Genomic DNA, 70,443 nt, shown 5'->3' with positions numbered 1-70,443 from the left:
GTTTGCCCCAGAGTGTGGGTTGGCACACAGCCCCCTCCCCATCCCCTTTAAAGGTCTTATTACATTTTTTGGAAATGGAAGTCTGGAAATTATGCTTCCTGACACTTACGAACAGGGTTCCAGGATGCGTTTACCAAATGTGAGACACTCAGGTGAAGCTAGAGGGTGGAAAGAAGGTAAAAAATCATCCTTTTCTCCCTTTGACTGTGACATTTATGACAGCAGGATGCTCAAGGCTCTTGCAGTAATTTGAGCAAAGAATTTGTGCAAATTCTGCCCAGTCATCATTATGGGATACCAAATAGGCAGCAATGGCTTTGAGACCTGGCAGCAGCTACGAGGCAGGGAGGTCTCCTCCTCAGGGACTGCACCTGCACAGCCAAGCACAGGGCCTGGCTTTCCCCATTTCTAGGGAACATCAGTATGGTGCACTGAGTTATCACCCCAATCCTTAACCCCCCCATAGCTGTATCCATTGCTATGGTGCTTTGCAGTTCCTCTCACAAAAAGTGTAGTTTACCTCCCTGCCCCTTGATTTTGAACTTGGCCACATGACTTACTTCAGCCAATGGGATATTAGGTGACACAACACAAGCAGAGGGTAGAAATGTGTTTGCCCTTCTTCTGCCTTCCCCATGAGAAGAGCTTTCCCTGGGTCCTTCAGCTGGAGCTCAGAATGAACAAACATGGAGCAGGCCTGGATGAGGACCCAAGCCTGGCCAGACCCACAGCTTGAAAGTGAGTTGCCTAACCTAGATCAGCCCACACTCAGCTGACCCATAGATGTGTGAGAAATAAATGCTCATTTTAGTATAACACCGAGATGTTGAGATTGTTTGTTATGCACCATTATTCCAAAAATAGCCAACTGATACAAGCAACTTTTCTCCTTTTAGCTTCATCAGCCTCCCAAGAAGGCTGTGTAACTTGTGTCATCAAATTCCCTGTATAAAATCACTCTTTGCTAAGAATTCTTTTTCTGGGAGAAGAATTCTTAGAAAATAATTATTTTTCTGCTTGAGTCAGAGTTATGTTCATTGCTGAGAACAACTAGAAAACCTGAACCAAATACAGAAAACTTCTTTGCTGAAGAGCTGCCAAGTTGACAAGCATTTGGTGGACCACGGTCTCAGAAGGAGGAAAACACAAGGAGATGAGATGACGTTCTGTGAACCACTTTTCCCTTCAGGAAACTGGCTGATTCTAGTTAAGAGGCTGAGCATTTGGACAGAGGGCCATGGTTAAGAGGCAGAAAAGGCAGCACTCTGCAGCTGGAGAGACAAGACACTGGAGATTGGGGTTGCCAAGGCAGCTGGGGCTGGAGGGGCCAAGATGTCAGATAAAAGGGAGACACAGAAAAGAAATTCTAGGGAATTCCATGGCGGTCCAGTGGTTAGGACTTGGCACTTTCACTGCGGTGGCCCAGGTTCATTCCCCATTCTGGGAACTAAGATCCTGGAAGGGATGCTGCGTGGCCAAAAAAAAAAAAAAAAGAAAGAAAAGAAAAAGAAGTTCTGAAATGTGAATAACATTTTAAAGCCATTGAAAGAAAAGGAAATGTCAACCTAGCATTCTATATTCACAAAAGTTTCTGGTGGATTTCTTAGGATTTTCTATGTACAAAACCATGTCATCTGCAAATAAATATAGTTTTACTTCTTCCTTCATGATCTGGATGCCTTTTATTTCCTTTTCTTGTCCAGTTACCCAGCCACTGCAATTTGGCAAGAGATAAAGAAGGCATAAAGATTGGAAAGGAAGAAGTAAAACTACCATTCACAGAGGCCATGACTATATACAAAGAAAGTACAAAGAATCTACAGACGAACTATTACAAGTGACTTGAGCAAGGCCACTCGCTAGGTACAAAGTCAACATACAAAAATCAATAGAATCTCTCTATGTTGGAAACAAACAAACATAAAACACCTAAGACTAAATCCAAGAAAAGAGGTGCAAAAACACGTTCCTGAAAACCATGAAACATGTTTAAGGAAACTTGCAAAAGACTTAAAGAAATAGAGGGATACACCATGTTAATGGGTTGAAGATTCAACATTGTAAAGATACCAAATGGCCACCAAACTGATCTATATACTCCGTGAAGAATCCAGCCAAATTCTAGCACTTTTTTGGTGTGGAAATTGAGAAGCTGGTTCTAAATGTTTTATGGAAATGCCAAGGGCTTCATTCTGCTGGGGTCACCTTGTGGACAGTATCGAGATAGCCCGGGCTGGCTGTCGTCTCTGGTCTACGGGAGGCACTTGTGTATTTTTTACCCTGACTGCATCTGTAGACGGGGGCCAGTCCAGTATATCACCCCCACCTCCCCATCAGAGCAGAGAGTCTGCCTGTCTCTTGCCATTGAGATTTTTCAACCGTGAGTAGGCCATACCCGTCCATGCTGTCCTGCAAAGGGAAAACTTACCAACTTTTCCAAGTGGCCCTGGAAAGGTCACTGACAGCCATGAACCTCCCCTTGAAATGTGGAGGTGGTTGGCACCTGTGGTTTCATGACCCCAGGTGAAAGGGGAACAGTTCCATTTTAGTAGCTGGCTATACACACAGAGAATACACAAACAGAGAATGCCTATTATGTGTGTGCTACAGCACTATTAGAAATTCCTGGAGCGTGGACTACATTAAAAATGTACCCGTGAAATAAGTGAGGAAAAGCAAACACAAGGTATTCTGTGCGTATGGACCACCACCAGCAAAGCTTATATTTGTGCATTGGCAGACAATGGAGGTGAAGTCAAAGAGGCACAAACCGACGTCAACATTCACTACTTGCTTTTGCAGAAGTTGCTTCACTGCCTAAGAAAAGAGAAGATTCTGTTTTAAATGTTGTTCGAATTACACAGTAACGAGGCTTGAATCTGCAAGTTTAGTAGCATTTGGGTGAAAATACAAACTGTCTGATAAGTAACAGTGACAAGCACAAGGGCTGCCGGTGACCTTGAGTACATCTTCACGGGAAGTTGAGGGAACTTCCATCTTAATGAAGTTTACACCGACACCTACCATAACACAATAATCATAGTGGAATTGCTAGGCTTACGGGAAAAGCTTTCAGCCCTGTGGGCTATGCTTTGGCCACATGCTTTCACCATTTCATGCCCAAAGTGAGAGCCCCAGGAGCGGACGCCCAGAACCCGTCCACCACTTGGTACCTGGGTGGGCTGCTTTCTCCTGCAGGTGTGAAGCGAGTGAGTCGCGAGCGCCAGGAGCCTTTTCTCCCAAGCCGTGCTGCCCAGGCATCCTGGGGACTGTTCCGCACCTACATGCTGATCCAGTTTCTCAGATTGTGCTATTTATTGTGGACCAACCGAAATAAACGCTTTGGGCAGTTCATTTTCTCCACCAGGCAGAAGGCAGAGAAACCACAGAGGAAAAAAGTGGAGGCTGAGCATCAACACATCATCAGTTTTCCAAGTTTCCCTGGCACTCCATGCAACGTGCACAGCTATGCTTTCGCTCTAGAGAGTATTTCTTCCCCATGCCTGAGATTCCGGTCCAGTTAGAGACTGGGATGACCAGGAGCCAGGATTCCAAGCCCAGGCAGCCCCACGGGTAAAGAAGGATGGAATGAGTCGGGAGGGCCTCTCGTGCTGGTGAGATGTAACCCAGGGGCCGCAACACTGTCCTGGCAGGGGCTCTCTTGTCGTCTCTTCTCTCCTGCACAACGGCACTCGTGATCCCCCGGCTCAGGCTGGTCCTGCAGCCCAGTGAGAATGCTGGATGCGGCGTCCAGGCCTGTGGCTGTCAGGCCTGGCTGTGGGGAGATAGGGCTCCTGGAGCAGACCCGAGGTCCCTGCCGGGGTCAGGGCTCAGTGGTGCAGCAGAGCGCGTGCCAGCGCCTCACCAGCTCCTTGGGTTTGCTAAGCATCTCGTTCCAGTGCTCCAGCTCTTTGCCTCGGGCGTACATGTAGGGGCCCACCACCACCCGGCCCAACTCGCGGCTCCCTGCGGGGGGGGCGGGGCGGGAGAACACTGTCATTCTCTGGAGCCCAGAAGCCACATGACCTCATCCATCCCCAGTGCCTTCCCTCTCTCTCTCTCACTCCTCCCCTCGAAGGAAGTAGCCAGCCCCCTCCCTCTTTAACAGCCTTCAAAGAGGTCTTGACTTTGATCTGGAGTGGCAGCTGGCAGGGGAAGGGAGCCCAGGTGGAGAGCCTGCCTTTCCGTCGGGGCACCCACTCTGCCCCCACCCTCCCGGTGGGCCATCAAACCTGCCTCGCATCAAAGAGCCGAGGGAGGAAGGGGCCCCTCCAGAAGGAAGCCCTCTTCCATCAGCCTGCTTGTATATTCAGGGGGAGTATCCAACAATGATTTTCACCCACCAACTACCACAGTGGAGAAGGGGCTTGAGCTCTGGCCCATGAGACCAGCTGGCCCGACAGCTCTGCCTCAGTGACAGTGGACACTGGGGCGGGAGGCAGTATGGGAGAGCAGCCTGGGATAACTCCACCCTCTCATCCACACTGAACCTGACCCAGGACCCTCAAGACTTGTACAGAAGGCGTGAGGCAACGCAAGGGCACGTAAAGAGCCACGGCACCAGGTCGTTGGGCTGGTGGCACGTAGCTGTGCCGTCTCCAAACTCTCTGGTGATCTGCTCCAGGAGGCGGTAGCAGAGGCCTTCCTTTAACCTCTTTCTAGGGTGCCATGGACAATCAAACCCGAGTAAAGCTGGGTGTGAATCCCAGCTCCCTCACTAGCAAGCTCCGCGTTCTTGGGCAATCATCTCAGTCTCTCTGAGCGCTAGTTTCCGTAGGCGGAGAACAGAAACCATGCAGCTCCCTCCAAAGGGTCCGCGCTTCCTGCATGCACAGCATTGCCCCCACGGCCTGAGGTTAAGGGGGCAGCCTTACTGTCCCCTTCGGCCCTCTGCAGCACTGCCAGGCTGAGGCTCGCCGTGTCCAGCTCGGCAGGGTCGGCCTTGAAGCTGAAGGTCTCGCTGTACACAGGGTTGGCGGAGCCCAGCACAGCCGAAGTCTTCTTGCACTTGACAAACTTGTTGTGGTTCATCAGAGACACCTTGACAAGCACACCTGGGGGGCAGTGCAGACCGCGGGCTAGGAGGGGCGAGCAGGGGCCCAGTCTCCAGCCTGTGGGAGGTCCGGCTGGGAGGGCACATGCCCCGCCTGGGCGCCAGGACCCCATTACTCACAGCTGCTGCAGCCAAAGGGCGTTACGAGAGGAAGCGGGGTTGATTACGGGGTTGATTAGTGTACTGCCTGCAGCCGAGGAAACGCTCGGCTCCCTTCCTCTTCTCTCCTCTCTGTCTCCGGAACGCACCCACGGCCGGGCTGGGCTTTGTTCCTGGAACCTAGCACCACACTCCCATCCCTCCCCACAGGGGGCAGGTCCTGCCTGCCGGGTGCTCAGGCCTCCTGGGGCCCCTAAACACCTTCTCCTTCAGAGGCCAAGTTTTTTTGGGGGGAGGCTTAGATGGGTTTTGGATCCGCAGTGGAGGGTTGAATGCCAGCTTGCTTACAGAGAGCCAGAGGCAGAGACGCATGGGGGCAGACACTGTGGCTGGGGGGGTTCACAGTGGGGCGGGACATGCGGGGTGAGCCCGAGCAGGGCTCCTGTACCCCCAGCTCCCAGGCTCCAGTTGAGTGACCAGCTCTGCACGCAGGGGTGCCCCCGCCACCCCCAGCTCCCGGGGCAGGGGGGCTCAGGGCCTCTTCCTGGAGGAACTGGAACCTTCGCAGAAGGGCAGGGGCGGAGTCAGGCAGCGCAGGCAAGGAGCCAAGACACCGCTTTGCGAAAAGGGAGGGGCAAACTTGGTCTCAGGTGTCTTAGGGGTCTTGATGGAGGCCAAGGAGACGCACGCAGCCCTGGGATTCACATAAGGAAGCAGCTTCTCACGCCACAGCCGCGCAGAGCGGGAGGGCGTGGCTCGGGAGGCAGTGATGCTCCCAGCAGCACATGCGAGCAGAAGCTGGACGGCGGGGGAGAGGGTCCTAAGCTCACGGGGTGGGCCCTGCCCCAGGGCGAAGGCTTACTGACAAAGCTCGCGTCATCCTGGAGGAGTCGGAGGCCCTTGGCTCGCAGCACGATCACCGTGAGGCGGTTCAGGCAGTCGTTGTAGCTGAGACAGAACTGGAGGTCGCCAAACTTGGAGGGAGGCTGGAGAGGCCGAGAGGAAAGCACCCCTGTCACCCTGGTAGGTACTGGAGGCCCCCATGCCCTCCTCCTTCCTCCCAGCAGGCAGGCCCTGGGTACTCCGTGACATAGCCACACTCCCTCCTGGAGCCCACCCACCATTTTACAGATGGGGAGTTGAAGGGGCACGCTGAAGATCACACAGTAGTAAGGACCAGAGCTAAGGATTCAAACCCGGGTCTGGGGTATTCCAAGGCCTATTCTGAGCCACCCGGACCCTCACTGGGGGTTGGGGGAAGGGTAGGTAGTTTCCTTGGCTGGTCCGTTTGGGGTGTCATCTTTCACAGTTGTCTGATCTGGATGGGAATCCAAACGTGGATTTTTCAGGATGCTCCAGGTAATCTGACCTCCAGGGCAGAAGAGGCTCAGGCACCCCTCCCTGCCCAGGCTCCACACACCCTCCTTGTCCCACGCAGCTCCGGCCCGGGCCCACCATGCTGAGTCACGCTTGTAGGGGTGGTGGGCAGTATGCTGAGGGCTGACACTGGCCAGCAGGTGCTGGGCCACACCTGCTGGCTGTCCACGGTAGTCTGACACATGGTGGCATATGTCTGGTGACCCTGACCTTTACCTCCAGGCTCTCAGCCTCCAGGTCTCTCCAGATGACGCGCCGACAGTCGCCCGCCAGGGTCTCCGTCCTCAGGGGGAACAGCACCTGGCCCAGGAGCTGGTGCTTCCTCTGCCTGTCCTCGTGGTACACCGTGAACCTCAGCACCCTCTGGGTGACACTCTTGCTGGGCACCTGAGGGAGATGAGGGCCCAGCTGGGCTCAGGTGTGGAGTCAGGGGATGGGATGGCGTGGTATGTTCTGGATACAGGATCCTTCCATGAGGGGTGTCTCAACCAGGGACCTGTGCACCCCAAACCCAGGCATCCTCGGGGGACCCTTTGCTGCCGTTGGGCCAGTATCCCGGGGAGGTGGCAGGGTGTGCTCCAAGGACCAGCAGCACACACCACCCCCTGGACCTCAGAAGTGCAGGACCTTAGGCTCCACCCAGACCCATGAAGCAGAATCTACATGTAACAGGGCATTCAATGATTTGCCTACACATAACCGTGTAAGAGGCTCCCGCACTGGAGCCCAGGGAACCCGCCTGTCTCTGCTACCTGAGTTGGGCACCTGAACAGCCCTCTCCCTGAGACTCAGTCTCCTCACCTGTAAAACGGGATCATGTTTCTTACTCTCTGGGTTATAAAACCACGAATGGCAGATGGTTAATTAATAGTGATTTTCTTCTCTTTTCTTCTTCTCCTTCCCCTTCCCCCGTAAAGCACAGAGAGGCCAGGAGCAAGTCGGTGCAGGGACAGGGCAGGGAAGTGATGGGTGTAACTACGCAAGCATGACGTGCGGCTGATCCAAGCCTCCCCACCTTGGATCTGGATGTCCTAAGAGGAGCAGGTTCACCTGTGAATTCTCACAGCCTTGGCACCAGCAGGACAGCCAGGGGCTGGGCCGCGTGCCACCCCTCTTCTCAGTGCTCAGCCCCAGAAGAAGGCAGGAGTCACACTCTTCCCAGATGCAGACTGACCTCTCTGTACCTTGCCGACCAGCCTGCTGCCCTGCTCTTAAAAATGTTTGTCCAGGGCCTCCCTGCAGCTCTTGAGTGCTGGCTTCCCGTAAGGCCCCAGTTACCTGCTGAGGCTCCCAGGCCGCCGTGAGCTTGGCTCGGTGCCCCGGCAGCCTCAGCACCTCCAGACCCTGAGCGCATCCGCCCACCATGCTGCCAAGGCGCCACCTGTCGCAAGATGGCTCTCAGGTCCTGCTCTGGCTTCTGACGGGATGGGTGAGTTCCTGCCCCCACCCCAAGGGGCCTGGGGGGTCTCCCCCTCCGCCTTCCGTGGATAACCTTGCCAGAGAGCTCCTCGTGTTCCAGGGCTTTGGGTGCCTCCTTGAGCTCCATGAGCCAGGGCCTGGCATTCAGTGGGTGTTCCAAGAATATGTTTCTGTTTCTCACCTCCAGGCAACCTGGACAGGAGGAGCCTAGCCCTCTGCCCCCTCATCCCTCAAGTCTCTCATCTTCCCCCACCATGCAAGGGTGAGGGCTCTTGTACACCCTGACCTGGCAGGAGGGGTAGAGCAGAGCCTGTGGCACAGGGGTCCTGGGGGCTGCAGAGCCGTGGTTAGCACAGAAGGCTGGGGCTCTCCTGCGCAATGTCTGTCCTTCCCAGGCGGGAGAGGGCCCCAGACCCTGCCCGCTCCGGAGGCCATACCTGAAAGATGAAGTGCTCGTCGAACTGTGGGCTGGTTGTTCCGCGTTTGGTCTTGGACTGGAGGAAGCGCCGCTCATCTGGTAGCAGGTGGAGCTTCACCAGGGGGCTACAGGGCTCTGAGGGGGCTTGCAGCCGCTGTGCCTTGATCAGGCCCACCAGCAGTCGCTCGGCCCGCTGCTGGTATTCCACAGAGAACCACAGCCGGCCCAGGCAGCCCTCAGGGAAGTGGGTCTCACTTTTGTCCTCCGGAATCTTGTAGAGCTCTGGATTGATGGTCCCCACCACGCATGCGTCTCCTACAACACAGGGGCTGGGAGGACTGGCAGGCCAGGGGAAGGCGGGGGCATGGGGGACAGCAAGCTCTGGGCTCCACTGCCACACCTCTCCTGGCCCAGCCCTTCCTGGCTGAGCTTTGACCAGGCGGTTCACTGGCCTCTCCTGACCACATTCGCCCCGCTCTCTTCTCCAGACTGAACACAGCCCCTCTCTCTAGTGCAGCTCCCCCAAGAGGCCTTCTCAGCACTAAGGCATTCTACATCCAGGCCTGCTCCTCCCTGGGGCTCCTAGCGGAGGCCACAGTATTCATTCAACCCCTGCTCCCGTGACTCACCCCCACCCCCAGAGGTCAGGGCCTGCAGGGCGGGGCGCAGTTCCCAGCATCTGGCCTGGCCCCTTTCCATGGTGTCCAGAGGGTGTCTCAGTAATATAGTGTTGTCCTGTTCTTCCTCTTTAAATTAGAAGGGCCCAGCTGATTACTGGGTGGTTCCGGGGAGGCCTTCAGAGCACAGAGGCAGCAGAGAGCTGTGCGCCCAGCTTCCACCATGCCGCCTTCTGCATTGGCCAACCCATCATCCGGAAGCAGGACACAGCACAGGTTCTGCACCCAGGAACACCAGGGTTCCAATTCCAGATCTGTTGCTTACTGCCTCTGTGACCTTGGGCAAAGCACTGTTAACCTCCGGAGCCTCAGTTTTTTAATGTGTAAATTGGGGTGATAATCCCTCCCCCAGCCCCAGAGTTATGGTCTAACTCCAAAATGGCACATGAAACCACATCTGGCCCAGGCTGGGGTGCGGCAGGCATTTGGTAAACCCAAGCACCTGGAAAGAGTGGTCACTGGGCAACTCTGGCATCCCCAGGGCCATCCAGGCTCTTTTCTGGAGCCAGGCCCATGAAACCAGATGGGTCCGCCCTGGCCTGAGCAGACCATGACCCCTGGGCAGGCCCTGGTGGGCACACTCACCAAGATTGCTGCGGGTGGCATGAGGCAGGAGCTCCGGGGCTGGGCAGGGGTCCTGTGGGGCCTGGGCCCACTCTCTGCTGCTCAGGGGCACCCAGTCTTGGCTTTGGAGGGAAGGGGGCACCACGAATGGTACACCTGGTGGCCTGTCCAGAGGCACGGAGATGACATGTAGGTGGCTAGTGAACAGTGTGGCCTCAGAGCGCTCAGCCCAGAGGGGTTGAGTGCCAGGCACTGGAGGAGAAAAAGCCAGCAGGAGCCAGGAGGAGGCAAGAGCACCATTTTCTGGGCCCACACCAGGGCGCGCGCGCGCACACACACACACACACACACACACACACACACACACACACAGCCAGAGGCAACACCTCTGTCTGCCCACAGCAGTGCTGACTTGGAGAAGGAGCACAGCTTCTGGAGTAGGTCTGCCTGGGTTTGAATGCCTCTTCTGCCACTTCCTAGTTGTGCTATCTGGACCCATTACTTACGTCCACTTAGCCTCACTTTCCTTAGCTGGAAAACGGGCTTCATAACACCTGCCTCACAGCTGTGGTGAGAACTGTGGGGTTTCTTTGTGATAGCTCCCAGCCTGCTGACAGCACAGAGGAGGCCCTCCATAAACAGACCTTTCCTTCCCCATGCCGCTCCAGGGGAAACGCCACAGGGAGGGCCCGAAGCAAGAGCAGGAGCTCCCTTGGCCCCAAGGCCCCAGTCCTGCCTCACCTGCTCGCCTGGGTCCTGGCATCCGGTGGGCAGAGCTTGTGTCCCTGTGTGCTGGAGGCAGCCGTGGTCCCTGACAGCTCCTCATAGGCGAATGTGGCGCAAAGCCTCTTCCAGAGACACCGGCTCACCACCATCAACAGCAGCAGTAGCAGCAGTCCCCCAAGGATGCCCGCAATCACCAGGGCCACCTGCTCTGGGGGCAGACACCACCGGGATGTGATGCCTGGGGAGAGCCACTCCCCTTCACACCACTGGCAGGCTGGGGACAGAATTTGAGCAGCAAGGCCACCCCCCTGGGTTGGACCCCAGGGATAACACAGAAGCAGGTTTAATGTATCTGCTGGGGAGGGGTGTTGCTGGCTGGGCTCTGCTGGGTCTCAAGGAGAAACCATTTCCCTTATGGTCCTAGTGCACTGGGCAGAGCTTTCTAGTTTCCCTTGGAAAGCAGCTGGCCTGGGACTTGGGATTCTGGGTGAAATGAACCATTTCCTTGTGCTCCTGCGTAGAAATTAACCCTTCTCTTATGAGAACCGCCATCTTCCCTGGACTCCTGTTCAGGCTTGAGGGTGAGCTGGGCACCCTGCACTTAAGGAAAGCAGGGGAAGGGATGACGGCCTGGGGGGCACTCAGAGCCCTACCCTTTGGGTCCTGGAACCTGCTGAGAGGCTGGACTGTAGCTTGAATTCTGTAACTTTCTCTAAAAACCGCTCCCTCCACCGAGCCCTCTCTCACAGCAAGCCCACTTAGCGGAGTCGGTGGGAGGCGGTGGAGGGGATGTGGATGAAGATGGCAGCAGCGAGCGTGAGAAACCGAAACACAGGCGCTCTGCTACCGGCACCGGCACCCCACACTTGCCCGGACCTGGGAGGCTTCAGTCTGAGCCGGCTGAGAGAGCTCGGACCCTCGATCCTGCGCTAAGCAAGGAAGGTCCCTCTTTCGGGTCACGTGCGGGCGCGGGGCTTCCCAGGCTCTGGGGTCAGGACCCGGTTGGGTGGTGAGAAGGAAAGACACCCACACCTCCTGACCCGCAGCTAGCTGCGAGGAGCGGGCCTTACGCTCCATCCCCGCACCCCGCTAGGAGCGGGAGGCAAGGCAGGGCTGCGCCCCAGCAGAGGCCCGCGGGGTGAGGGAAAGTGCTGCAACAGGTGGCTGAGGGGCCGGGGCGCGGAGCGCGGCGCCGGGGTAGCGGGTGAGGAGGCGAGGGCACTTACCCTCCATGGGGCTGCTCTGGCCGGCCGTTGGGGCGCGGGCCCGGGGCTCGGTCGCCCCTCCCGCCGCCGCCGCCGCCGCTGCAGCCGGGCGGATTTTTAAAGCGCCGAGCGGGGCCGTCGGACGGACGAGGGGGACAGTACCTCGTTGCGCTCCGGTCAGCAAAGAACGGCGGGGGCAGGGACCCAGCTCCCGGAGGCCGCGGCTCCGCCCCTGCCCGGCCATGGTCGTGGCCCTGGAAGGGCGCGGAGCCGACCATGCGCTCCCGGAACCGAAGGGCTCCGCGCGGGGCGGGGCGCCCGGGGGGTCCCCGCGGCTGAGGCGCGAGGGCCAGGTTTCTCGGGCGCAGAGCTAAAGCCTGCTCCGCCCGCGTCTGGTAGACGGCTCCGCACCTGGCTCTTCACCCCTGACGGCCTTGGCACGCGCTGTGCCCGTCTAGGAATGCGCCTCCACCTTCCGCAGATCCTCTGCAGACTGAGGCCCAGCTCCGACCCCTGCTCCCAGGAGCTTTCGCGGATTTCAGGGCCGAGTCTCCGCGCCCTGTCCGGCCCCGGCGCTGCGGTCTGACCGCGGGGGTTTACAGGTTTACAGGTTTGCCGGCTCAGTAGACACAGACAGCAATGAGGCGTTGGAGAGCGCATATTCCGCAGCTCAGTTGGTTTAATAATAGTACTCCCTCTAGGGTTAACGTATCTAATGTATTCAGATAGGTGACTGGCTCAAGGCTGGGGGAGCGCGGCGCGTGCCAGCCTCTATTGTGATTATCTGACGGAGGGCGGTTTCGCCTAGGCCTCGTCCCTACTCTGCACCCACAGTAACCTTTGTTTGTTTGTTTTCTGGCCCAGCCGTGAGGCTTTCGGGATCTTAGTTCCGCGACCAGGGATCCAACACATGTCACCTGCAGTGGAAGCGAGGAGTCCTAACCACCCACTGTCACTATTTCTATAGTGATTACTGTCAGACTGCAGGGGCTACGCCAATGGAGGCTGGTGAACGCAACCTTGACGGAGAGGCTGGAGTAAAGGCCCTCCTGGTCCGCAGCCTGCTCTCAGCCAGCGTGCAACCCCGTAGAGGATGAGCACTCTCCCAGGGCCCCGCACGGCGTCCCTGCGGAGAGCTCTTGTGGGAGCGTCTTAGACTTCGAAGCATCTGTAAGTGGGGAAGGAAAGGAAGATATTTGTGGGCGGAGGGAGGGTCGGTCTTGTTGTTTCACGGTCTTGAACGTTGTGTCCAAAGACAGAGCCTGAGCCTGAGCCTGGACCTTGCTCCCAAGTGACACCTGTGCCTATCAAGGGAAGGAGGAGGCAGGGTAGACAAGGTGAAGAGCCCGCCAGTCTGTCAGTGTGCCTTAGGCCCCGCCCTGCCTGAGCCCTAAATGACCTGAGGTGGGATGGGTGGTGAACAGGGATCCCACTCCCTTCAGGGGAAGGAGTTTGTCTGGGAGCTTTTGGTCGCTAGAGTGCAGAGGAAGTGTGGTCAGTCTTTTTCAGGATCTAGATGGGCGTGGGGTGGTGAGAAGATGGGGGACCTCTCATTCCACTCCACCCCCTCACCCTGCTAGGTAGAGGCAGGGCATTTCCCCCACTGCCCTTTCCCCTCCCTCCGCGACCAGTCTTATTGGCTGGAGTGTCTGGAAGACCTGAGGCCCTGACCTCTGCTTTCACCAGGCTGGAGATGGGGGCGGTGTCTCAGGAAATGGGGCTTTAGTGGCCCCAGACCTCCCCGTCTTTCCCCTCAGGTCTGAACTGGATGTCTGTGTTAGTTTCCTGTTGCTGCTGTAACAAATAACCACAAATTTAGTGGTTAAAAAACACAAATATGGGTTTCCCTGGTGGCGCAGTGGTTGGGAGTCCGCCTGCCGATGCAGGGGACACGGGTTCGAGCCCCGGTCCGGGAAGATCCCACATGCCGCGGAGCAGCTGGGCCCGTGAGCCATGGCCGCTGAGCCTGCGCGTCCGGAGCCTGTGCTCCGCAACGGGAGAGGCCACAACAGTGAGAGGCCCGCGTACCGCAAAAAAAAAAAAAAAAGAAAAACACAAATATATTACCTTACAGTTCTGGAGGGCAGAAGACTAAAATGGGCCTGCAGGGCTGCTTCCCTTCTGGGGAAAATCCATTTCCTGACCTTTCCCAGCTTCTAGAAGCTGCCTTCATCTTCAAAGCCAGCAGCAGCACTTTCTCATCTCTCTGACTTCCTGTCATCTACATATCTACTTTTTCTGCCTTTCTTTCTTTTTTTCTTAAATTTTATTGGAGTATAGTTGATTTACAATGTTGTGTTAGTTTCAGGTGTACAACAAAGTGATTCAGTTACACATATACATATTTTAATTCTTTTTCAGATTCTTTTCCCATATTGGTTATTACAGAATATTAAGTAGAGTTCACTGTGCCATAGAGTAGGTCCTTGTTGGTTATCTATGTTATATATAATAGTGTGTGTATTTTAATCCCAAGCTCCTAAGTCATCCCTCCCACCCACATTTGCCCTTTGTTAACCATAAGTTTGTTTTCAAAATCTGTGAGTCTGTTTCTATTTTGTAAATAAGTTTATTTATATCATTTAAAAAAATTAGATTCCACATATGAGTGATATCATATTTGTCTTTCTCTGCCTGACTTACTTAGTATGATAATCTCTAGGTCTATCCATGTTGCTGCAAATGGCATTATTTCATTCTTTTTTATGGCTGAGTAGTATTCCATGGTATATACGTAGCACATCTTCTTTATCCATTCATCTGTCAATGGACATTTAGGTTGCTTCCATGTCTTGGCCATTGTAAATAGTGCTGCAATGAACATGGGGGTGCATGTATCTTTTTGAATTATGGTTTTCTCAGGGTATATGCCCAGGAGTGGGATTGCTGGTTCATATGGTAGTTCTATTTTTAGTTTTTTAAGGAACCTCCATACTGTTCTCCATAGTAGCTGTACCAATTTACATTCCCAAAAACAGTGTAAGAGGGTTCCCTTTTCTCCACACTCTCTCCAGCATTTATTGTTTGTAAACTTTTTGATGATGGCCATTCTGACTGGTGTAAGGTGGGTACCTCATAGTTTTGATTTGCATTTCTCTAATAATTAGTGATGTTGAGCATTTTTTCATGTGCTTTTTGGCCATCTGTATGTCTTCTTTGGAGAAATGTCTATTTAGATCTTCTGCTCAATTTTTTGTTTTTTTGTTTTGTTTTGTTTTTTGCAGTACGTGGGCCTCTCACTGTTGTGGCCTCTCCCGTTGCGGAGCACACGCTCCGGACGCACAGGCTCAGCGGCCATGGCTCACGGGCCCAGCCGCTCCGCGCATGTGGGATCTTCCCAGACCAGGGCACGAACCCGTGTCCCCTGCATCGGCAGGCGGACTCTCAACCACTGCGCCGCCAGGGAAGCCCTCTGCTCAATTTTTGATTGGGTTGTTTATTTTTTTGACATAGAGGTGCATGAGCTGTTTGTATATTTTGGAGATTAAACCCTCGTCGGTTAGTTTGTTTGCAAATATTTTCTCCCGTTCTGTGGGTTGTCTTTTTGTTTTGTTTATGGTTTCCTTTGCTGTGCAAAAGCTTTTGAGTTTAATTAGGTCCCATTTGTTTATTTTTGTTTTTATTTTCATTACTCTAGGAGGTGGATCGCAAAGATATTGCTGCAATTAATGTCAAAGGGTGTTCTGCCTGTGTTTTCCTCTAAGAGTTTTATAGTGTCCAGCCTTACATTTAAGTCCTTGATCCATTCTGAGTTTATTTTTGTGTGTGGTGTTAGAGAATGTTCTAATTTCATTCTTTTACATGTACCCGTCCAGTTTTCCCAGCATCACTTATTGAAGAGGCTGTCTTTTCTCCATTGTATATTCTTGCCTCCTTTGTCACAGATTAATTGACCAAAGGTGCTGTCTCCCTCTTTCTTTTTTTTTTTTGGCCTCACTGCATGGCTTGCAGGATCTTAGTTTCCCGACCAGGGATCGAACCTGCACCCCCTGCAGTGGAAGCGTGGAGTCTTAACCGCTGGACCACCAGGGAAGTCCCCTTCTTTCTTATAAGAACCTTTGTGATTACATGGGGCCCACCCAGATAATCCAGGATAATCTCTCCATCTCAAGGTCCTTTTTTTTTTTTTAAATTGGGAAATAGTTGTTTTACAATGTTGTTTTAGTTTCTACTGTACAGCAAAGTGGAGTTCCCTGTGCTATACAGCAGGTTCTCATTAGTTATCTATTTTATACATATTAGCGTATATATGTCAATCCCATCCCCCTTTTCCCCCCTTGGTGTCCATACATTTGTTCTCTACGTCTGTGTCTCTATTTTTGCCTTGCAAACAGGTTCATCTGTACCATTTTTCTAGATTCCACGTATATACGTTAATATACGATATTTGTTTTTCTCTTTCTGACTTACTTCACTCTGTATGACAGTCTCTAGGTCCATCCATGTCTCTACAAATGACCCACTTTCGTTCCTTTTTATGGCTGAGTAATATTCCATTGTATATATGTACCACATCTTCTTTATCCATTCGTCTGTTAATGGGCATTTAGGTTGCTTTCAGGACCTGGCTATTGTAAATAGTGCTGCAGTGAACGTTGGGGTGCATGTGTCTTTTTGAATCATGGTTTTCTCTGGGTATATGCCCAGTAGTGGGATTGCTGGGTCATATGGTAATTAATTACCATATGGTTTTAAATTAATTAATTTATTTTTGGTTGCATTGGGTCATCATTGCTGCGTGTGGGCTTTCTTTAGTGGCGAGCGGGGGCTACTCTTCATTGCAGTGCGCAGGCTTCTCATTGTGGTGGCTTTTCTTGTTGTGGAGCGTGGTCTCTAGGTGTGCGGGCTTCAGTAGTTGTGATTCTCGGGCTCTAGAGTGCAGGTTCAGTAGTTGTGACACAAGGGCTTAGTTGCTGCGCAGCATGTGGGATTTTTCCGGACCAGGGCTTGAACCCATGTCGCCTGCATTGGCAGGTGGATTCTTAACCACTGCGCCACCAGGGAAGCCCCCATCATTGTAGTTTTGATTTGCATTTCTCTAATAATTAGTGATGTTGCATCTCAAGATGCTTAACTTAATCATATTTACAAAGTCCCTTTTGCCTTACAAAGTAACCTGTTCCCAGGTTCCAGGAACTAGGGAGTGGACATCTTTGGAACTTTTGTTGTGCTGAGCACAGTGTCTGGGCAGCCCTCTGGGAGAGATGCTTTATATTCTCCTTCCTCCTGCTGCCCGAAGCTCTCAGCTTGCTCCTAAGCTGGGACCAGGCAGCTAGCAAGGCCCATGTGCCCCCAGATGGCAATCCTCCAGCCGCCATGACCCCTCATTACCACAGCATACCCCTCCCCCCTTGACTCGCGACTGTCCTGTCTGCCTGACCACTCCTCCCTGATGGGCATGGCACACATTCATACCCAGCCACTTCCACAGTTGGGCCTGAGCTGCCCTGGGGCCCTTCTGGGTGTGGGGTGGGGAAGTGGGTACTCCTGGAAAAGGCAATGCCTGTGGCCAGTCAGGAAGTGCCAGGCCCAGAGCTGCCCATCCTCCCCCAGCCCTGTGCTGTGCCTTCCCAGGGCGCCATCTTCCTCCCTGGCCTCCTTCCCTCACCACTCATAACCAAGCAGTCACCAAGTCCTGCCTCTTCCTCCTCCATCCATCTCCATCACCATCAAGAACTTGGCCCAGGTCTCCGTCATGCCTCCCCTCATCAACTTTCTCTCTGTAGTTTAGATTCGATCCTATACCCCTGCCCCAGCTTATTTCTTCCAGGCTCCTCTCCCCATTCTCACCCACCGGGACACCCCATATCCCCCCGTCCCTCTGCAATGCTCAGGGCCCAGACTGGTGGAACTACTTCTGGCAGTTCTGCCAATGCACCAGGGGCCTTTTCATTATGCTGCCCTCTCCCTGCCTGAGATAGCCAGGGGCCCCCTCTCCTTCTTCACTGCTCATCCTTCAGGATGAGACTCTAGTATCTCCTCCTCCTCCAGGAAGCCCTTCATCACCCTTTCCTTGTCCTCACTGTACCTGCAGCTACCATGTTGCTTTATAGGAGTCTGTGTCTGTGACTGATACCCCAGCTCACTCTCCCTGGCAGACCAGAACCTCCGTGAAGGCAGAGGGCCATGTCTTATTTATCTCAGCGTTCCCAATATCTACCTCCCGGCCAAGGCTGTGCTGAATGGTGGATGAAGAGCTTGTGCCCTCAGGCTGAGCTGCTTCCTGGCTTCTGCCACCATTGTCCATGGCTCACACATCTTGGGCTCACCCTTCGGGGTCTGATAGGAGCTCCTTGACCTAGCCCTGGACACCAGCTGCTGGGGCTTACACTTACTTTGCCAGCTCTGTCTGCAAGCCCCTTACATGTCCAGCCAGCCCACTGAGTTCTGAGTCTTTCTTCTTCCACTAGAAAATGAGAGCAGATGGCAGGAGGGAAATCCACCTTCCTTGTTGCTCCTTATGTTCTGGTTATCATGATGCAGGCTTTTTTTTTATTTAACATTTATTTATTTAGGCTGCTCCAGGTCTTAGGTTGCGGCATGTGGGATCTTTATTGTGGCATGTGGGATCTTTACTTGCGGCATGTGTACTTCTTAGTTGTGACATGCATGCGGGATCTAGTTCCCTGGCCAGGGATCGAACCCAGGCCCCCTGCATTGGGAGTGCAGAGCCTTACCCACTGGACCACCAGGGAAGTCCCATGATGCAGGCTTGATGTACATGATCCCACTGAGACCTGCCTTGTGTCAGCCTGTCCAGCAGGGACCACCTTTTCAGACGAGGAAACCAAATCAAAGAGGTTGCATGGCCCACCCAGTAAGTGGTGGAGCTGGACCTGACACCTGGCCCTCCTCATTCCTTCCTCCCCACTGACCCGCTGAAGGGCCCATGCAAGGCCCCTGGACACCATTTCCTGTGGAGATGACCATGAACAAGGCCAACAGCCACAGGCACTGTGGTCAGTCTCCCTCTGTCTACTGTCCCGTGGAGGCTCTGAGACCAGGCTGGCCTGGAGCCAACTCTGCAGAAAAGAATGGGCTCTGAGTCTGCCTGCAGCCCCGGCCCTGCTTCCTGTTTTCAGATCTTGCTCCTTACTGGGCCCCTGGGAGCTGGGAAATCTGGAAACAGCAGCAGGCAATGTTTCTGTTTTCCGTGGCCAAAAGGAAGTCATATTTCCACTGGAAAAAGCATTTCCAAGGAGGGTTGCAGGAAGTCCAAGTGTTTAAAAGCCTGCAAATGTCTGCAGGTGATTAATAATTCAGTGCAATGGATGATTCACGCAAAAGGCCACTTTCAATTAACCTTAAGAATCAGCCTTGTCTAAAGTGTCATCCATCATCACTTAGGAACAGAGAGGCCAGAGCAGGATAAAGGACACGCTGAGAAACGTGTGGAAGACTGTGTTTCTGACATTTATGTCAACTCCAGCCCAGTCACCCCAGGTCCCTCTTTGTGAGATGGAGAAGGGTTTCCCCCACCAGCATCATCGCTTTTCTCTGGTTTTGTTAGGGTGGCCTCAGCCACCCTAATAAATTTCCCATAACCTGAATTTCCCATAACCCCTTCTGCTGAGGAGCTTGGAGGGAGCATCTGTCCTTGTCAGGTCAGAAGTCCCCTCCTTCTCTCCTACTCCACCACGCTGGCTTCAAATGTGTGCCATCCTATGGACGACCACCCAGGGTCCCAGGGTGCAGCCCAGGGCCCACGGCTCACTCCTGCCTCCCAGGGATGTTCTCTGTCCCCCTGCCCAGTTCTCCCTGCTTCCTGTTCCCTGCTTGGCAGCCTTTTTCCTCTCCTGGCAACGGCGTCCTGCCTCTTCTTTCTCAGGAACGACTCTCTCCTCTCCTTGTCCACGTAGTAGCTGATAGAAGCCGATCTCTTCCCTTTCCCCCCTGCTTCTTTTCTGGAGCTTTGCACATGACCCAGACCACAGCGATAGGTTCAGGGTGGGGTCATGACCTAATCAGAATCAATCCTGGAATTTTTGTGGGATCACTCCCTTTATTGGTGGGAGTTGTTGAGCTGCAGGAGCTGAGTCTGGGGATGTTGGGAGCGCCCGTGTGGAGGAGTGTGTGTGAGACAAGAGCTCAGAGCAGCGTGGGAGGCCTGAGGAAGCTGTCTTGCTCTTGGTCCTGCTGTGCCGGCAGCCATTTATCCCGGGTGGTGCAATAAATTACCTTTTTTTTTTTTTCTTAAGCCAGTATGAGTTGATTTCTGATATTTGCAACTAAGACTCTTAATTAATTGTTAGCCAAGGCAGGAAGTGAATGGGAGGTGGGGACAGCAAGCTCTGTGAGGCTCTTATTCCCATTTTACTCAGGTGGAAAGTGAGGGACACTGAGGAGATGAGGCTAGGGAGTGGCTGGCCAGGTTTGATTAGCTGTTCTAGCTCCGGGTTCCTTGACCACCAAGGCTGCCCCTCAGAGCAGAAATCAGGGATCAATGCAAGGCTTGCCCTTTCTGAATTGTCACCTCTGACCAGGCAGCTGTCCCAAGGATTGTTGGCCACTCGAGTGTAGGGTCTTATCGACCAGGGCCATTTGTGACAAACAACAGTTAATTTACTACTTAGCCTTCAACACCCACCCCAACCCTTCCTCCAGCTTCTCCGATGCTCACAGTGGAACCCAGATTTTGTTAGGGGCAGCAGTGTGCTTGGCCCCCAGGGATGCATCTGGAGGGTCTGAGCCATTCCTGACACCCACATCTCCCTTTGCTACATTCTGACTTGGCCAGCCCTCTTTGCAGCTAGGGGTGGCCATAGGATTGTGTTTTAGCCAGTGAGATCCATGAAGACATCTTCCAGGGGGCTGCTGGGAAAAATTTTTTTTCTTTTGATATTTCAAGTTGTTAAATTGACATTTTGGCTGAGATACTAAGAAGTTAGCAATCGAACTCCAAAGAGTGGGGGTAGACTATGATGTCGATTTTCAAAGGCGGCTGAGAACCAGCTAGATGACTGGCCCATAGTGGGAAAGAAAAGGCTGGGAGAGTGGAGGACAGAGAGGACTTGGGAGATGCCTTTGGGGAAGGCTGGGCTGTGACGTGGGACCCTCGGCAAGCGGGGCAGGGGGGAAGCTACACCCTCCCCTCCAGCCCAGGGAGCTTCGGCTCCAACAGGGCCACTCTGAGAGCTTGCTTTGGGAGGAAATGAACTGGTGGTTGGTGCGCACAGGCAATTGTGGCTTCTGGCTTGAGATGGTGGAGAGAGAGCCAGAGGCCCGAGCAATCTGCTGCTGTGTTGGGAAGTAGCTGCCCTCCCTCTAATGAGGGTCAAAGAGCTGTGGATCTCGGGGACTAGATGTGCCACTTGTGGTGGGAATGTGGGTCTGAGTGACAGGGAATTACCACTGGGGCTCCTGGGGCTTGTCAGGATGCGGGCTGTGTGCATAATTCCCATGATCGGGTGTGGGCCACATGAACGGAAGAGCTGGGGTGATGGGGCTGCAGCAGAAGGAAGTAGGAGGGAAACTTTCTAGCGGCTGAGAAGTGAGCAAGTGGCTTCTGATTCATTTGTTGGGGGCTTCCCTGGTGGTGCAGTCATTGAGAGTCCGCCTGCCGATGCAGGGGACACGGGTTCGTGCCCCGGTCTGGGAAGATCCCACATGCCGCAGAGTGGCTGGGCCCATGAGCCATGGCCACTGACCCTGTGCGTCCGGAGCCTGTGCTCCGCAACGGGAGAGGCCACAACAGTGAGAGGCCCGTGTACCGCAAAAAAAAAAAAAAAAGAAAAGAAAGGACGTTCCCTACCTCTTCCTTTCCTCTCTCCTTATGCTCTGACCTCAGAAGGCTGCAGTAGGCAAGGTGAGAGAGTAGAAGATGCTGACCACAACACTGTCTCAGAGATCAGGGGGTTGCCTGAGGCTGGCCCTGGCTATGGGAGATGGGAAGACTTAACTCTAGCTCAGGTTTTCAGATGTATTACCTGGGCCGGGCTTTTCTGAAGACTGAATCTGTTGTTGAACCCAAGTTTGTGTGCCCAATGCACAGTGAGGCCAAACAAGCTGAGATGTTGGAGTTTGGAGCAGAGAAAGGTTTATTGCAAGGGCCAGGCAAGGAGAACTGGCTCAAAAAGCCTAACGTCCTCGATGGGTTTCAGGAAAGAGTTTTAAAAGCAAATTTGGGGGAGGGCTGCAGGGTATGTGACTTTCTACTGACTTGCTGGTGGTGAGCTAACAGGGTGATGTTCCAGGAATCTCAGTCATCAGCTTTCTATCTAGTTCTGAGCAGTCTGGGGTCCAAGTGCTTACGCTCAGCATGTAGTCACCATCCTCCACTTGGGTGGGAGCCTTAGTTCCTGTAGAAGAACTCAAAGATTTGTATCAAATTGCTATTCATATCCCCCACCCTCCCCAAGGAGGAACCAGGACCCTGCCCCAAGGCTGCACTAGTGTTTCTTTTTTTTTTTATAGATTTTTTTTTTTTGATGTGGACCATTTCCAAAGTCTTTATTGAATTCATTACAACATTGCCTCTGTTTTATCTTTTGGTTCCCTGGCCACAAGGCATGTGGGATCCTAGCTCCCTGACCAGGCATTGAACCCGCACCCCCTGCATTGGAAGGCGAAGTCTCAACCACTGGACCGCCAGGGAAGTCCCTGCACTATTGTTTCTTGACTGCAGGAATTTGTTTCTGCATTCCCTCATTTTCCTAATTAGTAACTGTTAGAATCTGCTCTTTGGAACTCAGGGAGGGTCTTTTTCCTACAAGCAAGAAATGGGGGGGGGACTTCCCTGGTTCTGCAGTGGGTAAGACTCTCCATGCTCCCAATACAGGGGGCCTGGGTTCAATCCCTGGTCCGGGAACTAGATCCTGCATGCATGCCGCAACTAAGCGTCCGCATGCCGCAACTAAGAGTCCACACACCACAACTAAGAGTCCACATTCCATGCCACCACTAAAGATCCTACATGCTGCAACTAAGACCCCATGCAGCCAAAAAAAAAAAAAAAAAGAAAGAAAGAAATGGGGAGCACAGAAAGGCTTTTATACCCAGGAGGGCCCCACAGATTCCTGCTCAGTTTCAAATCAAGACTGTTGAGGGCATGAGGGCAGTGGACAGAAGAGAAGAAATCTCTGTTGAATGTTGCTCCATTCCAGGTGTAGCCTCCATAGAGAGCTCAGGGCTCTCTCATATCTTACTCCTTTCCCTCCTCCAAATGGATCATGTGATGAGGGACAAGGCCATCTTATTGGACTTTAGGGCTCAAGGCTGAGCGTTCACTATAAAGAGCAAATCAGTAAAAGTGCTGAGCCTGTGGGGAAGGTTATTCTTTGGGTACCTTCTGTGGCAGATTAAATTATCCGTCCCAAGTCCTCTTTTCCCTGTATTGGAATTGTACTTCCTCATTCTTGCACACAGTGGGGAAACTCACCTCCCTTCTACTTGACCTTCAGCTTGGCCTTGTTACTTGCTTGGGCCAATAGCACGTTAGCGGAGATGAGGCGAGCAAAGGCTGGACTTGCCTTGCTCTCTTGTGCTTCTGCCATTGAGGTGAGAAGAGCACGACCCAGGGAGCTGCTGGTTCCAGACTGATGAGAGATCTGTGGAGCAGATCCAAACCGGTCTGGGAGCCTGGAATCAATTAGGTCAGCTTATGCCAACCTACCCCAGCCAAGGCGCAGACATGGAAGGGTGATATAAATGCTTACTGCCCAAGAGATTCTGTAGGCAGCAAGAGTTGACTGAAACACAATCATTCTCTTGTTGATTACTTTGGTGAGACTAGAGTGGGGAGCTGAGCAGGGCTCACCTTTGAAGAGCTACATCCTTTCTCCTGCTTCACAAACCTTGCAGTTGTGGCCTCAGGTAGATGGGCTTGCCACTTCTCCTTACTGGCTGACTTTGGTCTTCCCTGGACCAGCCTTAATTTTTTTTTTAATTAATTTATTTAATTTATTTATTTTTGACTGCGTTGAGTCTTCATTGCTGCACGCGGGCTTTCTCTGCGGCGAGCGGGGGCTACTCTTCGTTGCGGTGCACGGGCTTCTCATTGCGGCGGCTTCTCTTGTCGCAGAGCATGGGCTCTAGGTGCACGGGCTTCAGTAGTTGTGGCACGCGGCCTCTAGAGAGCAGGCTCAGCGGTTGTGGCGCAAGGGCTTAGTTGCTCCGCGGCATGTGGGATCTTCCCGGACCAGGGTTCAAACCCGTGTCCCGTGCATTGGCAGGCAGATTCTTAACCACTGCACCACCAGGAAAGTCCCTGGACCAGCCTTAATTGTTGTGGGAGTGGTAAAGCTCCAAGCTCCAGCACCTGGGTGCTGGTAGTGGATTTAGGGGAAAGAGAGAAAAAGGCTCAGGGAGGATACCTGGGGTTGTTGTAACACAGCATCCTTCATCCTTCCTGCTAAAATGGTACCCTGTGTGCGTTGTCTCAGTGCTGATGACTCAGGTGTGGTTGACCCCACCCTCTGTTTTGGAGCTGACCTTGATTCCTCTGCAGTTCCCTCTCCTGGGTGCAGCGATGGGTTCAGAAAGACACAGGCACAGGGCTGATCAGGGCCAATGAGATGTAACCCCATTTTTCCTCACAATGGTGGGAGAGAGACAGGTGCTCTTCCTGAAGGCCTTGAATATAATGCAGGAATCTTGCATGATTAGAAAAGAGCCCGATGAGAACAGGATCATCTTGGAGTTGTGGTGACCAGAGATCAGAGGGAGAGAAATATTGGGTCCTGGTGACAGTTGAATCAGACCATGTCTGAAGCCAGAACACTGTTGAACTTTTCTCTTAGGTGAGTCTACAAATTCCCATTTGTACTTAAGCAAGTTTGGGTGGGTATCTGCCATTTGTAATCAAGAATCTCAAATGATACAAGATTGCCACCCGCTTTGAGTTCTCCGTGGGCCAAACTTGTAACTCAGAGTTTGTTTACCTGGCCTTATTTTCTGGGCATCTACCCCTCTTAGGTGAGTGTATGTGTGTTTACTGTTGGACATGGTAGAAAAAAAGAATTTATATAAAAAGATTTTGAGCCACATCTCTACAAATGACCCACGCAGACATAAAGAATGGACATGTGGACACAGAGGGGGAAGGGGAGGGTGGGATGATTTGGGAGATTAGGTCTGACATAAATACACTACCATGTGTAAAATAGATAGCTAGTGGGAACCTGCAGTAGAGCACAGGGAGCTCAGCTCGGTGCTGTGTGATGACCTAGATGGGTAGGGTGGGAGCGATGGGAGGGAGGTCCAAGAGGGAGGGGATATATGTGTACATATAGCTGATTCACTTCATTGTACAGCAGAAACTAACACAACATTGTAAAGCAATTATACTCTAATAAAAAATATATATATATATTGAGCCGCTGACCAAATACCATCCCTTGAAAACTGTCTACACAAAGTACATACTTTACTTACATTATTTTATTCATTCATTCTTCATAACCACCCTCTATAGTAGGTATTTATTTTTTAGATTATGAAGTTTTCTTCTTTTCAAAACAAACAACTTTTTATTGAAGTGTAGTTGACTTACAACATTGTGTTAGTTTCAGATGTACAGCAAAGTGATTCAGTTTATATATATATATATATATATATTTTTCAGATTCTTTTCCATTATAGGTTATTACAATATATTGAATATAGTTCGTTGTGCTACACGGTAGGTCCTTGTTTATCTATTTTACATATAGTAGTGTGTACCCGTTAATCCCAAACTCCTAATTCATCCCTCCCCCAACTCTTTCTCCTTTGGTGACCATAAGTTTGATTTTTATGTTATAGTATGTATTTTTTTTTATCAGTTAGGAATTATTTTGGCTACAGCTTACAGAAAACCTGACTAAATGTGGCTTAAACCATAAGGAGATTGGTTACCATATTTTATTAACTTGAAGATGCCACTGATTATGAAATGTATCATTAGTACACTACCTTCTTTGCATAAGAAAAAAATGCTATCAAACTATGAAGCAATTTTTTTTGTGTGTGGTACACGGGCCTCTCACTGTTGTGGCCTCTCCCGTTGCAGAGCACAGCCTCCGGACGCTCAGGCTCAGTGGCCATGGCTCACGGGCCCAGCCGCTCTGCAGCATGTGGGATCTTCCCGGACCGGGGCACGAACCCATGTCCCCTGCATCGGCAGGCAGACTCTCAACCACTGCGCCACCAGGGAAGCCCTGAAGCAATTCTTTATTATCAAATTGTTTGTGAGATGTGACTTGATTTTAGAGGTATTACATGTGACAAAGAATGTGGATCTTAGAATTGGTGAAATATAGTATTACTTAACAAGAAATTGGAGCTAGATGGCCTCAGATTTGGTGCGGCTAAGCGTATCATCAAAGACTCAGGCTCCTTGTGTCTTTCTGCTCTGCCATCTCAGCATGTGTCAGCTTAAAGTTGCAACATTGCTACTATAGCACCAAGCGTGGTGTTCTCTATCACCAAGTTCAAAGGCAGAAAAAGAAGGAAGAGGACATGGGTGGGATAAGTGCTTCTTTCCTCACTCACTTCTCCCCTTCCATCAGAAAGCCCTGAGCATGTTGACTCATACCTCATGGGCAAGACCCACACACAGCCATGCTGGTTTCAAGGGAGACGAAAAAAGCAGGTAACTGACTTTTCAGTCTTACAGTGGGAGGTGGGCGAGGGACTTCAGAGATGGCTGTCCGTGTCACAGGGTTTTTGTTCCCATTTTGTAATTATAAGGAAATTAAGGCTCAAAGAACCTTAGTTATGTATCTTTAGTTATCCACCCAAGCACACATAATTAGAAATTGGTCAAGCCTAGATTTGAAGCCAGTGTTGAGTGATCCCAAGTCCGTGTTCTTTTCCTTGTACCATGAATCATCTGTATGTTAAAGACCCACAGTGAGAAACTTCAAACACAGAGAAGATAAATAATAAGGTATGTATTTGAATGCAAACACTGTACGACCCGACTATCAGTGGATAAAAGAGATAAGCATTTACTGTTCTTGGGTAACAAGCAGCCCAGAGATCGGCAGCCTAGGGAAAGGCAGCCACTCAAGGATTTCATTAAGATTCTAGGCTCCCTCATTCCCCTCCTTTAACTTCCTTATTGTGTAGCTCTGTCTTTACGGTCACAGCATGACTGCTGCATCTTAGGACATCACATCTAGCTTTCCTTACTGATGATTCCCTCTTATATCTCATTGGTCAGCATGAGGTCACAGGGCTACTCCTAGTTACAAAGGAAACTAGGAAATGTATATTTAGCTGGGCACATTGTCATCCTGGATAAAACTGTGACTCTGTTAGGAAGAAAGAAGAGAGAACTTGGGTAGTGTTTGTCATTAGTGCTGTGTGTGTACCTGGCCAGTGCAGTTGGCTTTCCTTTTTTCCTGCAGGTGGTACAAACCTCCGCTTGGGGCTTAGGCATGGATGTGTGATTTACTTTGGCCAATGAAATAAATATGAGCAGAAGTGACACATACCACTTTGTAGTGGAAGCTTTAAGAGTTGGTGCGTGATTCCCCATCATTTTCCATCGACGTGGTGCCTGTGAAAGCATATGTCAAGAAGCCTCCAGCTGCCTGGGTTCCTGAGGAACCATGAGGAACAGAGCTCTCTTGCCCACTTATGATGGACATAAAGCAAGAGGGAGAAATAGGCCTTTGTTTAGTTAAGACACTGATATTTTCACGAGGTTTGCTATTGCCACGTAACCTAGCCTATCCTGACACAGGTAAGCAATCAGCAGTGTCCATCATTTGGTCCTCAGGCAATATAATGATAGGATCAGCAAGGAACCGACACCCTGGCCTGAACTGGCACAAACAATGTCCCAGTTTCCCCAGAGCAAGGGCTGTTTTAGTGGCCTCATAAAAAGAATTGAGTCCATAGGTTCTCAGGCATGAGGGATGCTTGCATATCTGGAGCAGCCATTGATGCCACATCTGAGCCCGCTGACTCAGCCACCCTCCCACCAGCTGGCTCTTCAGCAGTGTCTCTGTCTCTTTGTCAAGTCTTAGAAATAGATGTGGTGAGGATCTGCCATGTATACCTGCTTCCCTCATAGAATAACAGAAACCATGTTCCCTCTTCCATCAGATGCACTCTGTCCTGGTCAAGGGGGGTTTGGGTATGGGATGCAGATTAGGTCAATCAGATGCTTTCAGTCTGAAACCTGCATCTTGAGTGGAATAATCCAGATGAATTGGAAACTGATTGGAATTGATTCGCCTGCATGCTAAAGAGATCATCCATTAGGTTCTGCTCTCTAGTCCTCAGAGCCTCACTTAGTACAGTTCTTTCTGGGCTCCCTGAAAGCATTGCACATCACCCAGAGATTATGGACCTGGAGCTGGAGGCAGTCACTGATTGAGAATCTAGGTCCCCTGTGGTCTTCTGTTGCAGTGGATATGAGTAGAGTTTCGGTGGCCTATGGTAAAATTGCATTCATTATCTTAAGCAAGAATATTTTAACAAGTATGTTTATGGGGAGGAAGGATAGGAGTGGATGTCGTGTGGCCAAAGGTGCAGCTTGCAATGGATATTTGGTGTTTTTGCCTGTCCAGAATCAATTCTTGCTTCTTCTGGTGACAAAATCCATGTGTTCTCCTCTGTTCTCAGACCTCTATTCTTAGGGTCGGCTGACTTCTCCTTGACTCTAGAGCTTGATCCAGACCTGGCCAGTCAGAACATTGCATTCCTTAGGCCATGGTGATGCGTGAAGAGCTGGGCAGTGACTCATGTTAGTTTATTATGACTCAGACTTAGAATTTAAGGGGAACTGTTGGGAGTGATAATAAAAATAATAGCTATTACAATAATTTGACATTATTCTCAATTCCTAAAACTCTTTTCCATGGACTTAGAGCTGTGAGGATCTAATCCGGGAGCTGCTGAGTTAACAACGTATGGAAAGTCGAGCTAAAAGAGACGAAGAGGTGCCAGGTTCTTTTTTTTTTTTTTTAAATAAATTTATTTATTTATTTTTGGCTGCATTGGGTCTTTGTTGCTGCTCACAGGCTTTCTCTAGTTGCAGTGAGCGGGGGCTACTCTTTGTTGCGGTGCACGGGCTTTTCATTGTGGTGGCTTCTCTTGTTGCAGAGCATGGGCTCTAGGTGCGCGGGCTTCAGTAGTTGTGGCACATGGGCTCAGTAGCTGTGGCTTGTGGGCTCTAGAGCACAGGCTCAGTAGTTGTGGCACTTGGGGCTTAGTTGCTCTGCGGCATATGGGATCTTCCCAGACCAGAGCTGGAACCCATGTCCCCTGCGTTGACAGGCGGATTCTTAAACAGTGCACCACCAGGGAAGCTCCGAGGTGCCAGGTTCTGCTGACATCATTTAAGCCTCTGGATTCAGCCAAACCTGATTTTGGACTCTTGCCTTACAAGAGCCAAAGAAAAGTCCTTTGGTGCTTCACCCAATTTGAGTTGGGTTTTTGCCTCTCGAAGTCCAAAGAGTACACTGGCTAATACACTTCTTTTTTTAAAAAATATATTTTATATTTTATTTATTTATTTATTGGCTGCATTGTGTCTTCGTTGCTGCGAGTGGGCGTCCCACAGTGGTGGCTTTTGTTGTTGCAGAGCATGGGCTCTAGGTGCGCGGGCTTCAGTAGTTGTGGCACGCGGGCTTTAGAGCACAGGCTCAGTGCAGGCTCAGTAGTTGTGGTGCACGGGCTTAGTTGCTCTGCGGCACGTGGGATATTCCCAGACCAGTGCTCGAACCCGTGTCCCCTGCATGGCAGGCAGATTCTTAACCACTGCGCCACCAGGGAAGCCCTGGCTAATGTACTTCTATGTAGAAGTACAATACATCACTGGTGGCACCTGCTATGCCCACAGCCCTAGCAGAGGGGACAGCTAAGTAGGTGGACATGTTTTAGACCATGTGGCCATTGGGTGGGAGAGGGCCACATGGTCTAAAGTGCTGAGTTCATCGGCTGGGCAGAACTTGTGAGCTTTTCTTTGGCATTAAAGATCACATATGTCCATCAGATTCCTCTTGTTTGAACTGGGAGTTTGGAAAGATGGCAGGAGCAAGGCAGCTAGCTGCAGAGGAAGATGCAAGGATGCATTAAGAGATGCCACCAGGAGGAGCTGGGGCCTTGGTGATTCAAGGTGTCCAAGCAGCAGGAATTCTGCGTCAGTAGAGGTCTCTTGTTGGTAGAAAGAGTGGAAAAGAGGAAGTCAAGAGGTTAGATGGTGCACTTAGCTCCAGGAAGGAAGCAATGCAGTAATGGATATTTCTGGATCTGTTTTGCTTGTTCCTGAGGACTCCCGTGTCCCCTGCATTGGCAGGTGGATTCTTAACCACTGCGCCACCAGGGAAGTCCCAGTGAGTGAGTTTCTTTCTCAAGACTCCTAGAGAAATTCTTTATGTATGTCATTGGCGCTAAGTGGGACACAGACCTATTATCCTGAACAACCTCTGCGGCCAGGGTAATGTGATGCAGTGATTGGCTTAGGCCTCGTCATATGCTCTTCCTCCTGAGACCCACCCAAAGCACATGGGCATGGAGGAGAGGAGAGGGTGAGTAATTTGTAACATACAGGTTGAACAGCTGGAAGAGAAACTTCAGGTGAGATTGGCTTAAGCAAGATAGAAGTTTCTTTCTCTCTTACCTGTGTGTAGGTAAGCAGCCTGGGAGCCCAGGTGTTTTCCTATCTTGTTGCTTCACTAGCCCTAGGTATTAGGTATCTGTGTGGTATGAGATGTTTCACCATCTCTACCACCCAGCCAGTGGGAACAGAAAAGAGAAAGAGGAGGGTTCACCCCTTCTGGTCACAGGCATTGCCTCTCCGCACTTCAGTCCTACTGGTCAGTTACTTGGCCAAACATAGCTTTCAGGAAGATAATGAAATATTGTCTTTTTTTCCCCCTGGATTTCCATGTCCCCAGATAGAAGAAGGAGATCATGACCATTAGGGGCCAGTTAGCAGTCTCATTTCCAGTCTGTCCCTTTGGCCAACCAAATGTCTGTGTGCTCCATTCTCCCAAAGCTTCAAATGTCCTCCCCCGGGGGAAGACAACCCCCAAGTTCCATCCAGTGCCTGTACCCAGCTCCCAGCCTGGGATCTGGGCATGGACAGCCTGCAGTGTGGGGTCTGGATGTAGTTCTTCGTGGTGCAGTGCCCAGCATACACAAGTTAGCTGCCTCATCACACCCAACATACAACAGTACATTAGAACAGTATAACACAGTAGGAACCCCTGTCCAGAAGAAGGGAAAATGGAAACGCCTGCAGCCACTGGTTGGCTGCTGTCATCAAATCTTGGTGCGCAGAAATAGCAAAGAATCCCAGGGTATGGAGCAAATTCCTTGGATGAAGGTCCTCTCTCCAGGACTGTTTCCCACTTTGTTCACTCTCTTCTGTGGCCACATCTGAAGTGGGCATCGAAGGTGCACCCCTCTTGGGGCTGCATAGCTTTTCAGCCCACTTCCTGCTGGTGTGGGTTTCGTGAGTTGGGGTTCATTGCTTTGAGTCAACAATGCAGGCTGGTGCTGGCCGGGCTTGTGGTTTTTTGGGAAACACATGTCCCTCAAAATCTTAGTTTTGGGCATGTAAGAGAATTTAAAACTCTGGTCTTTTATTTATGAGCCTATATGATATACCTGTTCACCACCCTCTCGACTTGAGACCAGTGAAAACATTCAGCTTGGATTGGAAGGCAATATCCCCCACCTGGTCTTTGCCAGTGAGCTGGCTGTCGCTGTCACACTGAGAACCTTTCACTGAAAGTACTTGAGAAAGACAGGGGTCCATGGTCTTGCCTCTTGCCAATACCACTTCTTCAGAAACATCTCCTATATCTGCCTCAGTTTGCGCTATAGAAGCAGTAGGATTTTTCAACCTGAAAACCTTTTCAGTTTAGGTTGTAGCCAATAGGCAAAGAGAGCTGCTCCTAGCGCACCAACCCCCATCTCTGCCTGCACGTTGCCACCTCTATCCAGATCCTTCTGGCTCACGTAGGACTTTGTTGAGAGTGGCAAGAAGCAGCCCGCAAACCTCAACATCCTGAAATTTTCAACCATTTCCCTAGAGCTACAGATGACTTTCCAAGGCACTGGAGGAATCAGTTTATTAACTGCTTTCGTGTGGCATAACATGGGTTTCCGGCTTTCCAGCCTGCAATAATATGTATTTAGAACATATTTTAAGTTTTGTTACCCGCAGCACTTCCCTTCCAGGTCAAAATTGTTGTTAATGAATAGATAAGCTTTCTTTCTGCAAGACAGCCCGCACCCCAAAGAGTGGCTCAAATAGGCTAGAGGTTAATTTCTCTTTCATGTGATACTCGGTCATAGATAGTCCAGGACTGATAGGCCATGCACAGTGTTGGGATTTAGGCCCCTTCTAGCTTGCTGCTCTGACATCCCTAGGGCCCTGCCCTCATCTGAATGGTACAGACTGGCTTAATGCCATGACTTCATCCCATCCAGTGAGGAGGGAAAGGGCGAGGCACATTCTTTTTTTTTTTTTTTTAATATTTATTTATTTGGTTGCACCGGCTTAGTTGCGGCAGGCGGGCTCCTTAGTTGTGGCATGCGAACTCTGAGTTGTGGCATGCATGTGGGATGTAGTTCCCTGACCAGGGATTGAACCTGGGCCCCCTGCATTGGGAGCGCAGAGTCTTAACCACTGTGCCACCAGGGAAGTCCCAAGGCACATTCTTTCTGAAGGGCATGACCTAGAAATGGCACTCCATCACTTCTGCTAACATCCCACTGGACACAACCTAGGCCCTTGGCAGGCCTCGTAGCACCGTGTCTGGGAAATGTGGCTTTTATTCTGGGTAGTCATGTTCTTGGCTAGAGGAGTTCTATTACTATAGAAAGGGAGAATAAATATTGGGGGATGACCAGCAATCTCGGTCTTGGGGTGATCCTCCAAATGAAATGGGGGGATGGATGGCGGGGAGCAAAAAGCAACAGAGGTCTATTTATAGGCTCTCTCCTGTTGTGCCCCAGCCCCTTCCGCCTCCTTTAATCACCATGATCTAATTGTCTGTCTGTGCGTCTGTCATTGCTGTCCCCGAATCTCCCATCACAGAGGCCTTGAGGACTGGTACTTATTAGGGACTCAGTAAAATGTTTGTGGACTAAACTGAGGTGGTAATAGGTACTCCTGGGTAAACTACCTTTCAACCCTTCCTCCCTCCCTCTTTTCCTTCCTTCCTTTGTTCCTTCCGCGAGCATCTATTAGATGCCAGGTCCCAGGGAGTCTTCTCTCTCCAGGAGGTTCTTTTCACTCATGGATCTTATGGCTAGAAGAGTCTCTCACACTCTAGGGATATTTTTGTCTGAAAAACAAGCATATACCTTTCCACTTAGTCAAAGCTCTCTCTTCCTTAGGCAATGACACATCGACACCTTTGAACTTTCAGCGTCTCCTTTTCTGAGACTCCCAGAGTTGCTGCCCCAGTGGTCACTGTTGAGCTAGCTCAGTGTCACTTCCCCTTTCGTCTGGCAACAGCATCTTGCATCTTCACCACCTTCTGGGACCCTGGAGGGGCTGTCAGTCATAGCACAATGTCCCCACCCTCCCGGGAGTAGCACACGACACACGACACACGCTGGCCAATCGAAGAACTCCCTCCCCCCTGGCCCAGGATTGTCAAGCAGGGTAAGATTTGATTTGTGGATCCAGAGATATGAGGATGTAGATTTGGGGCTGCCGGCAACCCTTGTTTCCCAAGAGGAGAGAGCCCAGGTAAGAATGACTCTAACCCAGAGGGGATCAGAGGGAAGGAGTGCGAGAGACAGAGCCTTTGAATTTTGCAATGCTTGAAGCTAGATTCAGTAAGTTCTCTTCTTTGCCTAAACATTAGCCCTTTTACTCAGGGTTCAGTTCTGATCAATGATTGGTTAATAGGCAAGTTAACTCAGAGACATATGGGGAGCAGTCTGCTTCAGAATTTGTCTAGATGTTATGACTTTCTTCTTATGCTTTTTCAAGTTGCCTTTCCCACACTTAACTGGCAGCAGTTTTGATGACTCGCTTTCCAGAGCATTTAACCCAGTTTTCACAGGAACAAAACTTTCTTTTCATATTCATATTCCATGGGTTCATGTGCTGTTTAATTACCTTGAATAATGATAACACATATGGTTGGAATAAGTAAGTTTGGATACAAACTCAACTGACTCTTGGTAAGCCAGCAACTCAGCTGGGAGAGCAGAGGTGCCCAGCCAGCTAAAGTGTGTCCTCCTGGCTACCAGCATCCAGAAGGCTTTGCTCACCGTCTTTACTGAAGGAATGAGGACCTTGACTCGTTCCACAAGTTGGTTAAGTGGGGATGCGTCAAAAGCACCTTTTATTTATCTATTCATTCATTCATTCATTCATTCATTCATTCTTATCTTTTGGCCACACCACCTGGCATGTGGGATCTTAGTTCCTAGACCAGGGATTGAACCCACACCCCCTGCATTGGAAGTGCAGAGTGTTAACCACTGGACATCCAAGGAAGTCCCAAAAGCACCTTTTAAAGTTTAACTCTCTAATTCTCTCATAACTGTGAGTCTTAACTAAAACTTGTTTTTCATTGATGAAGATTCTTTCTTTATGATTTCTGGTTCCAAACTTGCGTGGCCCCCAATATTTCTTGGTGATCTTCTATGGCATTTCTTTGGCCAGTAGTCTCTTCCACTTTCTGCAACAACTATTTCAAATCTCCTCCTCCCTCCTTGCCCCTCCAACCTTTCCATCTTCCCCTGTCTGTCTCAGCACGTGATCTTGCATTTTATTACACAGAGAAAACAGAACCATCAGACAAGAAAACAGAGATCAATGAACTTCCATTTCCAAACCTAGTGCCCCACCTAGGTATTACCCCATCATTTTTTCTTGCCCTCTGGTTACACACAGAAATCACCTGACTCCTGTTTACCACATTCAGGATCCCACTGGGGACCTTACGCCAGCAGTGATTCCCACTCTTTCCTGTTCTTCATGCACTCCCTCTCTATGGGCCCTTCTCCCCACTGTCAAATATACTCAGTTTGTTACAATGTGCCGTGATCTGTCTGTGTCTGGCCACCCAGCCTCCATTCCTCCTTCTGGGGAAAATGCCTTGTGTGTGCAGTCGTGGTGGGTCCTGTGTGATGCTCCTAGAGATGCCTTCGGCCAGGTATTCCTGTCACCGTCCAAGGACAGAGGGCATGTGGCCTAAGCTCAGTCAAATGAGCTCCTGCTTCCCTGGTTCTTTAAATCTCAAGTTGAGAGGTATACGAAAGACAAACAACTGAAACCCTTCCTTCTAGATGGTGGGGTGGCCCTTGCTGCTGGGGTCTGCACTTGCCTGGCTCCTGTCTTGAGGGACCAAGGCCAGCTCTCTTGCATTAGTTTCCATCTGGGCTCTCTGCAATCTTCCAACAAGTTCCTTTTTTGCTTAACTTAACCAGTGTTGTTTTCTGTTTCTTGAAATCAAGGAAACCCGCTACAAGATGCATCATATTAAAAAGCAAACCAGGACTTCCCTGGTGGTGCAGTGATTAAGAATCCACCTGCCAATGCAGGGGACACGGGTTCGAGCCCTGGTCCAGGAAGATCCCACATGCTGCGGAGCAACTAAGCCCGTGCGTCACAACTACTGAGCCTGCGCTCTAAAGCCCGCGAGCCCATGTACCGCAACTACTGAAGCCCACGCGCCTAGAGCCCGTGCTCCGCAACAAGAGAAGCCACCGCAGTGAGAAGCCCGCGCACTGCAACGAAGAGTAGCCTCTGCTTGCTGCAACTAGAGAAAGCCCATGCTCAACGAAGACCCAACACAGCCAAAAAAAAGCAAACCAAAAAACAGCACCAACACCAAAAAATCTCTTTCTTGATCCCACACCCCTTTCCAAGTAACACCTTTTCTTCCTTTCCCCGTTACGGCCATCCTTAAAAGAGTTGTCTGCACAAGCACTGTCTTCCATTTTCCCCCTTGACTCCAGTGGCTCTGGCTCCATTACCTCGTTGAAGCTGCTTGTTCTAAGCGCCCAGGGTCACAGCAATGTCCCGGTTTCCCTCATTCCTTTCTGGCTGCTCCTTCTCAGTCCTTTGCCACCTGGTTACTCACAGGTGGGTCCTAGGTCCTCTTCTCCACACTCTCCCTGAAGACCTTATCCACTCCTGTGACTTCAGGGACCCCTGTGCCCATGATGCCCAGACCTCCTGGGGAAGCCCAAACCCCAGTCCTGTATGTGCCACTCGCCTCTCCACCTGCTGTCCCACCCATCCCAGCATGCCCCCACTGAACTCCTGAGCCCACCATACCTGCTTCTCTTCTGTCAGGGTCTGAGTCTCAGGAAATGGCACTTGGCCCATGAGGTCCTAAGTCAAGTGCCTTCTCTCTCTACCAAAGCAATCAACAAACTCCACTCCCATCCCCACCCCATGCAGTCCTAGCTTGTATCTCCAGAACAAAGGAGAAGCTCGATAAATATTTGATCAGATGACTGATAGCAGCAAGAAGACTCTACAGAACACTTAAACAAACTCTCTATTTCCTATAGTCCTGTGAGGTAAGAGTAAGTATCTGCAGATGAGGAAATTGATGCCCAGAGAGAGGGATGGTTTAGCTTGGGTGTGAGATCACAGAACCAGTGAATATGCGGGGGTGTTGGGATTGTCATCCCTGTCTGACTCTCCATCCTGGGCTCTCTGCCGGCAGCCACTGCAGCCAGGAGAGCTCCCATGACCAGCCACAAATGGAAGAAGAGGACCAGTGGGCCAAGGGGCCAAGGCCAGGGTGCTGTTCAGAGACCCTAATGGCAGGTTCAGTCAGGCTGTATCTGCGGGCATCCAGCATGGCAGACATCTGCTGACACCCACCTCCAAGCAGGGATCCTTGAAACACTTGCAGTGAGGTTCTCGGGGGGCTCTCTGATGCTCAGGGAGCTGGGAGCCCCAGGTCTGAGGCACCAACTCTCAGTATATCCCCACATAGCTCCTCCCTTCCTGGAACTCTGTTGACTTCCCTACAAAGGAAATAAGAGTAAGAGTCATGAGATGTTGGAGGAGGGGCCCTAATTCCTGGGCAGGGGCAGGAGTGGGTGGTGGTCTCAGCAAACAAACCCCCAACATGCCCCCTTTTGTCCGTATCCCCCTGCCAGGCTGTGTGTGGTGAGGAGGCCAGCCATCTGCTAGACCCTGGGAAGGAGACCCCACTGGAGAGGGGTGCTTGGGACAGTCTGAGTCTTCCTGAGCAGAACCCCACCCTCTTCACCAGTGAGTGAGATCCCAACTTGACGCTGTAACTGGAGGGGTGGGGTGGGTGGGCAGAGAAGGTAAAGCCAGTGCTTCCAGGCCCTAAGCGGCAGGATCTCAGGCTGGGGGGAGTAGACAGTGATGCCCGTCATTAAAATCTGGGCAGAGAAGCGTGAGGGCATGACCCACAGGGTCAAATGCTGTGTGTGGCATGGTGGTATAGTCGGCTCTCTGTGTCCATGGGCTGCACGTGTGGAGTCAGTCAACCACAGGTGGCAATCTTAATACACGATCAGCAGTCGGTTGAATCCAAGGATGTGGAACCTGCAGATATAGAGGGCCGACTATAGCCCTTGACCATCTGAGGATTTTGATATCTGCGGTGGGGCCTGGGACAAATACCCCGCGGATACCGAGGGAATGACTGTTTATCTGTTGCGTACTTTGGTCTATGAGACAAAATGATGAGGGGCAGCTCAGAGCTACAGAGAGGGGTACTAAGGCTGGGAGGGGTCTCACATGCAGAGAACACACCAAGGCATTGGGTGGGGGCAGCTGGGTGTGAGGGCCAAGCCACACCTGCTGCATAGTGCCGCACGCCCCCTCCTCTGGACTAGCTGCCAGGCTAGGGGCTACGGAAAGTGAATGGTGCAGGCTCTTGCCTGGGCTTTCCACTCTCCAATGGCTGGGGAACTTTCTGCAGGTCCCCTCTTGATGCTGGGTGGAGGCGCAGGGCTGGTGGAGACCGGAGAAGTGAGGCTGGGTCCTGAGGTCTTCCCAAACTGGAAGAGCAGTAGAGATGGTATTGCCTCTTCTGCCACTGAACCAGAGGGGTGCAGCCCCCTCAGCAAAGGGCTGGGCAGGCAAATCAGTGGTCCCTGAAGCTGGGATCAACAGAGGAGGGTCGACACTGGGGCTCAATTCTCAGAGCCCAGAGATACGACAAGATTCTCTTACAAGGGCCCCTGGGGGTTGGGGGGAGGGTGGTAGGAATCTCGAGGGTGGAAGGAGTCAGGATCAGTCTGGGCTGGTGGACGCCTGTTGGGAGTCTGTGTGTAAGGAGCCCGTGGTTGTCAGAGATTGGGGGATATTGAGTGAACTGAGCTCACAGGCTCCCATCCTAGTAGGGCAGGATCGGGATTTCCCAGGGCCTGGACTGGCTCCTGGCATCGTAGGGCCGGGACAGAGTGAGACAGGGCGTTTTGGGGCTGCAGAGAGCAGCAGGAAGGGGTGCGAGCTTGGGCGGAGTCGGCCCGTTCCCACATGGTCAATGCACAAGCCAGCTGTTGGGGTCCCTGGGAGCGGGCTGAAGATTGAATGCCAGGAGTTGGGTTGGTTTGGGGACAAAGGTGGAGACAGGGACATGGGCAAGGAAAGGGATGAGGAAAGGTGTGGGAGAATACGGGCTTTGGGGCCAGAGCTGGGGAAGCAACTCTGGGCATGGAATCTAGGTTTAGGTTGTGGAGGCCGGGTGGAGGGCTCTGGGGACAAGACCTGGGTCTTGGAGGGGCCGTGGAGGCGGAGTGCAAAGGACCAGGGTCGGTCTTGGGGTCTGCGAGAGTGAATCTGAGAGGATCGGACTCTGGGGTCCAGGGCTTGGAGAATGAACGTCCGCAGGGCGGGGACGAAGAGGGACCCGACCGACTATCCCAGGGGACAGGTCCTAGCGCTGGGGTTCTCGAGGGCAGGGTGGGAGGTCCGTGACTTGTGAAGGGCGGGGCCCGGGTGACCAAGAACACGGTGCGGGCCGTGAGAAAGGGGGTCTCCAGAGCGCCTGTAGACCTCTGTGCGGGGCGTGGTGACGGAAGGGAACAAGGACCGAGGCGGTGGAGCTAGGAAGACTTGGGCTGGGGAGCTGGGTCGGGGGCTGGAGGATTGTGGGGAGCCGAGCCTATGAGACTGGGGACGGCGGGGTCGGGTCGGGAAGATGGGTGTCTTGGGTTGGGGGTCGTTGGACAGGCCTGTAAAACTGGAGATCATGGTGGGGGCGGGGCCGAAAAGACGGGACAGTGGGACGTGCCGCGAGGAGGGGGTCAGGAAGGAGGACTGGAGGCTCGCGGGGCAGAGTAGGGGAGGGTTCGTGGGGCTGTAGGATGTGGGGATAGTGCGGGGACCAGAGAGACCGTGGGGGCGGGGGCAGGGCCGGGGGCGGGGCCGGGACGCCGACGTGGGCGGTGGAGGCCGGGGCGGGCCCAGGTGAGCAGGGCCACCGCCCCCTTCGTCCCGTCTGCCCCGGCTCCCCACCCCGGCCTCCAGTCACCCCTTGGCTCCTCCCCGGCGCTGGCTCCGCGGGCCGGGCGGACCGCGGCTGGCGGCGTCTTCGGCCCAGGCCAGGTCCGGCTCGGCTCCATCTTGGGCCGCTGCGCCGGGCACCTGTGGCGGCCACAGGAGCAGCGCTTCCGCCGGCCTGCGCGGCCTTGGGCGGGCGAGAGGGTGAGAGGCCAGCTCCGTTCTCGCCAGTGTTAGGGCGAAGGAGGGTGGGATGGGCGGCGCCTCCCCTTCCTGCGCCCCGGAACCCCACTCCTCACCTCTCCCTGCACTCGGACCCTCCGCATCCCGGCCCCCGCCCAGTGCTCAGCGCCCCCCATGGCCGCATCCCTCCGCTCTCTGGTCTCATTGCCTTTCTTATCCCCTCTTCCACGTCTCCTCTGCCCATCCTCCCATTTCTCAATACTCTGCCCAGGACCCCGTCTCATTCTGCCTCCACCCCTGTTCCTATGGTTTCTCCTCCTCCCTTTTCCATCCCCACCGCCCATCCCACCCTCCCCCCACTGCCCCCAGCCCCAGACCTCCCTTCCCTCTCACTCCTCCTGCCCTCCATCCCTACCCCCTTGGCCCACAGCCCCGTCTTCCTTCAGTCACTGTCTTTGCTGCTGGGAAGGTCTGTAGCCTAGTTTGGGGGATCGCGTTGAGGACCTTCTCCCTGAGTCCCGGTGGGCTTTGTGTGGGAGGGGCAGGGCAGGGACCCTTGCCCCTGGGGGAGAGTGTGTGGTGTGGTGTGTTCGGGCCTTAGGCTCCACAGCCTGTACGTTTGTTGTGCGGTGCGCAGCTGCGCGGATGCTGCTTCCTGCAGGCTCACACAGCAAACGGGCCTGTGTGTCGGCCTCTGGTGTGTCCACGGCTGGGGTGTGGGCCTATGCTGGTTCATTGGGTGCCCGTGGCCACACAGGTAGGGACACACCAGCCACCTGGGCTGCTTCGGGTTTGGGGCAGCTGGGCCTGGAGGCTGACCTTCTCCATCCCAGGTTCCTCCTGGGAAGTATGGGCAAATCCTCCTCAGGGGAGGAAGCTCTGGGGCTGGTGGGGCCTAGGCTTCTCTGTGGTGAGCAGAGCTGGGTCCTGGGGCCTCTGACCCACTGTTACCCCAGAACCCTTTCCCGCATAGCTTGTGAGCTGGGCATCTTGTTCTTAAGGCTCTGTGATGGGTACGTTTTGTCCCTCTAAACACTTCTCAGTAGCTCAGGAATGCTCCCCGCTGCATTCCCCCACTTTGGCCCTAAACAGTCTGGTCCTGTCGGTCCCTCTTTTGCTGCTGGGATGGATCAGACCACCTGCTGGAGGTTGCCACACCTTCACTATGCAATGAAGGATTTGGGTGGTGTGTATCCCTCCCTGGTCCCTGAGGGGTAAGATCCACATCTCAACATATGAGCAGTTTCCCCTCCTGACCACATAGCTTTGCTTTTTCCTGTCTTGGTTTTGCTGGAAGCAGAAGTCATCATCCAAATGCCTGTCCCTTAAAAGAGAAGAAATGGATGCCGCAGGTGTGGTCTGCGGTGGGGCCTGCTTGCACTGGCCTTGGTAATCCCCCTGGGCTCATCCCCAGAGGCCTTGGGCTTCTCCGCTAGGGCGACACAGCAGGAGTTGGAACCTCTGACCAGGTCAACCTAGCATTCTCTTTCGTTGGGCCACTGGAAGTTTTTGCAGAACTGGAGTTTTTTACTCCAAATGATATTGGTTGAATGCTGCATGTGAGGCTGGTTGCTCCTCCACTTGCTGACAAGCAGAACTGAGGCAGCAGGAGAGTGCTGCCTTGGCCACAGGGAATTGGCCACATTGCAAATTTGACTGGCATCAAATGGGGCAGGAGAGAGAACATTACAGTGTCATCTAAAGAACACTAAGGGTCTTGGATACCTCTGTGCCTGTGCTTTAACTGGTGCTAAAACATCTTCCCAGGGTCTCTTTTTTGCATGAAACCAGAGCCTTTTCCATGATTTTTAAGGCAGATGGACATGCCATTTGGGGCACTTAGAATGCAGACTGCAAACTTGTGTGTGTCCGTATGCATGCAGGTATGAGCGTGTGCATGGGCATCCTTCGAAGTTGAGGTTTAAAATAGACTTGGAAACAGTGTGATGACGGAGACATTGGGAACACTGTTGGTAACTAGGTCCTAGGATGAGGTGAGGGTAGGAAAGATTAAGAAGCGAGACCAGGCTAACTTATAGAGTGTCTCAATGTCTTCCTAAAAGCCATCTTTCTGCTCCCCCCCAACCCCAAGTACTAGTCCTGTGATACCTTGAGCCCAAGTCACTCCTGATGGGAGGAAGAAAGATAAGATTATTAACAATCACTGTTCCAGGCAGTCCATATGCCATCACGTTCAGTCTTCACAACAGCCCTGCAGGGTGGGAATTTATTTCCGATTTGCAGATTGGGGAAACTGAGGCTCAAAGTGGTTAGGGGTCCACCCGAGTGCACATATGTAGGAAGGGGAAGAGCCTGGATTGGAAGCAGACCCCTTGCCCCACCTGCTTGCCCCTGGCTCCAAGGTCCATTTGGTCAGCTCCATTGCTTCCTGAGAGGCCCCTCTTCTTGGTGGTAGGGTGTGTGGGAAACCTCCTTTCCCTGGCATAACTCGAGTGACTTCCCTCGAAGCCCTTTCCTCATTCGGGCTGGGAAGGCCAGCCAGGGTTCAGCTGTGGGTTCTCTGACATTTCTGAGCTGCTCCAGGTCTCAGTTTTGTCACCTGCCATTTGTGGAGGTGGGCTGAGGAAGGGAACCAACAGAAATATAACCTCCTCCCCCCACCCCTGGTGTGTTTGTGGTCACTGTTCTCTCACAGGGTGATGACTAACCCTGGACACTAGACAGCCATCTGGTGAGGCAGGCACAGCAGGACCCTTGTCACTGACGGCTTCTCACCAGCTCCTGGTGGAGTCTGAGGGTATCCCCAGCCTTGTCCCACCCTTTCCTTAGGGGGGCCAGGGCCTGGCCTGGCTTCTTAAGGACCTATTTGTGAGGAGGGTCCAGGGTAGGTGAGGCTCAGCCAGAAGCTGTGTAGGCTGTCCAGATGGGGCTTCCTTGGCGTACTTGGCCTTGGGGCTCCGTGGCTGTCTGCCTGCCAGGGGCTATCTGTGACCACAGCCTTCCCACGCAGCAGGCGCTCCTCCTGGCCTCTTGCCTCTGGGCAGCCTATGAAGCCGCTAAGAAGCAGGTCGGGTGGGATGGACATCCAGGCTTTGTTCCTACTCATTTACCTGTTCCACTGGCATGTTGTGGGCCCCACTGGGAGTGCCAGGCGCTGCACCGGGTTCTGGGACTCCAGTTGAGCCATGGCAACAGTAAGTAAAAAAGAACGACAGTGGAGAGTGATGGTGTCTGGGATAGAGGTCTGCACGGTGCTCAGAGGGAGCTCAGAGACCCTCAGACACTCTTGGGTTTAATTCCTGGCTTAACCACTTACCAACTGTGTGCCCTTGAGGAAGTCACTAAACCTCTCTCATACGTCCCAGATGACATATGTCATGAGGTTGCTTGGACTATTCAATGAGACAGTGCTGGAAAGGAGATGGCACACGCCTGGCAAACAGTGGGTGGCTGGGCACTGGGAGCTGTTTTTCTTACTATCATCACTGTGATTGTTATTGGCTTTGTCGCCCTTCTCTGTTTATGTGTCCATCTTAGAACTCCTTGAGGGCTGGGCCTGGGTCATAGTCCTCTCTTGCCTACTCATCCTTTTCCTGACTCTTCCAGGGACGAGTCTGGCTTCAGCCCCAAGGAGCAGCCAGGACAGGATACTCCTGCCCAGGCTGGGACCATGTCTATAGCTGCACAGTCCAGTATTAACCATATGTGCTTATATATCGTCATTAACCGTATGTGGCCCTTTGAATTTCAATTACTTAAATTTACATAAAACAAGATTTCAGTTTCTCAGTCACACTAGCCACACGTCAAGTGCCCAGTAGCCGCATGTGACCAGTGCCTACTGCATTGGATGGCACAGCAGCATCTTTCCATCATTGCCGGAAGTTGTGCTGAACTGGGCTTCATAGCAAGCCTGGAGCTCTCAGGGGACAGCTGCCCTAGAAACATCTCACCGTTGGCTCGAACAGCCACCAGCCATCTCCTGAGCTCTGGGACAGCAAGAAGTCTGTAATATACAGAAACTGAGTGCCCGAGAGCCCTTCCCACATTCCCTTTCAAGCGGCCTTGCTCACCTGGCCAGGGTGGTTGGTTTCTTGACAGTTCTTATCAGCCCAGGCTGGGAAGGCAGGACTGGGGTTGCCCAAACTGCAGCTGTTGCCTGCTATCCCTGCCGTGTTTCTCCAGCTGGTCCTGCCTGGCTGGGAGTCACAGAGTAATGTTTCTAATTCACAGCTTTGGTTGGGGCCAGGCTGGCCCAGATGCCCTGACCCCACTCCCTCCCTTTGGGGCCCTGCCCAGCCCCTAGCCTGCTGCCCCCTTGTTGTGCTCTGAACACATGCCTCCTGCTTTCTGCTCACGCTGTTCCTTGTTCCTTCCCCCTGGGCACCATCTCCCTCCTCTCTCTCCAGGCCTGACCTGCATGGCTGGTCCTCCAGGAAGTTCTGATCCATCATGCAAAGTGAGCTCTCCTGCCTTGGAAATGCCCTCCCTCAGACCCCGTTCTTGGCACTCAGCCCTTTCCCCTACGGGTTTACTCTTGTATTCGCTTGTTCTCTGCATCAGACACACGGCAGACACTTTCTGAGTGCCAGCCACGTGTTAGAACAGACAGTGGGGAACAGGCCACAGGCTTTGACAGCTTCAGGCTGGTGGGAGGCCCACAGTTGGCCTGACTTTTCCATCCAGGCCAGACAGTGCTCAGCCAGAGATGGAGCCAGTCCCATTGGGGAAAGCTTCCCCGGGAGGAGACACCAAGGTTGAAGGGGCCGGTGCTGACTCTGGGCTGCAGACGGAACAGTGGGCAGGTCTGGAGGAGTCTGTATGGTTAGAGGAAGGGACAGGAATGGCAGGGAGGGAATGGGGCAGGAAGGGTGCGGGTGTCTGATTGGTGGTACAGGTATCCCCTGCTTTTCAAAAGTTCACTTTACGTCACTTCACTTTTATGAGAGACCTACATTAATTAGTACATGTTTTCAATAAAGGAAAGAAATCCAAAGAGGATTTTACAAGAAAAGGTAGTTATTTCTTTGCTTTACACCATTTTGGTTTACGAACGGTTCCATAGGAATGCTGTACTTTCGGATAGCGGGGGAGGCCTGTACTGGACCCCATTCTGGGGGGGCACAGCTGATCTAAACTAGTTCCATGTTGCCCAGTTCCGAGAGCCTGGCATGCAGTAGGTGCTCAGGAGATGGCTGTGGGAGGAATGAGCAAATGCCGAGTGAGTCCTGTGCGTAGAGGGCTGGTATGGGGGCCTCTTCCTACGCTTGGAACCTGTGATGGAAGCCAGGAAAGCCCTTCCCCTTCACGGCAGCCAAGACTGATCCCCAGAGACGTGACAGCTCAGTCAGGCTACACGAGAGAAGATGGGGAGGGGGCATGGGAGAACCCAGGGTGGTTCTCAGTGTGCCCTGTATTCATTTCTTGCTTGTCCCACGAAACTTCTCTGAGCCCCCTCCCCGCACCGTGTACCAAGGAGGCTCTAGTCCAGGTGAAAGAGATAATGACAGTTGTGGGAGGAACCTGGCTGGTATTCACCAGTTGAGCTTTACTTGTTATTAAAATACTGCAATACTTCTGTGCTAAGACCTATTGTCCCCAGCAGGCTTGGCCTCTCCCCTGGCTCCCCGCTTCCCCATAACCCAGCAGTAAAGAGTCAACAGCTGGCCTTCTGAGTGGTCTCTAGGACCTTACCCTAGGGCTCGTTCTGATCGCTCGGTTCTGGTTTTTAGATATTTGAAGTGTCATCCCTGTGTATAATGTGTGGTGATCTTGATTTGAAGTGTCTGGTCTCCTGTCATCGTTTTGCTTGTGGCTTTGCCTGGTCAGGCAGGCTGGGACTGAAGCTGTCCCCGCAGTGTGCCTTGCACCCTGTGGGCCCCCAGCAGAGTCCAGCGGAAGTGCTGCACCCGACTCAATGCCGCTCCCTCCCTCTCTCTCTCCTGCAGGCAGCCATGAGATCCAGCCGCCCTGAGCGGGGTGCCCAGGAACCCCTCAGTCCCTGCCCTCAGCCCCTGTCCTGGAGCTCCTCCAGCCTGCGGGGCGCGGGCCGGGGGCAGAGGCCGGAGCTCCACAAGAGCGCCAGCAGCACCGTATGGCAGGCCCAGCCGGGCGAGGCCAGCACGGGTGCCCAGGTCCGGGAGGAGGAAGGGCACCAGGCTGAGCGTGAGGAACAGGCGCGTGCCTCCAGCCCCCGGCCACAGCCCGGGGCCGTGGGTCACTGGCAGAGCAGCGCTGTGGGCGGTGGTGACCTGTGCTGCCTGCGGGACCCCAGCACCGCCGCTGTGCAGAGAAGCCACTCGGACCTGGTCTGCAGCAGCCAGATCTGGGGCCACAGCGGTGCCCGGAAGGCCAGCCTCAGCTGCTCGGCCCTGGGCAGCTCGCCTGTCCACGGAGCTCAGCTGCAGCCCAGCAGCGCTTCTGGCCGGGGTGGCCAAGCCCCTGCAGGCCTGGAAAGGGACCTGGCTCTGGAGGATGAGACTTCAAACTCAGCCTGGACACTGGAGGAGAGTCAGGTGTGGGTGCCGCCACCTGACCTGGGGGGCACAGTGACCCACAGCAGCAGCCTCAAAGCCACCGGGCAGTCGGCCACCACCTCCTGCCATGCTCTGCCCCCAGCAGCGCTACTCTGTGGTGTGAGGGAGGTGGGGGCCAGCAGCTGCTGCCACGGCTTGCCTGCCCCAGGGATCCTGGCCTTTCCTAAACTAGTGGCATCAGTGAGTGAATCTGGGCTGCAGGCTCAGCACGGGGTGAAATTCCAGTGTAGGTTGTCTGCGGGGCTTCCTGGGCATTCCCACTGCTGTGCGTACCCTTGGGGTCCCACCGGGTTAGCTATGGAGGCTGGCGCCAGGACCAAGGATATGTGGACCATGACCTCAGCAAGTGACTTGGCCCCCATCTTGGCATCACCTCTGTCAGCCCAGGATGCTGGTGTGCAAGCGGCCCCCAAGGCAGTCTGCAAAGCTGTGGCCACCAGCCCGCCTCTGGAGGCCCCTGTGGCCCTGCACACATTCTCGGAGGCAACTCTGGGGTCCAGCCTGGAGGAGGTGCCACCCCCTGTGCGGGACGTGCGATGGGATGCTGAGGGCATGACATGGGAGGTGTACGGAGCTGCAGTGGACCCTGAGGTACTCGGCCTGGCCATCCAGAAGCACCTGGAGATGCAGTTTGAGCAGCTGCAGCGGGCCCCTGCCAGCGAGAACAGCCTGTCTGCGGAGAGCCGGAGGGGGCCACTTCGAGCTGTTATGCAGTCCCTGCAGTGCCCCAGCTGCTGCGGCTGCTCCAGTGCAGTCCCTGAGTAAGGAGCTGCAGTCCCAGGAGCTGCCCTGGGCCCATGGACTCAGCCCCAGGGACAGTAGGGGCCCTGTGCCCTTTGGACCCACGGGCACCCATGGACGTGTCTCTGTTCTTGGCTGTCTGCGGACCGCAGGACTGCAGCCTGGGGGCTTCCTGCCCCCTGCAGCTGGGCTAGTTTTTAAGGGCTTGATTTCCAAGAGCCACATCTGCACATCCGGCTCTGAACTCTGGTACAGTTTCAGCACTGTGCATAACGGGGATCCTGACTTTTCTGTCAAAACCCTCGACCTTCTGTTCAGTCTCTCCTCAGAACTCTGCCATGATTCCCCCAGGCCTCTCGATGGCTTTATTTTCACGGCAGTGCTGAGATACAACGAATTCCTGCCATGAGACGTGGGGCCCCGAGTGGCAAGGACTGTCTGAGTCTTTAGGGGAGGGAACTGACATTGTGGAGGCCTCCCATGTGCCACAGCCTGTACCCATCCCCTTACTTTGTGGAGTCTTTACCTCTTCACTCTGTTTTATAGACGCAACCACAGACACTGGCATGGCTGTAACTGCCGTGCTCTGGGTTGGACAGCTCGAGGTGGTGGGATGAGAGCAGAGCTGAGGCTGGCTGAAGCCTGCAGTGTTGTCCTGCAGCACGTGGCTGGCAGCGCAGGGCAGTTGTGAACAAGAAGAATTTATTGAGCCCGTGTTCCGTGCCAGGTTCTGTGAATTCCTTGGGAAAGAAGCTGCCCGTGCCCTTGCTGAGCTCACAGTGTGTAGGATGGGGGGCTCTGAGCATTACAGAGGACTGCAGGGTACTTCTAAGAGCCAGCCTCCCAGTAGGTCATGTGTCAGGCACTGGCCTCAGGAGGGAGAGAGCGGGTGGCCACCTGTCCCAAAATATGTTGCAGTGCCTGAAATTGTACCATTTTCACCTTGCTCCTTTGGCTTAAGGACTTATTCTCAGCTGGTGCAGTTCTTCAAAGGAGGGGGGCAGGAATGGGTGGGAAAAGGGAAGGAGCCTGGGGTGGGATCTCCCACCTAGTGGGAAATGGCGGGAGCTGGGAGGCCATGGGGGGTCAGGGGACCATGGGGGTGGGGAGCTCAGGACACTGGCGCTTACTTAGCACAGGCTGACTTCATTGACAAAGGAGCTCTCAAGACCTGCGGAGGATAAGGGTGAGTTTGTGTCCTTGTCCTGGGGCTTAGTGTTGGGGATTCCAAGCTCCTGGGACAGAATCCACCAGCACCGCCTTGTGAGGGAGCTCCTGGGACAGAATCCACCAGCACCGCCTTGTGAGGGAGCCAAAGATTACTGCCCTGCCTAGAGTCACCTGGCGTGGGAAGGTGGAGTCAGGGCCCACATGCAGCCCTGCCCATGGCCCGGTCCTGTTCCTGGGCCCCCTTCTCCTGGTGTGCAGGAGGGGACTTGACCTTACCCCCCTTTTAAAATGTGATCAAGCAGGTTCTCATGCAGTCATAAGGCTCTTGGCACTGTGCAGCCCGGGGGCCTGGGCCTGTCCATCCCGACGCCTGTGGTTCAGGGCAAGCATGTCACGCTCTGGGGAGTGACATGTGGGTACCAGGGTGCCCTCATCTCTGGCCCTGCATGGGGGCGCCAGGAGCCCCAGCTGTGAGGACACGGTGGGGAGGAGTGATGAACTGGGGTAGGAAGGCATCTTCACACAGGGCCAGAGCTGAGCAGGGTCTTGACGATATAGCGGGGCTGGACTGGTGGGTGAGCAGGGAAGGGTATACCAGGCAGAGAGAACGGCCTGGCCAGAGGCTTGGAGGTGGCTGTCTTGCCCAGGCTGTGGTGAATCACTGCGGTGCAGGCTGTGTTGGGGTGTTTGTTGTGTTGGGAGGCTGGCAAGGGGGTCCTAGTTGTGAGGCTCCTGGTGTGACTGAGGAAAGGGACTTTACAGGAGCTGTGGAAGCAGGGGTGGACACAGACTTCGTCACAGCAATGTCCCTTTGGGTGCCATGACGGGAGATTCGTGTGGAAGAGGTGGGAGGGAGATGTGGGACTGGGGAATGGGAACCAAGGAGCGGCCTGTTAGGGGGAGATGGAGAGGGCAGCTAGGGCCGGGCGTGCACACACACACACACACACACACACGCACACACACACACACACAGCGTGTGATGGATTTGGGAAGGAGGAGGAATTCCAGGAAGCTGAGGCTTCCAGTCTGAGTAGAAGGAGGTGAGGCTACCACCTGGGACAAGGAGAGGCAGGTGGAGGTGGGGGAGGGACAGGTGAAAGGCTGCAGCCACAGGGCTTGGCTGGGACCAGTGACACCCTTCATGAAGAGACTTCCTCCTCTGTCCTGTGCAAACCGTCATGAGTTCATTCTCCGTTTGCCACCTCTAGGCTGCACCCGGTATGTCAAGATGGCAGGCTGGGCTGTGCCCTGACTGGGGAGGGCTAGCCAGCCACCCACCTCATCGCGACCCAGATGAAGGTTTGCAGGGTGGCGCTGGAATCCAGCCTGGCCTGTGTCCGAGCTGGGGGCTGCGCATGGCTGGGGCCCCCGGAACACCCTCCTAGGTAAGCTTGCCGCCCCAGACCCGCGGAAGTGGCGTCCTCGGCCTCACTAGCCCCGGCTGCACCGCCTCTGCGGACAAGTCTACTTGGAGCAGCTGCAGCTTAATTTTCGAATTCAACCTGGAGACCCAACCCTCCCACCCCCTTCCTGCTGTGGCCTTTCCCTGGCTGGGCCTGACTGGCAGTGGTTTAGGGTCCCAGGACACGGCCACCAGCTTTGTTTACAGATCTCATCCTCTCAGACTCCAGATTTCTGACCAGACTTTCTGGGACCCCTTCAGACCTGGCTCTGGAAGGTGGTGGATTTCATTACGTGTATGTCTGTTTTGTTTTGAATTTGAAATAAAGTAACGGAGATCACAGCTTTGTCAGGGAAGGGTCCAGTTGGTCCTGGCTGGTCTTGTTTGTTTTGTTTTGTTCTGGTAGCTTCTGTCCTTTGGAGCATTCCCCAGATTCCTAGAGCTCCCTGCTCAGGCAGGAATCACCTCTTCTCCAGGGATCTCCCTTCCGTCCACCAGCTCTCCTTCCTGGCAACCTGGGGCCCCAGTAGCTGAAGCCTGGCTCCCTGGAACTTGTCACCTGTGGGCCTGGCCGGGACACAGGGCATGCATCTCCTCTCCAAGTCCAAAGCTGCCATCACTGTCACAGGGATCACCTGGGGGAAAAGCTATTCCTGCCAGAGTGTAGGCTACTGCTGGGCTGAGGGCACAGTGTGGGGGAGGGTGCAAAAGCAGAGAATGGCCCTGACCCACTGTGACATCACCTCCCGAATCCGCTGAACTGGGTCTGTGTCCCGCAGAGGTACTGGATTTTTATTTCACAGGAGGCCAATGGGGTCTTCCCAATGCAGGTCCCGATACTTAGGATATCGAGGGGGGCACTATAGCTTAGTAGTCTAAAACTTGAGTTTGAATCCTGGATCTCACCTATAGCTATGAGACCTTGGTCAAGTTATTAACCTCGCTGATCCTCAACTTCCTCATCTGTAAAATGGGGGTGATAATGGTGCCTCCCTTTTTTGACTTGCTGTGAGGAGTAAACGACGTAGCCCACATAAGGTACCTGGCACCGAGTTAGCGCTTAGCACACGTCTGCTGTCGCTAGCTACCACTTCCACAGCCACCAGTGGGATCAGCTCTTGCCCTGTCAGCTTGGCCTTAATCAAGGCCCACGTTGTTTCCTTAAACCTCCCTCACTCAGAGCCTCTTTCCAGGTCCTTCACCCTCTGCCTTGAACCGTGCTTGGGACACATGTATTCTGGCCCCGGTCCTCTGAAACCCTGGCTCCCAGAGCCATGTTAAGGAGAAGCATCCCATCTCTCACCGCTAGTCCACAGTGGGCTCCCCAGAAGCTTTTCATTTCCCAACGTCTTTCCTCAGAAAAGACACAGCGTGCTTTCTCAGCATCCTATTAAGACGGCGGAGGGAGCAGAGCGCCTCCATCGGCATCCATCCCAGCGGCCGTGGGGAGGCTCTGCAGGTCCGGCACCCACTGCCCTTGGTGCTCTTTCTCCCCCACCCCCTATTTATCTTTAATTTCATTTCCCACCTTTTCTCCTTTTCTGTCTCATGTCCTCTTTGCCCCCAGAAACCCTCTTTCTCCCCACCATCCATCCCACTGTCCCCACATCCTGCTGCTTCTTTTCCTTTATGCCAAAGCTCTGCCTTGCCTTATCCCTTCTGCTCCAAACAGCAGTCTCTCTCTTCCCGTGGTCAGGGTCTTGGCATTCCTGATTTTCACTAGTCTAGGCCCTTCCTTCCCACCTGTCCTTTCTCTCTTCGGACAAAACCCAAACTGTTTGAGCTTGCCAAATAGCTTCTGAGCTTCTTCCTGGCGAAGGAGGCCTCCCTGGGACAACTTGGGGTTGCTTTGTCAGGTTGTTTCCGTCACTTTTGCCCAAAGAGAGAAATCAGTTGTCAGTGGTCCTGCCCTGTGAGTGAAGAGGCTTTGATCAGGCTAGAAGGGCACCTATCGATCCTCAGTTTGGGTGACTTTTATTGGGCCCTGGCTGGCTAGGTCACCCAAGGGGCACGACGGGTGGGCGGTACCCATCTGCTGGCTTTAGGTAGGTCATCTCTCATGTTTTCGGAATCTTCTTGCTTGCCTTGTAATTAGGTTGGGGCATGGCCTGGGCCTTGGTAGGGACACATCACGCTGTCTGGTCTCTGCTCCCTTCCTGTGTGGGACCGGACTTGTGTCTAGGAGCCAGGACTGGGGGCAGGGCGAGGAGACTTCTGAGAAGACTTCTGAGACACTGAGAAGGCCTGAGGTGGGCCCAAGTAGGGAGCCTTTGTTGGGCTGGGAATTTTCTATGGCTCACCAAAGAACTACACTTGGGGTGCTGGAGTCCAGCTGGGGAAGAGTGGAATTGCCTCTCACCCCAGGCCCACTTGGCTCGTCCCCTTTAGGCTTCTGCTTTGCCCTTCCTCTCGTCACATTTCATTTCTAGCTGTCAAGGGTCTGGGAAGAAAGTGGCCAAGGACGCCATTTGGTTTGCAAGCTTTGTGGCTTTTGTAAGCCCCGCTTGCGTCTTTTAAGGAAGACTCTCGGTTTGATTTTCTTTCCCTTCAGACTTGGGGGAATTCAGAGAGAGGGGAAGGGGCTTCTTGAGAAGATTTCAACCCAACTCCCCTCTCCCCTGATGCAATCCCCTGGGCATGGCCCACGGCCTCCTCCGTGGTCACACCACTGGACTGGGGAAAGGAGAGGCAGGAATCAGCAGAACTGTGGTCCCAGAGGGGCTGGGACACAGCTGGGCGTCGGTCCCAGGTGGCTGGTGGGGTCAGCCAAGGGCTTCGGTGCGGAGCTGGGATCCGGGCAGCGCAGGCCGCCGGAGGAGCACGGGCGCCCTCTTGTGGCCACGGAATCGCCTTCCAGAGGCACCTGGGGGCGCAGGTTGGGAGCCACCAACCCTGCCCCGCCCGGGGCGGCCTCGAGCGACCTTCCTCCTGTCCCGCCCCGGGTTGAAGACGCAGGGCGGGGTGGGGGGGGATGGCGGACACTGCTAAGTTCGGTCCCTGTGCCTTCTCCTCCCCTTCCGCCACTCCTGACGCTCCACTGCCAACCAGGACAGCTGAACGGAAGATTCCAGAGAGGTGCAAAGGGCTGGAGAAGGTGGAGGGGGTGGAGTCCAGGCGGAGCGAGGCGGGGCGGAGAAAGGGCTGCGGGCGCCCAGAAGGGGAAGGGGGGCGGGGGCGATTTAGGCCTTTGAAAGGGAAGACAGCCTCACTTTACTTACACCCTTGACTCCAGATGTGAGTTATACACGCCGAGGGGGCTGAGAGTAGGAGCCTTGTTTTATAACCCTTCTTCTTCGGCTTGCCTTTGTCTTTAAGTTTACCTAGAGCCTCTAAAGGTGCCCGTGGTCCCACCCCACGAAGGTCCTCTTCCTGGGCCATGGAGAGAGCAGGTGTGGACAGCCAGGAGTGTGCCTCCCGCCACGGGGGACTGACCCTGTCTGGCAGAGGGAGTACCGGGGGCAGTGGGCTTGAGGAGGGGGTTCTGAGCTAGAGCCGACTGTCAGAGAGGCACTGGGGCCTAAAGGTCACCGCGGTGGCGGCTGATTCTGAGGGTCTTTCCCCTGGTCGCTCCTTGCCTGGCATGATTTCCACCTGCTCTGTCTGGTGCCCAGGGCCAGCTGGGTGTGCCAGGGGTGATGGCAGCCAAGAGAGAGGTTGGAGGGAGAGCCTGTTCTTTGCAGCGTGTCAGGCAGGAGGATTGGATAGAGCCTCTCAACTGAAGTGTGGCTGAGGGCTGTGTCTAGGATGGAAAGAGAGAGTAGAACTTGAGCAGGGGTGGGCTTCTCTTCTTCGGTGGGGTGAGAGGGAGTGGCCGGGCCCAGGACAAGCACTCCTCTCTCTTTATATGCCCACAAAGCCTCCCTGAAATGGTCTCTCGAGGACATTTTTTTTTTTTTTTTGGCTGCATTGGGTCTTCGTTGCTGCGCGCGGGCTTTCTCTAGCTGCAGCGAGCGTGGGCTACTCATTGCGGTGCGCGGGCTTCTCATTGCAGTCGCTTCTCTTGTTGTGGAGCACAAGCTTTAGGCACGCGGACTTCAGTAGTTGTGGCGCACGGGATTAGTTGCTCCGCGGCATGTGGGATCTTCCCGGACCAGGGCTCGAACCTGTGTCCCCTCCATTGTGGTCTGATTCTTAACCACTGCACCACGAGGGAAGCCCCCTTGAGGACATTTTTGATTGCAAGTAACTGAATTATGAATCAAAAGCTATCTAAACAATGAGAGTGTTTAATTCACCACTTAATTCTTAATTTCAGTTAAGAATTTAGGAGGTCACTGTTCTAGAGTAGGCTCAGTGGCTCAATGAAGACATCAAAGATTCAGATTCTTTCCGTAATTCTGCTCTGCCATCTTCAGGGTGCTAGCAACGGCTAGCCTCATGGTTACAAGATGGCTGCGGCACCTCCAGACATCACATTCTCCTAGAAAGCAAGAGACCTACAATCTGCTGCAAGAACTTATTGGTACACACAGTTAACCAGTTGAAAAACATCAGCTTTTCATAGTCTGTCAGTGAATGAAGGCAATGATAATAGTGGCTACCACACTCTGACACTAAACAAATGGTAGAAGCAGTGACGATATTTTGCATACGTTATCTTCTTTACTTCTCACAATTTGCCCTACTTCCCAATGACAATTGAGATTCAGAGAGGTCAAGTAACTTGCCCTGTTTTATGACCAGGAAATGAAGGAGCTGGAATTCAAACTCCAGTCTGTGTGACTCTAGGCCTGGCATTTTGCCTTTTTTAAATGAAAGCAATAGATAGTTACGATAAGAATCTCAAACAGTACAGACCTTGGCTTTTTGTTTTTTCAACATTGTACGGGTTCATGATAAGAACTTCAAATAGTGTAAAGTGTAGAGTGAAGGTTGCCTCACGCCCCGCTGGGCAGTTCCCACGGTTCCCACTGTACTTTCCATGGGTCCACCAGGAGATTTTCTCTGTAATCACAAGCTCAGATTTCTAAATATTTTGTATAAATTAGGTTGACTTAGACACTATTCTGCATTTATTTTTTAAAATTAATATATCTTGCAGATAATGTTGCCATATATAGATTCCACTTCCTTCTTTTTTGTGGGTATATTGTATTGCATAGAATACAGGTGCATTAAAAAAAAATTAAACCAGTTCTCTTCTGCAGGACTTTATCTTATTGCCTATATTTTTTGCTATTAAAAAAAACCATGTAAAAATAAATATCCTTGTATATGTATAATTTTGTGTACATCTGTGAGAATATCTGGGGATAAAGTTTTCAACTGGTGGTACGTATAAAGTGTCCAAGGATTCCAGCAAATTGGTCTCCAAAAAAATTGTACCAATAATACATGAAAATGTTTATGTTCTCACACCCATGCCAACATTTGAGTCTTACCAAACTTTAGTATTTTGGCTAATTTGGTAAGTGAAAAAAATGATACCTTAATGCTTATTTTGATTTGCAATTCCTTTACTATGAGTAAAGATTTTTACTACTTTACTACTTTACTACTATGAGTAAAGTAAAGATGAGTGAAGATTCTGTTTAGTCAGACTGCCTGGATGAGAATTCCTGTTTGGTCCTCTCAAGCTGTGTGATGTTGGGCAAGTTGCTGAACGCCCTGAATCTCAGTTTCTTCATCTATTAAATGGGGATATGAAAATGGCCTTATTAGTTGGATTTCAGGATTTAACGGCATCACACATGTAAAGTGCTAGCACAGTTCCTAACTCAAAATAAGGGCTAAGTAAATGCTATAGCTATTATTATTATCTAATATATTTACAGACCACTTGAATCTGTTTATGATCTGCCTGTTTATGTCTATTTTCCATTTGCATTGGATTATTCTTTTTCTTTAATAAGTTTATTTATTTTTTATCTTTGGCTGCGTTGGGTCTTCTTCACTGCGCGCGGGCTTTCTCTAGCTGCGGCGAGCGGGGGCTCCTCTGTTGTGGTGTGCGGGCTTCTCACTGCGGTGGCTTCTCTTGTTGCGGAGCACGGGCTCTAGGCGTGGGCTTCAGTAGTTGTGGCTCTTGGGCTCTAGAGCGCAGGCTCAGTAGTTGTGGCACACGGGCTTAGTTGCTCCGTGGCATGTGGATCTTCCCAGCCCAGGGATCCAACCCGTGTCCCCTGCGCTGGCAGGAGATTCTTAACCACTGTGCCACCAGGGAAGTCCCGGATTCTTCTTTTTCTTATTGATTTGTTAGAGCTCATTGTATGTTAATAACATGTGGTCCTGTACATATATGTTACAAGTATTTTTTGTTTACATTTTACTAGACAATTTTTTTTTAGAGCAGTTTTAGGTTCACAGAAAAATTGAGAGGAAGGCACAGAGATATCCTCTATGCCTCCTGTCCCCACACATGCACAGCCTCCCCCGTTACCAAGGTCCCCCGCCAGAGTACATTTGTGACACTTAATAAACCTACATTGACATATCATTGTCACCAAAAGACCATAGTGTACATGAGTGTCCGTTCTTGGCAGCCATGGGCAACCTGACCCTCTCAACCCTTAGCCACCCCAGTGGCTCCTTTCCCAGGCCCACGACAGTTGCTGTACCTGAGAATGTGGCCCAGGTAGACGGTGCATGTGCTGGGCTGGCCGACCTGCCCTGACCCGACCTCCGGGACCAAGGCTGGGGGAAGGAAAGCATTTTCTTTCAGCTCCTTGTTGGCGCTGCAGCCTCCTGTGGCATCTCCATGCTGGCTTCCATCATTGACCCAGCTGAGGTCTTCTGGCCTTGTCCATGCTCCACGTGTGCCCTGGGTGGGGTTGGGGGTGAGGCGCAAGCGGTCTGGACGGCCGAGCCTGCAGGGGTCCTTGATTTCTGCACCCACAGTCAGTGGTTGCTGGGCTCGGGTGGGCATCCCCCACATTCTGTTTTAGTGGGTGCCGTAAGAAGGGTGAAGGCGACCCCCTTTCTCTGCTTTCATTGCCGAGCTCTCGTGGAGAACCCACTGTGTGCGAGGGAGTGGCAGCCGCAGACGCAGAGCTGAGAGCTCTGTGGAGCGTCCTCCCCATCCTGGGCCCCTTGTGCATCCTCAGTCCAGCCCTGCGCAAAAGAGGAAGCACAGCAGGCTAGGTGGGAGCCGGGTGAGCGTGCAGAGGTGGGGAGCTGGACAGCCCGGAGCTCTCTACCTCCCAAGCCGGGCTTCTCTGGGGCTCTTGCTCCACCTCCCGGCCTCAGAGAGCCCAGCTGAGGATGACATGAGCCATGACACGAAGAGTGAGAGGTTTCTGACTCCCTGAGGTGCCCTTTCTGCTGTGGCCACTGCCTTTTTTTTTTAAAAGTTCAGTTTTTGAGATACTGTTAGATTTACAGAAGCATTGCAAAGATTCTAAAGAGTTCTTGTATACCTTTCTCACCCAGCATATAACCATTTATCAAAAATTCAGAAATTAACCTTGGTACAGTACTAACTAAACTACAGACTTTACTCAGCGGTCCTCGGGTTTCCATGTGACGCCCCTTCTGTTCCACATGCCTTCCGGGAGCTCCCATTGCATTCAGTGGCCTGCCTTTTAACGCACCAGTGAAGTCGCCCCCCTTCCCTCCCAGGCCTTTCCCTTCTCTTCCTTTTCCCCTCCTCCCCTCCCCAGCCCTTCCTCTCTGTCCCATGCTCAGACACATTCCTACAGTGCCGACCACAGGGGCTGCTGTTTCAGAGCAGCACATAGCAGGCCAGGGGCAGGACCTAGGGTTATGGGGGAGGATGGTGTGGGCAGGGTCTTTCCCATCCGGGGGTCCCTGGGAGTTGACTGTATGCACTACAGAGGGCACATCACTGTGGAGTCTCCTGGGTCCAGCCTCCCTCTGGCCTGGATTGTTCTCTACCAAGGCCTCCTGGCTGGGGTGGAAGCACGGCAACCCTGGGGAGGAAGCGGGGGCCTTTCGTCTCCTGTGGGCTCAAGGCCCGTGGGCTACGTGTGCTGCAGCCTGGGGGCAGCCTGTCGATGCCTGGAGACGCCAGGCCATTCCTCAGCCCCATCTGTCCACCGCTGTGCCCCACCGGGGGGCTTCAATGTGGGAGGCAAATGGGGGGGATCAGTAGGGGGACAGTTCCTTGAAGGGGAGAGTGCAGACCGCAGGAGGGAGTGGGGAAGCTGGGTGGGAGGAGTCTCCTGGAGCACCACCCCTAGCACTGGCCCACCGGGGCCCGGGGCCTGACACTTTATCCAAGTGGTCACACCCAGGACATCTTCAGTCCTGTCCTCTGACAGCTGGATGCTGTGGTCACACTCAGAAAGTCCTCGTGTCCCCTGTGAGGGTCTGGTCCCTGCAGGCTGTCCGCTGTGAGGACCTGAGGACCCCCAGCTGGGCAGTGCGGTCCCCACAGTGGGGACACTGGGGTCCCGTCTGGGGCGGGGCAGGGCAGCTCTGGGAGGTAGCTCCGCCCACACCCTCACAGGAGTGGGTATTTTACGTCCAATTACGGCCCAGAGTGTGTGAGGCGGTGCGTGAGGCTCCCTCTGGGGGCCTGAGAGAGGACGCCGCGCCTGCAGCAGGGGAGTCGGCTGGACTCAGGGTTGCGGTGAGGACCACCTGCCTGTCTGAATTCAGGGTCTCCAGGTGGGGTGGGGGTCAAGGGTGGTCCACACGCCCCTCAGGCCCTGGCTCCTCCTTCCTGCTTGGGGCCCAGGGGCTGGAGGGGCAGCAGGTGGGGCTGGAGGGCCGGGCCCCCCGGCGGGGGGCGAGCACCCACGCGCAGGCTCCGGTGTTGCCAGCGTGAGGAGGGGGAACCACTGAGCCTGCAGGAGCCCCTGGACTGCAGCTCACGGGGCGGGGTGTGTGTGTGTGACGAGCCCACCGTCTCCTGTGCTGCCAGCCAAGGCCGTGGATCAGGTCGGGGGCGGGGAAGGGCTTGTCCGCTGAGGTCTCCTGTCCTGTGCGCATATGCTGAGGGGCCATCGGGGCGGGTTGGTGTGGCTGAGCATTTGTGGGGCTGAGTGCGTGTTCGGGGGGCCTGATGTGCACTTGAGCAGCCCGCTGAGCATTTGGGGGTCCTGGTGAGCATTCAGGGGTCTGGGTGAGGAGGAGGCCTGGAACGTCGGGTGGGTTTGCCGGCTGTGTGCACGTCCGTCCATTCCTTCACCTGAGAATTACTTCCTGAGTGTCTACTCTGTGCCAGTCACCACCTGCAGGTGCGCGGGGGGTCGCAAGGAGCCTTCCTGTGTTGTCACAGGTGGGCGGCTCAGATGTCTCACCTGGCCATCCAGGCAGGGCAGGGGACTGAGACCTTAACTCATCTTGTGCCCCACTGCGTTTTGGGAAGGCCTCTCCTGGTGCTCACCTGAGCCCCATGTGGACCGAGAAGGCAAAGGATGGAGTGGATCCAGCTGGGGAAGTGCTCGGTGGGGAAGGCATCAGGGCACCCAGGTGCACCCGGCTTACTCCCAGGCTTGCTGTCCGAGGGCTCGAGGTTGGGACTGTACCTGGGAATGGGGCTCACCTGGCTAGTTCTGGGTTTGCACTAGTGCAGAGCACAACTGAATCTGTACTTGGAAACCAGAGAGCTGGGGTCTGCAGTCAACGGAGAGGACGGGTGACCCACACCTGTGCACCTGGGAGGAGGTGAGTGCCTGGCAAGTGCATGGTTGGTGTCCACGGGGATGGGACTATTTTCCTCCCACCATGGACAAACCCATGACCTTCTCAGGTGGGGACAAATGGGAGGATGAGGGACTTGTTACAAAGTGACCCAGAGTCTGATGAAACAGAGGTCTGGGGGATGTGGGACAGGAGGGGGCGGGACACCCGGTGTTCAGGTGACCTGAGTTATGGGGAGAGGCCTGGGGACATAGGGACAGGTGTGGACAGGATACTGTTAGTGTCATTTGACTTGTGTTTGGGGAGAGGTTTCCTCTGTGATGGGGACGCAGACACACACACACAGGTGTCCCCATGATGGTGACACAGGCACACCAACAGGCGCCCTACATGATGGGGGACACACATCCACAGGTGCCCATGCCGGGGCCCTGCAATAAGTGTTTTGCTGTATGTCACTCTATGAGGCCTATGAAATAAAATCAAATCTGGGTTAGAAAGGAGACTTTCATTTCAAAAGAAGTATTGCGAGGAGAGAGGGGCACTGTTACGAGGGCATGAGAGTATACTCATAGGGAGAGGGACTGTTACAGTAGAGGGGGGACCATTACTGTAGAGGAAAGACTATATCTGTACAAGGGGCAATATTACCATAGAGATGTGACTCATGATAGAGGGGGAATGTGACAATAAATGGGGGTATGACAATGTGGGGAGATATTACTGTGGAGAGGGGATTCTTACAATAAAGGAGGACTACAACTGTGGCGGGGGGACTATTACTGTAGAGGGGGGCATGTTACAATGGGGGGACTATGAAAATGTGGGAGCTGTTACAATAGAGGAGGGACTATGACAATAGAGGGGGACTATTATCATAAAGGGGACTCTCACAATAGAGGGGGACCACTCTGTAGAGAGGGACTATTACAGTAGAGGAGGACTATTACTGTTGAGAGGGGACTATTAGAGTAGAGGTGAGACCATTACAGTAGATGGGGGTTTATTGCTGTAGAGGGGGGACGATTACCATACAGAGGGGACTATTACAGTAGAAAAGGGACTTTTACAAAAGAAGGGGGACTATTACAATGGAGGACTATTACTGTAGAGGGGTATTGTTATAATGGATGGAGGTCTGTTACTGCAGAGGGGGGACTGTTAATATAGGAGCATTATAACTGTAGAGGGGGGACTATTACTATAGAGTAGGGACTATAACAGTAGAGGATCACTGTTACTGTAGAGGGGGAACTATGACAACAGAGAGGGGACTGTTACTGTAGAGTGATGACTGTGACACTAGAGTGGAGATGTTAGTGTAGAGAGGGGATTATGGCAGTAGAGGAGGACTAAGACAATATAGGGGGACTATTACTCTAGAGGGTGGACTTACTTTGGAGGGCGGATTATGACAAAGAGGAGGATTATTACGCTATAGGGGAGGCTGCTACTGTAGAGGTGTTATATGACAGTAGAGGAGGACTATTACTGTAAAGGGGGACTGTTACTGTAGAGGGGGGATAGAAAAATAGAGGAGGACTGTTGCTATAGAGGGGGGACTATGACAGTAGGGATAACTCCTGACAAGGTCTGCAAGCATCTGGATAGTTGGGCCTAAGGAGGTTTTTCCATGGAGAAGAGTAAACACAAGTATAAAGGCCTGGGCTTGGGGTTGGCATGAAAGGTGGCCTGATGGCACATGGATCAGAGGCCCCAAATCAGGAGGTGCTCTGCGCAGGGCTTCTGCCCCGTCAGAGGGCAGTGGCTGCAGCTCAGGCCGGGGAGGAGGGGAATGCGTGGGTAACCAACCCTTGTTCTGACAGATTCTGGGAATGAGCGGGTCAATTCCTGGCTGATGAGCCCGGGGAGGGACTGGGTGTGTGTGGCCTGGTCAGAAAATGGGGGATCCTGGGTCTCAGCTGGGTCTTTGTGGGGAAGGGTCTTTGTGGAAAGTCGTTTCCTGGACACACAGGGTGAAGGGATTTCTGGACCTTCAGGTCACCTTTAACATTGTCAAAAGGCAATGGGCTATGACAGGAGGTAGGGGACACTCATACCCTGGGCTCTGACAGGAGGGAGGGGACATTCAGGCCCTGACCTGTGGCAGGAGGGAGGGGACACTCAGATCCTGGGCTGTGACAGGAGGAGAGGACACTCAGACCCTGACCTGTGATAGAAGGGAGGGGACATTCCACCTTTTATTCTGGAACCAGCATGAAACCACAGTGGGTCATGCGTCACAGGTGGCATCAGGGGCGAACCCACTGAGAGACAAAGCGTCTCACCCTTTGTGCAGCTGAGCGGAGACCACCTGCTCCATCCATGTTCCCAGATAAACAATCACTGATTTCTTCATGGTGGAGGTGAGTTTGTGTTTGGAGCCAGGCCCCGCTGGAGTCAGGTTCTCCTCTCAGGAGCTGGAAGTCGGGTTTTCTTTTTTTTTTCTCCATCACATTTCAGAGACATGCCCAGTCCTGCTGGAAACATTCTGAGATGTGATAGTGTCAGACACGTGTCCACTTTTAAAAGATGGACTTCAAAGAGACAGAGAAGGAATTCCCATGTGTTCTAAAGTAAATGTCCTAAGAAAAGGGAAGGGGGAAGTCTTTATTCTCGGAGAATTAAGCCCAGAGGTTTGAATTTGGATTTGCTCTTACACTGCCCAGTGTGAGTCCCAGGTGGGCTCTGTAGAAACCGAGTTCTCCTACCTGCTTTGCAAATTTGTGCTGTGGATGGATGTTTTCTGTTCTGTCTCAAGGTAGATGAGGCCCCAGGAATTATTTCATTCAGTCGAGGATTAAAATGGCAAAGCAACGTACTAGTAACGGAACAATTGCCACCACCACTTCTGGAACACCCACCGCTAATATTAGTCACAGCAAATTGAGCAGGTGTGTGCACCTGAGGATGCGGAGCAGGTGGGCGGGCCTAGGGGAGGTACAAGGTAGGTACGGGGAAGGGGTGATCTTTCCACCTTCAAGTTTACAGTTTAGCTGGATTTTCCTGGAGGAACACTGGATCCTGTAGATAGAAATGTCTGTGTGCTTCTAAGGTACAGGGGCAATAAAAGGTAGGGGCTCTAGTGACTGTACCTGGGGGTGACGTTTGTTCATTCACTCAACAAACTTGTGTTTGGGGTCAAGGAGAGCGTGTTGAGGGCCCACAATGCAGGTGTCTGGTGACCTCCCTGTTGGGAGCAACTGTGGAATTTCTCTGGGGGAGGGGTTGGGTCCCTGTGGATTCCCTGCCCGTTCCTTCCTTCATTCTTTCCTTCACTCAAGCGTGAGTGAGGCTGAGGTCTACTGGGGTGACCCTTTCTCCTGTGGTCACAGTGCCTGGATGCAGACATCCTGGAGCGACAGCATCTTTGTCTGGTTCTCACGTGAGGGTGCCCAGCTTCACCACGGCCATAATCGGTGGACCTGCTGTTAGGACACATCGTGTTTCTCCTCCTCCGTCTTGTAGGATCTCTGCCCACTGCTCTTGCTGACACCTGAGTGTGCAGAGTGGCCGGGTTCTTCCAGTTCAGCAAGTTGTGGAATTGAGGTGAAGGTCTGGAAAATCCATACCCCTGGACACCTAGGCTTTGGGTGTGAGTCCAGCCAACGTTTCAGGGCCTGAGTTCTGCCAGGGATGGCCAGTGGTCAGGACCCCACTCTCCAGCGAAAGAAGAGCCAGCACACGTGCACAGTTTATGATGTAAGATGACGTGAAGGACGGTGGTACACAGATAACAAAAATGAAAATATGCTATCATGGGAAAACAGATAACACACAAGCCTCTATTGTCAATGGGCTCCCCCCAGAATGGTGCATGTATGGGCACATATGTTTATTAGGTAAACTGATATACAGGATGTGTAGTACATAATTAACAAAAAATACTAACGGACAAGACTCTGGTGTAAATTCCAGAAAGCCCAGGGCCTCACGGGATGCTTTTGTGGATGTTTGCCCGGCTCCAGTTCCCCCACCACCCATGGTCCCCTAGTCGACACAAGAGAGTAGTTCTGACATTGCTTGGTTTTTTTGGTTTTTTTTTTAATGAAAGCTTATTTATTTATTTATTTATGGCTGTGTTGGGTCTTCATTTCTGTGCGAGGGCTTTCTCTAGTTGCGGCGAGCGGGGGCCACTCTTCATCGCGGTACGCGGGCCTCTCACCGTGGCGGCCTCTCCCGTTGTGGAGCACAGGCTCCGGATGCGCAGGCTCAGCAGCCATGGCTCACGGGCCTAGTTGCTCCACGGCATGTGGGATCTTCCCAGACCAGGGCTCGAACCCGTGTCCCCTGCATTGGCAGGCAGATTCTCAACCACTGTGCCACCAGGGAAGCCCTGCTTGGTATTTTTTTGTAATTAAGTAGTAAGACTATGGACTCCATGTGTGTAAAACCTCACTCCTTCCTCCATGACGTCAGCAGCCTCTGCTGAATCACGTCCTGGGTTTTGGACGCGGAAGAATGTTGTCTTAGTCATTACAGTGCAGCACCGCAGACAAGCACCTGTGCATCTGGTCTGCACGAGTCACACTTTCCCCATCACTTTCTAAGTCTAGACCATCAACAAAACAGTCACCCAAGGCTGGGTTGTGGCATTTGTGGTGTAGATATTCCCACGGTGGCCAGTTTCAAGTTTCCAATGTGATGTTCCTGAACACGGAGTCGGGAAGAAGCCCAGAGAGCATTTCCACCACACACGCTGTGGGCGGGAGGGGGTTAGAGCAAGCAGAGATGGTAGTAAAGGCAGTACCACAGCCAGTGAGGTCTACAGTGATAGTGGTGAGTTTTGAGAATTTGCTGCCTTTATTCTTTTTTTTTTTTAAATAAATTTATTTATTTATTTATTTTTGGCTGCATTGGGTCTTTGTTGCTGCGCGTTGCTATCTCTAGTTGGGCGAGCAGGGGCTACTCTTCCTTGCGGTGCGCGGGCTTCTCATTGCGGTGGCTTTTCTTGTTGCGGAGCACGGGCTCTAGGTGCATGGGCTTCAGTAGTTGTGGCTCGCAGGCTCTAGAGCGCAGGCTCAGTAGTTGTGGCGCACGGGCTTAGTTGCTCCATGGCACATGGGATCTTCCTGGACCAGGGCTCGAACCCGTGTCCCCTGCATGGGCAGGCGGATTCTTAACCACTGTGCCACGAGGGAAGTCCGCTGCCTTTATTCTTAATATAGTTTATTCAGTGTAAGGCTTTAAGTTAATTTCTAACACTAGCTGTGTTTAACAATGGCTCATGCCATTCCTGAAGATTCCAATATGGCTTTCACAATGGACGGCAGCCAGCTCCAGTGCCCTCTCCCCTTCCAGGTTCCGTGCTTGGAACCCAGAAATTAAACTGAGAAAAGAAAGCCTAACAAGAGAAAAGAAAAAGTCTGAATGATGTATGTATATGTGGGAATAAAGAAATGCTACTTCAGGGAGTAGTGAGAACTGGGGACGTAAATACCATCATGGACAAAGGAAAGTGGTTTGGGGGGATTAAGTTATGGGAAGGCGGTCAGGAAAGCACGGTGAACAAGGGTGTTTAGTGGAGTTTGTGATGCAGATTCAAGTTGGTGACTTTTTTATTGATGAGAGTTGCTGAGCGGCCTCCTCTTCCAGGTATGAGAGAAGGAGAAGTCCCTACAAGTGGGCATCTCCTTTATAAACGTGAATTTCCTTTGCAGGAGGAATGCTTGTGCCCTGTTCTAGAGCTTTGCCTGCACCTGCTGGTTCTTGGTGGCCTTTAGCTCACGCTAATCCACACACCAAAGAGGCACATTCTGGGGTGTTCTGGTGCCCTCATTTCTGCACCGACTCGGCAGGATTCTTGCTGAGACCGGGCTGTGCAGGCCCCACAAGGATGGGGCCAAGGTGGAGGCCAAGGACAGGGTCTGGATGAGATATGGTTGAGGAGAGTTTTGGTCATCTAGAATGGTCCTAGGCATGTGCCTGGTGTCTCTGTGTCCTGATCTCCTCTTCTTAAAAGGACACCTGTCCTATGGAGTCTGTTACCTCAGAGTGAAGGGGAATTGTGTGTTCCATCCCCCACCATGGAAAAAGACATCCACATCCTGACCCCAGGGCCTCAGGACATGACCTCATTTGGAAGTAAGGACTGGTCATGTAAGAAGTTAAGACAAGGGCATTAGGGTGGCCCTAATTCTGTGTGGCCCTAATCCTTTTAAGATGAGGGGAGATACAGACACAGAGGAGAAGCCATGTGAAGACAAAGGCAGAGATGGGAGGGATGCAGCCACATGTCCAGGGATGCTTGGAGCCCCCAGAAGCTGGAAGAGGCAGGAAGGATCCTCCCCTGGAGCCTCAGCACTTTCCAAGTAGACAATTGCCATGGGTAGGCCTGAACTGAAGGCAGTGCTGTGGACCCTGACTGTTCTGTGTTCCCTGCATGGTGCCCTGGGGACAGCTTTCACAGGACACTGACCAGCAAGTTGGTTTCATGTGAGACTGCAGGGCTCTGGTCCTCTAAACATTCAGGCCCATCTCACCCTTCCTCTGGCCTTGGTCATACAGGGTGACTGTGCACCATATGGGGCTGGGCTCTCGGCCCCTGCACAGGACCCCTGGTTGTTGGTTAAAAGTGCAGGTTACACCCCAAGAAAGATGGAAGGTGAATTTCTCATCAGCCCTATGCAGTGTGGGCAGGGAGTCACAATAAATGATAGAGTTAAAAGTAGAGGGGGAATACTACTCAGCCATGAAAAGGAGTGAAGCAGTGATACAGGCTGCAACACGGATGAACCTTGAAAACATGATGCTCAGAGAAAGAAGCCGGACCCAAAAGGACAGTTAGTTAATTCCACTTGCATGAGACGTCCAGAACAGGCACATCCGTAGAGACAGAAAGTGGTTAGTGGTGCTGGGGCTGTGGGAGGTGAGGGGTGACCCCTAAAGGGCAGGGGTTTTGGGGAGATGATGGGAATATTCTAAAATGGATCGTGCTGATGACTGCACAACTCTGTGGATGTGCAAAACACCCCTGAGCTTTATGCTTAAAATGGGTGAATTGTATGGTATGTGAATTCAGTCTCAAAAGTGAAAGGCTGGAGGCTTCCAGGCCCACCTCCAGAATCTTGACCCCAGAGGTGCAGGGTCGGGCAGGACCTGTGTGTCTGAAAGCCCCATGTGTCCAACCAGGCGGTCTGAGGGCACCTCATGAAATTCTCCCCATGGCACTAGACACCTGGGGCCCTAGTGTGGTTAGGCCTCAGGCCGTGAGGCTGGATTCTGTGGCCTTGCTGTCCCCTCTGAGGGACGGTGGCATAGTCTCCGTAGAAGGCGGTGGGTCAGCTTGAACCCTGCTTCTTTCTTCTGCCCGTTTCCTCTTTCTCTCCCAGCAATGGTGATGGCCGAGCTGTGCCAGGGCAACCAAGGCAAGAGCATCATGCCCAGAATGACCGAGAGGTTTGACCAGGTGGGGTAGGCGCTCAGAGGCAGTGACCCAGGACTGAGGTCCCAGGGCCTCCTTCGGAGTGTCGTGGCCCCGGTGCCCCGCTCATGGGCGTTCTTGTCAGGCCTGATGGTTGAAGCAGCCACGGTATCAAGATTTCACTGGTAGAAACTGTCCTCCTTTGCTTCCCTGGGAGAAGTAGGCATCCTTCTACTTTGTTGGGGAGACACCTCTTTTAATAAACAAAAATGATAAGCTTTAATTACATATTAAGAATTATGTTCTAGGGCTTCCCTGGTGGCGCAGTGGTTGAGAGTCCGCCTGCCGATGCAGGGGACACGGGTTCGTGCCCCGGTCCGGGAAGATCCCACATGACGCGGAGCGGCTGGGCCCGTGAGCCATGGCCGCTGAGCCTGCGCGTCCGGAGCCTGTGCTCCGCAACGGGAGAGGCTGCAACAGTGAGAGGCCCGCGTACCGAAAAAAAAAAAAGAATTATGTTATATACACATAAATAATAATCATAAAGATCAAGAAACAGAACATGATGAGTGGGCACCCAGGGGTGCCCTTCCCTCGTGACGGCCTCCTCCCCACCGTGAGATAGCTGTTCTCCTGATTTTGTGACAGTAATCTCGTCCTCATGGTTTACCCCCAGGCAGGCATCCGTAAATAACGCAGCCCAGCTCGCCCAGTTCTTAACTCTGTGCATGGGTGTGCTGCCCAGCTCGCCTAGTTCTGAACTCTGTGCGTGCTGTACTGCACGTGCTGCTTTGTGGCCCTTGGTGTCTTAGCTCTGTGTCCATGAGATTCTTTCATCTCGTGGATATGGCTTTTTAAAAATAATTTTTATAGCTTTACCTACTTTAAATAAAAACCTACTCAATGGCTGTGGAATATTCCGTCGAATGAGATGCATAGTTCATGTCTGCATCCTCTTGTGATGGCCTTCAGGTTGGTTTCGAGTTTGGCTCCTGCAGCTGCAGAGTCGTCGTGTGTCCCGGTCCAGTGCTCGTGGGTCTCTTGTTTAACTGGGAGCAGCACGGTGGGTCCATGTGTGCACAGACTTCGCTGAGGCCAGATTGTTTCAGAAGTGGTTGCACCCCCGCTGGGTACCAGGCTTTCCATTGCTCCACATCCTGCTGATACTTCACACTGTGTCTTTAATATCTGCCAGTCTGGTAGGTGTATGCATAGTTGTTTCTTATGGTTTTATTTCCTGGGTTATTAGTGAAGTTGTGCACCTTACTGCATTCATGGACTATTTCCTGTGGTTCTTTTAAAAGTTAAAAAAATTGTGGTCAAATACATATAACATAAAAGTTACCATCTTAACCATTCTTAAAAAAATTATTTTATTTTTGGCTGCATTGTGTCTTCATTGCTGCACGTGGACTTTCTCTAGTTGTGGTGAGTGTGGGCTACAGGGCACGGGCTTCTTGTTGCAGTGGCTTCTCTTGCGGAGCACGGGCTCTAGGCGCACGGGCTTCTGTAGTTGTGGCACGTGGGCTCAGTAGTTGCGGCTCGCAGGCTCAGTAATTGTGGTGCATGGGCTTAGTTGCTCCACGGCATGTGGGATCTTCCCGGACCAGGGCTCGAACCCATGTCCCCTGCATTGGCAGGTGGATTCTCAACCCCTGCGCCACCAGGGAAATCCCCATCTTAACCATTTTTAAGTGCACATTTCAGGATCAGGAAGTAATTCACACTGTTGTGCAACCACGACCACCATCCATCTCCAGAACTTTTTCATCTTGCAAAACGGAAACTGTCCCCATGAAACATTAACTCCCTATTCCCCTTCCTGCAGCCCCTGGGACCTACCATCCTACTTTCTGCCTCTATAGATCTGACTGCTCTAGGGGCCTTATATGAATGGATCAAACATTATTTGTTCTTTTGTGTCTGCTTTATGTCACTGAGCATAACGCCCTGAAGTTTCATGCTGTAGCCTGTGTCAGAATTTCCTTCCATTTTAGGCTAAATAACATTCCATTGTATGGATGGACCATGTTTTCTTTCTCCATTCATCCATTGATGGACACATGTAATATCTACATTAATCTCTCACGTCTTACAGTATTTGTGGAATAACTTCAGAAAGTCCTATGAATCAGAAGTCACTTACCATTAACGTTTTTCTTAAACTTTTTATTTTGAAAAACGTCAAAGTTAAGAAAAAGGGAAGAATACACATGCGCCTCACTTGTGTTCAGGAATTAACGCTTTACGATATTCACTTTATTCCCTGTGTGTGTGCTGTGTGTGTGCATGTGCCTGTGTGCATACACTTGCTGTGCATGTGCTTGGGTATGTGTAGGTACACGTGTGCATTTGCACACGCATGTGTTAGTGTGTGCATGGGCATATGTGTGCTATGCATGTGTGTGCATATACTTACGTTGTGCAGGTGCACATGTTAGTGGGTGTGCTGTGCATGCCTGTGCGCACACCTGTGTGTTTGCCAGAACCACTTGCAAGTTGGTTGCAGACTTAATTAGGCCCCAGATACCTCAGCACACACCTGCTCAAACAATCCTGTGTAGCCATGTAAAGGTCACGGATCTCGGGCATTTAAATGGATGGAGCAGGATGTCCTAACGCAGAGTCTGTCTTCCAGTCGCTGTAACTATCTCAGTAACATCATTCACACCTTCTTGAAGCTCCATTCAGGGTCCAGCTTAGGCCCCCATTACATTCAGTGATCTGCCCCGGGTCCCCTTTAAGCTACAACGTCACGGGTGGAGAGCACAGCCAGGGCTGGGGGGGCCTCCCCAGCCTCCAGGCCCTGAACTTAGCTCCTGTGTTCCCATCGCTCAGTAAGGCCCTGACTCGGATGGGGCCACCAGCTCTTTCCTCAGAGGGTCCCGTCACCCAACGAGGGGAGTTCATTCTCCCCAAACTCAGCATCAGGACTCGAGGGTGGACCACTGGGTCTCCTTCATGAGACCCTGTGCTTTTGAAAGAGCAGGCACTGTGTCATAGGGGTGATGGGCGGGTGGCGTGCGGCCCATGGTGGGCAGGCGGGCCGCCACGTGGAGATGGACAGGTGCCCTAGGAGCTCGGTCTGTGAGTTCTCCGCTCGGATGGCTTCTGTGCCCCAACCTCTCCACGTGTTCTCCCCTTGAAGACAGTGCAGTGCACGCTCTGGGCATCAGAGTAACTTGACTGGAAGCCCTCGGAGCCATCAGCCTTCCACTCGGAATCGGCTTGTGGGATGGACGGTCTTGCCCAGGGTTCCAGTGCGGCCACCTCCTGCTGGGAGCTCGAGATGCTGGAATCAGGCCACTTCTGGTCTGTCCTTGCAAAAGACTAGGCTGTACTACAAGAAGCTCCTGGCTTACCCCGGGATCCTGACCATGATGTGACCAGAGAAATCTGTAACCTTTTTGTTTTGCATGTTGAAATGTTTAATGACAGAAAGATTTTGTTCAGTTTCCTGATGTGAGTCCGATGTTAATTTATTTTCCAAGAAATGTACATCCTACTTCCCACACAACAGTGAGCCCCCTGTTCAGAGATGAGAACCCACGTGTGTGACCTGTGCCTCGTAGGAGATCAAACCTAAAGTAGTTTAAACCTGGCCAAGTTCTGTCTACACCATAGATTTAGATCTCTCCATGGCCTGTCTAGATGGAGTATGTTTTCGACCTGACCGTGTGCTGTCTAGAAATGAGAACATGTAGAACAGACTGTGTTCTGCGTACCCTAGAAGGTGGAGACCTGGGTAGAGACGCAGCCTGGCTTCAATCCTGGGAGCTTCAAGATGGAAGTGGAGACATGGGTAGAGACCTGGCCTCAGTCCTGGAGCTTCAGGGGAGATGTGGAGAGCAGGGTACAGACCCAGCCTGGCCTCAGTACTGGGAAGCTCTGTGCTTCTGTCTGCATGCCAGTGCTCAGATGTCTGGGGTCTGGAGCTGAGGTGGGCTTGTCTGGGTAACAGCGCTCTGCTCTGAGCGTAGTTACGTGGCCCCCCAGGGTCAGTGCTGTCGTAGGGGCCTTAGTCCTTACCCCTCTGAGGTTCACCTTCCCTGGGGCCACTGGAGACTCCTCAGGTGGGCTACCTGGTAATTATTCCAATTCAGCAGCACGCAGAGGGCGAGGAGGGAGGCAGGTTTACCTGGTGAATTGATTGCTGGGCCCATGGATCTGGGCTTAAAGCTGATGGGCAGCAGGTGAGGTTGCTACTGCGCTCACCTTCCGGTCGGCCATCCCCACTCAGCAGAGCCGGGCCCTGCTGCTCCTCTTTCAGCCCTGCTGTTGGGGAGTTTTCTGCACACCTCGGTGAGCAAGGAAAGGGCCGAGCCTGCCAGAACCAAGGTACTGTGTTCAACTTTAGCCTGAAAGCTTTAGAACAATGAAAATAACATGGAACCAAAGTGAAACAGGAAGGCACTGACTTTCCTGGGACAAATGTCAGGTGTGGAGATGGAACCTACACTTCTTTCTACAGTCCTCTGGGGTCCCAGGGACCCGGCTTGTTCACACGTTGGGAGCCCACGCAGCACAGCCACGGTGTCCTGACCAAGGTGGATGTGTGACCCCAGGTACAGGGTCTGGGGAGGTGGGGTCCCCCTGGTGAGTGTGGACGTGTGACCCCAGGTGCAGGGTCTGGGGATTGTGTGGTCTCACC

At 52.9% G+C, this 70,443-nt stretch overlaps 2 protein-coding genes across 2 annotated transcripts; one reads left to right on the top strand and one right to left on the bottom strand.

Moving 5' to 3' along the window:
• Positions 1–2,908: 2,908 nt before the first annotated feature.
• LOC132439198 (synaptotagmin-15-like) lies at positions 2,909–12,198 on the bottom strand. Its single transcript, XM_060033477.1, is given in 8 exon segments — positions 2,909–3,966; positions 4,875–5,054; positions 6,015–6,138; positions 6,746–6,916; positions 8,386–8,681; positions 9,629–9,771; positions 11,560–11,717; positions 11,719–12,198. Coding segments are annotated over 8 exon segments (1,695 nt in total). The 3' UTR covers positions 2,909–3,823.
• A 32,775-nt stretch (positions 12,199–44,973) lies between these two features.
• On the top strand, positions 44,974–46,521 carry GPRIN2 (G protein regulated inducer of neurite outgrowth 2). The gene has a single exon (XM_060033698.1). The coding sequence runs from the start codon at positions 44,989–44,991 to the stop codon at positions 46,333–46,335; it is 1,347 nt and encodes a 448-aa protein (XP_059889681.1). The 5' UTR covers positions 44,974–44,988; the 3' UTR covers positions 46,336–46,521.
• The last annotated feature ends 23,922 nt before the right edge of the window (positions 46,522–70,443 follow it).

Source organism: Delphinus delphis, chromosome 16 (genome assembly GCF_949987515.2).
Source record: "Delphinus delphis chromosome 16, mDelDel1.2, whole genome shotgun sequence".
Lineage (NCBI taxonomy): Eukaryota > Metazoa > Chordata > Mammalia > Artiodactyla > Delphinidae > Delphinus > Delphinus delphis.
This window is presented reverse-complemented; position numbering and strand designations above follow the sequence as displayed.

Bases quoted from the DNA above. Each gene is read 5' to 3' on its own strand.
- GPRIN2 (XM_060033698.1), top strand. From the start codon at position 44,989: ATGAGATCCAGCCGCCCTGAGCGGGGTGCCCAGGAACCCCTCAGTCCC.